The sequence below is a fragment of the Coptis chinensis genome, chromosome 7, assembly GCF_015680905.1.
Source record: "Coptis chinensis isolate HL-2020 chromosome 7, ASM1568090v1, whole genome shotgun sequence".
Classification (NCBI taxonomy): Eukaryota; Viridiplantae; Streptophyta; class Magnoliopsida; order Ranunculales; family Ranunculaceae; genus Coptis; species Coptis chinensis.
Genome location: NC_141462.1, coordinates 73395907 through 73466190, shown reverse-complemented (window position 1 = coordinate 73466190; position 70284 = coordinate 73395907). Strand labels below are relative to the sequence as shown.

Genomic DNA, 70284 nt, shown 5'->3' with positions numbered 1-70284 from the left:
ATACAGAGGAAACTCTGTCGAAATTTCTTTGAATGTGATGTTCAAAGGGTGTTTTATATTTTAGTTCTAGTTGGACTCGTGTGAGTCAAAACCTGCTCACGTCTTGGTTTTTTAGATTGTTGAATATTTGGATCGAGCTCTTTTATCTGAATATTCAATTGTCTGGAAAATCGAGGCGCTACAATATATATATATGGGTAGGTTCCGTTTACAACACTTTTTATACAACATTTTATACAATACCCCCCACTGGACCCTTCAAGATGTTTTAAAGGCTATGTTTTTGTGGGTAAGATGTTCTCACCATGGATATGACCACAAAAAATTGGGCCTTTTGAACATTTCTACGTTTGCCAAAAAATGGTTACAAAATCGGTAGTTTTGGATCGTTGATAAAAACTCATAGGTTGATAATAATTTTTCTCATGGTTAGGAGTTTTCAAATGAGCTGAATTTTTGTGGAGATGATCTCCATGGTGTGAAGATCATATCTACAAGGAATCAAGGCTTAATTCATATTTTCATGGGGTATTGTATAAAACGTTATATAAAAAGTGTTCTAAACAGAATATATATATAATCGGTTAGGCTATAGTGCCACCCTTATCTCACACCCCTCATGGTCCCTTAGATCTCATCTCAAGATCATCAGATCTAATTCATTTAAAAATCCCGAAATTTCAAAATTTTGAACTATTTCAACAACAAAAAAATGAAAAAACGCGAAATTGGGTTCTTCTTCTCCACGCGTCTTTGCCTTCTGCTTCTAAGTTTCGTTGTAAAAGAGGTTACTTTACTATCCTCTCTCCTCAATTTATCTACTGTTATTAATTTCTTGGTGTAATTTTCTTAGATAGGAATGAGTTGACATTTTTTTTGTTCTAATTAGACATTGTATGTATAAAGTGGTCTTTGACTTTGTTACCAAAGTTGGCCAAACTTTATTAGTGCAATTTAAGGGTGGGTTTTTTTTTTGATGATGGTGATTATGGGAGGGCATTTTGGTGTTATATTATCATATTAAACAAAGAAGTCTTTGGTTTGTTTACTGTAAATACAGTAAGTAAAGATATTGATGGAGCAGAGGACTCTGTCCTCTCACGGATGCTTCAAGCTATTGTTGTTCCTTTTCTTGGATATGTATGTCACGTGTTCATACACCATCGAAAATGTGTCCCAAAAATGACATTAATTGGGATTTTTTTCTGTTTAAGTTATTTATATTGTTTATGTACATTGGGATTTTTGTTTGTTTAAGTTATTTATATTTTTAATTTTTTTGATTTATAGAAATGGAGATAGAGACATCAATCAATATCGAAGAAGACATAGTTGGGTCTTTGTCTACTAAATCCCCTGTTCAAGGCACACAAACATTAGATGCTCCTTATATAAGAATGACTTTTACAAGTGTTGACGAAGCAAAGATTTACTACAAAGAGTATGGTCAACAAGAGGGATTTGAGACTCGTGTTCGGATGAAGAATAAGAAACAAAATCATGTGGATTTGGTTAGTGGTTGTTTACTGGTTTGCTCACGTGAAGGGATTTCTAACAAGAGAGATCAAGTCTGATTAAGAAATACATCAACTATCTGATAAGTGCTCAAAAAGTGCAATTTAACCCTCGATTATGCCTCTTGTTTAGCCATCTTAGTAGACTAATATTGTTTGTAAGTTATGTGGAATATTAGAGAAAAAGGGGTAAAACAGAGCAATTTAGAGCATTAAAGATCATATGGGAAGCCCGTGGACAATCATGGAGAAGGCCAAGGAATTGAAGTTATTAAAGATGCGACTTGAACCTATTTTAAAGCCTATTTGGAAGCCCAAGGCCAAAGGATTCATTGCTTGGACCAAAGCCCGCAAAAGAGGATAGAAGGATAGAGCAGATGAGACAAAATAGACTTTCATATATGGGATGCATGGATCGCGCATCCAGACGCATTACTCGCGTCTACAACGCATGGATCACGCATCCAGACGCATTGCTCGCGTTCGAGATGCATGGATCGTGCGTCCAGACGCATGAAACGACACTGTAGCCAATTCCTTCTCAGTTTTGGAGACAAAGTTGGACTCTGAAAGAAGTTTATTTGTATTAGGAAACAAATGACAGTCTGGAATGCTTCTAGAACTCATTTTAAACCCTATAAATAGAGGACCTAAGTGCCTCATGTAATTTGCCAATTCACTTATACTATTGTCTCCAGAACTTGAGGCAGAGAGAGATTAATAATAAAAGATTCGATTTTAACTAGCTGAGTCTTAATAAATTAGTCTTTCTAGTCTTATGTTCTTCAACTCTTCTTCTTCTCGTTCTTCGTGTTCTTCCTTCTTTATGGAAGGCTAATATTCTCCTTCAAGGGAGAAGATGAAGCCGGTGCTTAAGGTTTGATGATTCTTATGGTTCATGGTATTCTTCAAACAGGTTAGTTCTTTATGTTTTTAGTTATTAGTTCCATTGCCCAGACCAGGGGATGGAAGTATAGATTAAGGTTTTTATTTATTGCAATCAAATATCATGCTAGTTTAGGGTTTTATTTATTGCAATTGAATATTTGCTAGATACATGCTTTTATTTATTGCAATTGAATATAATGCTAGAATAGGGTTTTATTTATTGTAATTGAATGTTATAATATTATTCTATACTTTTCTTCTTGTTGTGTAGTGTTTTAGAGTAAGGGAAGTATTCTTTGTGTTTACCTTAGATGGTGATTCATTGAATAGCTGCCCAAGCTCACATAAAAGGAAAGAAGATACTAGTAACATGAACATAGGAACAACCTTAAGTAGAGTTATTTGTTAACGATGTTTTATCCAAGAGGGCATCGGCATTAGGTCGATTGCCTAATTGTAGTCTACTTGTGAGAACAACCATGAAGTAGAAGGTCACAGATCAAAAGTATTGGTGGATTCTAATATCTTGAATTCCCTTTCTTATAAATTCTTAATAGTTTAGTTTAGTTTAGCATTAGAATCTACAATATCTATAATAATAGTTTTTAATCCCTCAAACCCCCTTTCCAGTCCTGTCCTTCACATAACATATACTTAAAAGTGAAACGATACCCTACTCATCCTTTACTTATTGAGGGATAATTAGGTTTTGATACGCTTCTATTTTGTTCAACGACCATCATCCATCTACATCATCTATCTATATCATCGATATACCATCCATCTCACACACAAAAAGAGGCAAGGTCAAATGGCGCCGCTGCCGTTTTAAGTTGTTTATGTTTAACGTTTTTTTTCAAGATTAGAATTATGGATATTGAGGTAAGTTTAGCCACATCATTCATCTTTTTAAGAAAGAAAGAAGCTTGAAGGACATCTCGAAGACAAGATCTACCATCCAGGTTAGTCGAATCTTCATTCTTTTTATTTCATTCTTAATATAGTTGCATCGTAGTTTAGTTTTATTGCTTTATAGTATAATTACATTTAGGACCTTTTCAACAATTGAAGTTGTAAGCCAACACAGTGAAACATAAAACTCTAGTATTTCTTGTCTGAATCTTGACAAATGGACTATCGTCTGTGGGCCGTGGTACTTAAGCAATCCAAGTGATTCACCATAACCCTAGAAGAGACAACTTTAGACAACGGGCGAGATACTAGCTGCAAAGCCCAACCCAGTTGAAGGAAAGTAGTTTTGCATATTAGTTTAATTGCATTCAAGCATAGTAGGATAGTTTTCCATCATCTTCGCATAGCAAGAATACTAGACAAGATTGATTCAATGGCCGCACGCAATGATGGAGCTGTTATGGACACCAATAATCCTGAAGCTATCCCACCCATGCAAGCACAACAGAGGAAGAAGCTGAGCGATTTATATTCGCCAATCATTAGAGACCCACCCTGCAGTATTGTTTTTCTAGAGACAGAAGCTAACTAGTTTGAACTTAGAGCATCAGTCATCTCTATGCTTCCAAAGTTCAATGGTTCAGACAATGTTCAGCCATATGCTCACATGCACAAATTTCTATCAATCCTCAAAACTTTCAAGAACCAGAATTTCAAAGATGAGAGTATCAGGTTGATTCTTTTTCAGCTCTCACTCGAAGGTAAAGCATTCGAATGGTTAACTGCACAGCCGATCAATTTAATCAACAACTGAGAGAAGTTAAGAACGAAGTTTATGAATAAGTTCTACCCACCCCAGAAGACAGATGCCATACAGCAAGCCATCAGCAATTTCAAAGGGAAGGTGACTGAAGAATATCATCAAAGTTGGGAGAAATTTAATAATCTGCTAGTGTCTTATCCACACCATGGATACGACAAGAGCACACTGGCTCATTTTTTCTATCGAGGACTCGATGATGATGAACAGAGATGATAATCTGATCCAATGCACAAAGGCAAGTTTACATCAATGGATGGAGAGGAAGCTTACAACTTTCTTGAGAATTTAGCTGAAGAAACATAACAATGGACTACTAGCAACGAGGATGTCGCTAGAATGGAATGGGAGCCTAAGCAATTTGGTTACCAAGCACATGAGCAATAAGATTAAGAACTAAAGTCTACATTGGCATGCCTGACCACTAGCATTGAAACTCTAAGTAAGAAATTCAACAAGTTCTCCATGAATCCCTCCAAGATCAACAAGTCTCAAGCTAAATCTCTCCCAGTCATGCAAGCTAGCCGATACTGTTAAGTCTGTTCGGACACTTCCCATGCAACTCTAGAATGTCCTGGTTACTATCAACATGCATCAGTTGGAGAGTACAATATAAACTCATTTCAGAGGCCCAACCAAGGTGGTAATAACTTTCAAGGTAATTATTGGAGATAGAATGCTCGACCCCCAGGTCCTCAAGATCAAAGTTATATTCCACAGACAAGTCAAGCTTCATAGTTGGTCCCTTAACAACAATTATACTCTCAGTAGAATTCCAATACAAGTGGAGAGTTAGTGTTTGATCCTAGGAGAAATTATGCCGCACCTGCCAACCTGGAGAATGCAATTACTTTGCTATCATAGAAAAATCAGAAGTTTGAAAGTGTTCTAGAGCTTCTTGCACAGTCTCAACTTAATCTCCAGCAATCTCAGGCAAGTCAATATTCTAGAATGGAGTCTCTAGAGGCTAAGGTCGACCAACTCACCACTGCTTTGTCTGTAAAGACACAAGCCATTCAACCTAGCTTATTGGAACTAATATCGAAGAGTGAAGATGTATGCCACATTGGGACAACTGCTAGTACTGATCACCTCCATGATCATGTCAACTCAGTTACTACTCTCAGATCAGGATTGAAGATAGACAACAAGGTTGACTTACCTTCTCATGATGACATTGCTACAGAGATCGGTCAAGATTTCAAATGAAGATCGAAAGGAAGTGGGAGAAATCCTTTCAACTCCCATTTGTCAAGATAACCAAGACAAGATATGCAAGAATGCCAAAGAGAAAGAGGAGCAGACACATGCTGATGTGTTTGTACCAAAGGCACCTTTTCCTATGTTTTTCGCTCAAAGCAAAAAGGACAAGTAATTTTTAGAGATGAAGGATGCATTTGAGAAAAATAACATCAATGTCCCCTTTCTCAAAGCAATCAAGCAGTTGCCATCATATAGCAAATTCTTGAAGGATGCATGCAACATAAAAAGAAGTACTCATGTTCCAAAGCGAGCGTTTTTAGCTGGACAAACAACATCTATTATCCATCAGCAAGCTCCAGTTAAGCTCAAAGATCTAGGAAGTCCTACAATATCATGCAAGATAGGAGAAAAATTCACAGGTAATGCTCTTTTAGACCTTGGTGCTAGTGTTAATCTCTTGTCATATCATGTGTACCAAGTGTTGGGCCCCGAGAACCTAAAGCCTACACAAGTCAAATTGAAGTTGGCTGACCGTTCTACCAAGATTCCCAGAGGCATAGTTGAGGATGTTCTTGTTCAAGTAGCCAATTTCTACTATCTAGTGGATTTCATTGTCATAGACACCCAGGAGGCCTTTGATAAAATACCAATTATTCTAGGCCGACCTTTCCTCGCTACCGCAAAAGCATTGATAAATTGTCATAACGGTGAAATGAAGATCAACTTTGGTAAAATGTCCATGGACATAAATATCTTTCACCTGTTGCATAAAGATTGTGCTGACGCCGAAGGTGGAGAGGTGTACTTCCTTGATAGCATGATACAAGAATCCTGCCCGTTTGAAGATACAATTGAGAGTGCTCAATCTATAGAAAACTGGGATGAACTTGAGAACCCCACCACAGAGGCGTTGCTAGCCATGTTCTTGGAATCTCTGCAGAAAATTCAGGATTTAAGTGAGCAGAATGGAAAATTAACAGAGAGAGTATCATATCTTGAGAAGATGAACTCTACATTTTAGGATGAACAACAGACTTCTACCCAAAAAAATCAGTTGCTAGAGAATCAGCTTAAAGAAGTTTTGAAAAAACAACAGAATCTAGGAACTGAAATGAGTCTTCTGAAGCAGAAAGTGGACAATATTGATAAGAAGCATTGCACTGTTGAAGCTTCTTCTACACTATCATTGTCTGAATGAGAGAAGTATGTGAACCAGTCTACCGCCCACCTTGAGCGCAGTCAGCCAGATATCTATTATCATTACTGTGGTGGTAAAGGGCACATCAGATACTATTGTCTTGTTAGGAAAAAAGATTTTCGTCAATCTTCTACACAGAGGAACCACAAGGCATATCACACAATCATCATACCTGAAAGAGTTCAAGGTAGAAAAGCAACTTCACCAGCAATCTTTCAAGCATATCAAGGAGTATTTTTGACGACCCACAAGGTGAGACCTCCTCGTCCTCCAAACATTCGTCAAATTTGGGTAAGAAAATCTGATCTCCTCACTCCAAATTGATAATGCATGATATATAGTCTTAGGGATCTGACTTAAAAAGACCTAACGAAAAAAAAAATCTTGGTAAAAGGAAATGTTCTTATTTTTGGAATTAATTTTGATATTCGGCATTAATGGTAACATCTTCCCTTTTTCTCATTCATTTCATTTACTTAATTTCTATACATTGAGGACAATGCATATATTAAGTTGGGGGAGGGTGTACTTGAGAAATGAATTTCGAAAATTAGTTTTCAAAAACAAAAATATTTTTGTTTCTATATCAGTAGCATGAGAAAAATGAATTTTAATGATGAGTCTGGGATATATATTCTATACTGCTTAGTGTTGAGTTTGATAGATAGTTAATATTATTGATTTCATTGCCGCTTAGACTATTTATTATGCTCGGAAATAGTTCTTGTTGATAGAATTCTTTTTAAAAGCACCACCACAGTACTTGGTCAGTTTTGTGTACTTTTGCTAGAAGAGAGATTTAAACCCCTAGTAAACTGGAAGTAGAATTTTTAGACTTAGCCGGTGAGACTTGAGCTTTATACCCATTCTTTGGAGAGTTCTTACGAAAAATCCGAGTCTTAGTGACTCAACATCTTTCAGTTCTTTATGTCGTTGTAATATAGTCTCATTATTCATTGATTTGGTTAATCACGAAGTGACATCAACTGGAGAGATAGCCATTAGGTCTTGTAGTCTATTCGAAATAGAGTATCATACTGATAAGTCAAGTAGTGAACCCATTCAGCCTTTATCCCACCTAGTAGGACCATCTTGTTAAACCATTAGCCATTTTCTTTCATAAAACCCTTTACCCTTTACCCAACTCCAGACAAGGAGTATAGCCAAAATATTTATCAGCCATACCCATATGTTTCTGAGAATACGAGGGGCATAAAGAGGAAGAAATAGCACAAAAGGAAGATTACAAGAAAATACCAGAGAGATACAATGAAGACCATCATTCTGTTCTAAGTGAAAGAAGCTAGTGGAAAACAAGCATATCCAGTACTAATCAAGGATATACCACTGAGCTAAAGAAAAAAAAAAAAAAAAAAAAAAAAAAAAGAAATTGAACATAATGGATGGAAAAGCTAAGACAAAGGAAGAATTTTCTCTGCAATATAGAATTTGAAAAAATCTTCCAAAGAATGAAGTAAAACCCTTAGTGTTTCAGAAACAACCTTTGAATCTTTTTTACCTTTTCTTCATAAACCAATACCCAAGCCAAGTTACAACCCATGACTTATCACTATAGTATGGTACGAAGTTTAGAATAGGTGAGAGGATGCTAAAGTGAAGGACCCGACACTTCAAATGTGATTGACATTCTTTCCTTGAGACTACTTTCATCCAGAAGTCTGTTTTTCAAGGTAGTATGTGGGATGTTTGTATTCATTATTCTTTTCCCTATATACATGAGGTAAAATAGTATACCATCTTCTGAGAGATTCTTTTATGAGAGTATGACCAGTGAGGATTAAAAGTCAAGATTATCTGTCTAAAGGTAAACTAGGGATTCTATTTCTTGGATAGGAGAGTATAGGAGATTGACTAAGTACACACATAAGCCTTGATTGAGAATTTTGTCAATTTTTACTATCTCCCATCATAATCTATGAGTCTTTGCAGCAATATAGTTAGCAATGGAGACCGTCTGTTGGAGTAAGCACTAAGTAGGTAAGGAATTTCTCTCTCTGAAAAATACTATTATTCTTGAACATGCTATTGATTGATTTTGTAGGTATATCACCTGAAAACCCTCACGAGACTATAACTCGTCATTTTTGGGGAACTTAAAGGTTTAAAGTTTTGTTGCATATGGTAAATGCAATCGTGATGCTTGCAAAAGTGAGTTAGGATTTTATTTTTGTTATTAGGATGTGATTTTGATCACTTATCTATTTTTTATCTTATTTGCTAAGAAACTAGCAAAAGGCTAGTTGGGAGTTGTGATAAGTGCTCAAAAAGTGCAATTTAACCCTCGATTATGCCTCTTGTTTAGCCATATTATTGGACTAATAGTGTTTGTAAGTTATGTTTTATGATTCTACAGGTGAAAGAGAGAGTTTTGTGGAATATTAGAGAAAAAGGGGTAAAATGGAGCAATTCAGAGCATTAAGGATCATATGGGAAGCCCATGGACAATCATGGAGAAGGCCAAGGAATTGAAGTTATTAAAGATGCGACTTGGACCTATTTTAAAGCCTATTTGGAAGCCCAAGGCCAAATGATTCGTTGTTTGGACCAAAGCCCGCAAAAGAGGATAGAAGGATAGAGCAGAAGAGACAAAATAGACTTTCGCGTCTAGGACGCATGGATCGCGCGTCCAGATGCATTGCTCGCGTCTGGGACGCATGGATCATGCGTCCAGACGTATTGCTAGTGTCCGAGATGCATGGATTGTGCGTCCAGACGCATGAAATGACACTGTAGCCAATTCCTTCTCAGTTTTGGAGACAAAGTTAGACTATGAAAGAAGTTTATTTGTATTAGAAAACAAATGACGGTTTGGAATGCTTCTAGAACTCATTGTAACCCCTATAAATAGAGGACCTAAGTGCCTCATGTAATTTTCCAATTAACTTATACTTTTGTCTCCAGAACTTGAGGCAGAGAGAGATTAATAATAAAAGATTCGGTTTTAACTAGCTGAGTCTTAATAAATTAGTCTTTCTAGTCTTATGTTCTTCAACTCTTCTTCTTCTCGTTCTTCGTGTTCTTCCTTCTTTATGGAAGACTAATCTTCTCCTTCAAGGGAGAAGATGAAGCCGGTGTTTAAAGTTTAATGATTCTTATGGTTCATGGTATTCTTCAAACAGGTTAGTTCTTTATGTTTTTAGTTATTAGTTCCATTGCCCAGACCAGGGGATGGAAGTATAGATTAAGGTGTTTATTTATTGCAATCGAATATCATGCTAGTTTAGGGTTTTATTTATTGTAATTGAATATTTGCTAGATACATGTTTTTATTTATTGCAATTGAATATAATGCTAGAATAGGGTTTTATTTATTGTAATTGAATATTATACTATTATTCTCTACTTTTCTTCTAGGTGTGTAGTGTTTTAGAGTAAGAGAAGTATTCCTTGTGTTTGCCTTAGATGGTGATTCATTGAATAGCTGCCCAATCTCATATAAAAGGAAAGAAGATACTAGTAACATGAACATATGAACAACCTTAAGTTGAGTTATTTGTTAACGATGTTTTATCCAAGAGGGCATCGGCATTCGCTCGATTGCCTAATTGTAGTCTACTTGTGAGAACAACCATGAAGCAGAAGGTCACAGATCAAAAGTATTGGTGGATTCTAATCTCTTGAATTCCCTTTCTTATAAATTCTTAATAGTTTAGTTTAGTTTAGCATTAGAATCTACAATATCTATAATAATAATTTTTAATCCCTCAAACCCCCTTTCCAGTCCTGTCCTTCATATAACATACACTTAAAAGTGGAACGATACCCTACTCATCCTTTACTTATTGAGGGATAATTAGGTTTTGATACGCTTCTATTTTGATCAACGACCATCATCCATCTACATCATCTATCTATATCATCCATATATTATCCATCTCACACACAAAAAGAGGCAAGGTCACTATCCGGTGTGGTTGCCAAGCTAGAATTCATATTAAGAAAAGAATACATGAAGAGATATACGAGGTCAGCGTTGCTCAGAATGACCATAGTCATAGTTTGGTGACCCCATTGAAGAGAATTTGCATGAAAACTAACAAACATATGCTTGAAGCAGCGAAGTGCTTGACCAAGATATTTAGTGATAACAGTTTACTTGTTGGGAAAGTGGCATCTGTCAGGAAGTTGAGTTTACACAGAAGGATTGTTGGAACCATCATTATGGTTTGACCAGAAAGATGCCTAAAGATGGTGATGCAACTGCTGTGCTGAAATATTTTATGCAGAAAAGTACCGAGGATCCCCAGTTCTCCTACGCTATTGATTTAGATGAAAATGGGACTGCGGTGAACTTTTTCTGGGTTGATGGGAGGTCTCGATGCCAGTATGACTATTTCGGGGATGTTGTGTCTTTTGATACCACATATCGTACCAATGCATATTACATGCCTTTTGCCCCTTTTACTAGAGTCAACCATCATTATCAGTCGATTTAGTTTGGTTGCGCATTGTTGCTTGATGAGACAGAAGATACATTCATATGGCTGTTTAAGGCTTGGCTTGCAGCTATGGGTGGTCGTGCGCCAACTGCAATCATCACTGACCAGGATAGAGTGATGACTGCAGCCATTGCCAAAGTGTTCCCTAATACTCGTTATCGTTACTGTCTTTGGCATATTATGCGGAAATTCCAAGAGAAGATGTCCTTTACCAAATTTGAGATATTGGTAACTGAGTTGAAGAACACTATTTCTTTTTCATATAGGATTGCTGATTTTGAGAGAAGATGGTGTACAATCATTGAGAAGTATGAGTTGTCTAAAAATCCTTCGTTGAGAGAGATATATTCAATGTGGGAGAAATGGGTTCCTTGTTATCTCAGTGACACTTTTTTTGCTGGTATGCACACGACTGGTCGAAGTGAATCGATGAATGCTCATTATGACCAGTTTGTCAATTCAACGACTACGCTTATGCAGTTTGCACATGGTAATGAGAAGTCTTTGGCTTTACTTGCTAGGAAAGTAAGAGATTCTGATTACCACACCGAGCATAGTTCACGGATTGTACCTAACGATGCTTTCCTCCTTATGCATGTCGCGAAGGTCTATACGATCTCAATATTCAATAAATTTAAGGAGCAACTAGGAAAGGCAAAGATGGAGTACAAAATTGATGGGCAATAGATGGACAACAATGGAACCAGAAGCTACATGGTGAAGTTCAAAGACCCACAGAGGAAGTCCATTTGGAAAGTGAATTTCGATAGCAGAACCTTAGAGGCAGACTACGAATGCAAGTATTTTCAGTTTATGGGGATACTTTGTGGTCACATCATGAAGGTTTTTATTCGTTATGATATTGAAGAGATTCCAAGCCATTTTAGATTGACCCGGTGGATGTAAAAGGCTAACACTTATAGAGCGGAGTTTGATACTGGATTTGTGGTCGGGAATGTCTCACATGAACCTTTGAGAGTGGCTCATTGTATCAAGGTTGCTTCTCAAGTGGCTTACGATGCATCACATACTTTTGAGGGTTATTCATATTTTATCGAAAAGATTGGTGAAATGGCTATTGGAATTTCAAAGTTTAATGAAACTTCTTACGAAGGAGACGCAGATGATGAAGAGCCTCCAGTTGCAGAGCCTTCGATACCTTCGGTTAATACATCACAAGTTTTTTTTATTTGAATGTTTAATTTGATATAAATTTAGTGTTTAATTCTGTATTTAATTTGATATAAATATTTATTTTATTTTGCAGACAATGGGTTTAATCTCCCTGGTACTTAAATGGTTCCTGTAAGCGAACAAATGCATAAAACCTCCCTATTATTTAAAACCATAACATCAAAGCCAAAACAGATCAAAATACCCCTATGAAAACCGGGCTAACGTCATCAATCTTTACTTATAATTTCGGCTTAAGGACAAATCGGGCTGACGTCATCCTATGTAAATTTGTATTTACATATGACAATATAAAATTACAGTCTTCTTAATCTATTTAAATTTAAATTTTCATATGAATTTTTTTTTTCGTAGGAAAATTTAAATTTATATTCTGTTTGGTGTCATCGGAAAATTTTCAATCCCAAAAGTTACTATGTAAATTTAAGTTTTCATAGCTCCAATGACTATATAAACATAGTTTTACATATATATGACTATGTAAAAATACATTTACATATATTCTGTCAGGTGTCGGAAAATTTTCAATCCCAAAAGTTACTATGTAAATTTAAGTTTTTATAGCTCCAATGACTATGCAAATATAGTTTTACATATATATATGACTATGTAAAAATACATTTAAATATAGTCGGGAAATTTTCAATCCCAAAAGGGTAAAAAAGGAAATAAGATAAAATGGGAAATAAAAACAGACCAGATTTTATTTCTTTTTTGGAAAACAGGGAGGTTATTTAACGAGACCTAAATAATAGGGAGGTTATGTGATATGGGTCGATAGGAAGGAGTTTATACTCAACCAAGGGGCTGAGCCTCATTTCTTGGTTTATTTTGACTTTCAAATCTTTATTTCAACTATTGATTTTGAATCCCAACATTTCTTAAACAAAAAGGGAGGGGGAAGAAGAAAGCGGATAGATTGAAATCCCCCAGAGAGATAGCCCTAAACAATTCAGGAAGAAAGTGTCACAGATGTGAACATATTGCTAACCATGACTCGAGAAATTGTCCGGAGAAAAATAATATGTAATCTGTGAAATGTAAGTATAGCTTCTTTCCCCCCTGTTCTATACGTAATCTGTTGAACATAACTGATTGAGCTTGTGGACTATTTTCCCCTTATGAGGTATTTGTATTTGACAAGGATATTTATTTCCAATTTGTGTACCACTTGTTTTTTCTCTTTTTAAGTCAGAAAACTATCAGGGTGCTGCTTGCTTTATAATCATATTTTTATAACATGTTCAGTTAGTTTATAGTTCGAAGCTTTTTTGTTGTTCAAAGTTCTAGTTAGGTTGTGATAATTTGTGCCTCTTAGCCTGTAATGGTTATTGAGAGGAATGAAGAACTTGGTGTTACTTTATGTTTATGGATCTTGGTCCAAAATAGTCCCTGAAACTTCTTCTATACACACCCCTGCTTGTTACAATGAACTAAATCTAATACTCTATGTTTGCACTAATTTGTGTATTATGTTTCCAATGAAGTTGAAAGTTGCAACTCTAACAGGGGGTCGGTTTAAGGTGGTGTTTCAAGGGCTAGGTAGGATAGTTTGAACACTTATAGGGGTGGGTGATTTAATGTGTTGTTCAAGAAGATACCAGGTTATAGTTTGGTGCCAGTTGATAACTGTAAATTTCTGTCGTTGACTCCTAGTAGCTTCATTGATTTTGATTTGTCATAGACTCCTATATTCAATTTGTCCAAGTAGCTTCAGTAAGCAGTCACTAATGATCTGTAAAATGGCCCAAGGAAAAAAAATCCCATATTCAATTTGATCTAGTAGCTTCAGTAAGCAATAACTAATCGGCAAAGTAGCAGTTCCAACCAAAGTTTTAGATTGTCTATTTTCACTGATTTTGGTACCCGTAAACATCGTCCAGCATCAACTCATATTGCATTGAGACTGTCATTTGGCGAGCCCTTTTTAAGTCTCTAGGTTTGCTTGAATATTTTTTCTTGCTTTTAGTATATTGCTAATGAGAATTCCGATGCATTTACAGATTTCTCTATTGGAGTGGACAGATGAGTACTTGAACCTTGTATAATGAGTTACATGTGGATAATGTTGAATTTTGTTTTTTTGGAGGTCTTACTTTGATAATGATGTGGGTGGAATTAGGGAGCGAAAACCTCGAACTCCATTTTGAGAAATGAAGCCGGAGAGGATTCTAAGAAGGATGTCTCATTTACAGCTTCTTCTTGATTGATTTTTAGCTTGTAGACCGATGGGTATAGCGAAGAGTTGTCGAATGGTGCTTATTGCATTGTATCCAATTGTTCAAGAAAGTTTTAAGCTGTATGGAGATATATGTGAAGTGTTGTTAGTGTTACTTGATAAAATTTTCGATATGGAGTATGTGGAATGTGTGAAAGTTTTTAAAGCTTATGCTAGTGTTGCTAAACAGATTGATGAGCTTGTTGGGTTTTATAATTGGTGTAAAGATACTAGTGTTGCTAGATCTTTAGAGTATCCTGAAGTGCAGAGGATTACTGATAAGTTGTTGGAAACTCTCGAATGATTACTGATGAGCTTGTTCGGTAAACTCTGTCAGAGTTTTAACTAGCATTTTCGGTGAACTCTGTCAGAGTTTTATTTAATTATGTGGAGTTGTATTTAATTAGTAGACTAATTGTGAATTTGAAGTTGGTTTGAAGTTTTTTTTTGTATGATATATGATAAAACATAAAAAGATAGTTTACCTACGAAATGAACGATAAAACTCAAAACGTAAGTAAACTAACACTTAATACGTGCCTAATTTATCAAAGATTTCTACTCTCAATCCTATGACATATAGTGGAGTAGATGATTCGTTCCACTCCTAGTCCTTCCGCATGGTAATGTTTTCTACGTATAAATAATCTAAACTAAAGTCGAATGAGAGATTTACGAAATGGCAACTAGACTACGATGCAACTACCCACAAGATGCAACTAGTCGACTATTAGAACAACTATGGGAATGCTACGTCGATTCTATGATAAGGAGTTAGAGGGGGATTGATTCCACCTTAACTCGACTTAATCCTACTAATCGATTTAATCGTTAAGTAATCCAAATTGAACTGCTTCGCAGAACAATCGGGTTACTCCTAATCCCTAATTACACATGGCATTTCTACCAATTCATAACTAGCATGTGAACGATTACACCCATTCTCATGGTGAACTAATCATTTCTAGAGTGGAAAGGAAATTACGACGACTCTACGATAATCGGGATCAAGCTTTCATCAAGGCTTCTCAACCCCCTCAAATGGAGGTTTAGCCGAGAATCATCACGCTATCATTCCCAATGGAATTCAAACAAGACATGATATAAAGATTGAAACTTTGCTTGTTTAAACTCAATTCAAAACTACTCATGCAATAATTGAATTTAACTAATAATGACAAACAATTGAATCTAAGAATTGAACTAAATAAGTAAATGGAAAATGAACTAGATTACCAAGAACACTATTTTATTAATCTAATGAATAATAAAACAATTATTCAAATACTAAATTAATAATCTACTTGTTCTAAAGTAATTAAATATGAAACTAGATCTAAAACAAGATATGAAAAACTAATTAATTAACTAATTGAAATTCTAAAACTAATTAATGGAGGCTAACTAATCTAGGTCTAACTATCTACCATTAACAAAGAGTCAAGCTCTTGTTTTTATACTTTCAGATCCAAAAATCGTGCATGGGCTTGGAGCCATGTTTTGGGCCAGAAAATCAGGCCCAAAACCCAATTCTTTCAGCCCAAAAAGGCCTCTTCAGCTGCAGTTAGCTTCAACAGACTTTTTATCCACTTCTGCTCCTCTGATTGGGTCAAGGCTTAGACCATTGGAAAGCTCTTTCCGAGCCGGTCGTTTTGACATAAGGTAGGCCCAATTCCGAGGTCTGAGTCCAAAGATACGGCCTTCGGAAGTTCTGCTGACTTTGTGTGCTGTTTCTGCCCGCGTCGACTTTTCAGTTTTTGACTGGGCTTTAGAAAGGCTTTGTCTTCTTGAATCTTGGCATTTAATCACAAAACTCCTTTGCAACCGACCTTTGCTCCTTTATCTCGCTAAAGTGGCACATTTCTGCACATAATGGACTTTGAAGCCTGAAATGCATAAAAACACGTAATCAGTATTAACTCTTAATTATTACTCACATAATTGGTCTAAAAGTATGACTGTTACAGGGTTAAAAATACAGTTTTGGGCTCTTATCAATATATGTTTGGAAATATAGTTGTGTTTGTTTGGAAACCATGTTTTGCAGCTGGAACTCTGTTTTTGTTTTTACTACTGGCCATTAACATGTATTCTTATTCACTTTTCAAGTTTCAATAGTCACGACCAAAAGAAAATTTAACCAATAACTCTAGGTACAAAGTGCATTTTCTATACAATGTGCACTCTCCTTACATACAAAGTGTGCTCTAAGAAACATGTCATAGACCATCTCTCATAATGAACAACACAAGGCAACATGTCAGAGAGCTCTCACAGTGCACAAAAAAAAAAAACTAACTGTGAGAGTGCTTAGATTAATGAACACCAGGTAACCTGTCAGAGAGATCGAAACAATTGCAAATGCATTCATTTCAACTTGAACAAAATAATATATATATATATATATATATATATATATATATATATATATATATATATATATATATATATATAGAACATTTCATAGACACCAAATTCAACTTTCAAAACATATAACTTGTTCCACAATTACAAAAATATCACCTAAGCAAAATGCATCATATAGTATCATTTTTAACATTACATTTAACAACTAGATAAGAATGAGAATTACTCAAAATATCGTGAACCATAATATAAGATGTGTAAGTCTCACTGACAACACCAAAATAACATACGTAGTAATGGCCTCAACCTAAGCTCCCGACATTTGTCACCACTTCAGTATACTCGACACAAGGAGATACCTTCTATATTCTCACCTTCCACAAAATTATGGTAATCAAGCTACTTTCTCTTATTTCCAAGTACCTTTTTCTTAACCAACAGAGTTCTAACACCAAGTTGCTATACTGCTTGTGCAGCTTCCTCAGAGATGTCGTTATTCTCCAAATAAATACAGTTCCAAAACCCCGAGTCTAATTGATGGTTACCTCCAGAGCAACATCATTCAAAGCAGAAGCTACATCCAAAGCAACTAAAGTCGAGCACTCCTCCACAATTTCTACCAAAAACCCCAACTTAGGATAACTCATCATCGACAATGCCACACGACATAGTGAAAATCTCCTCCCTTTCACACCCAATACACCATAATCATTACATAGTTTCATTCCATCTACCATCAAGTAATAACACATTTGACAACTTCAAATCTAATGTCCAGTCTAAGAGAATAACACCTTAACCAACCACTTGATAATACACAAAACCGCTAAGAGAAGACAGACCAACAACAACTTAAATATTAACATTCCAATTGAGTGAATTTTCGAATAAGTAGTTATCCTCCTTATGCAAATTACTACACCAAAACAGTCTTTTTGTGATGCCAAAATGGCATCACAAATAATTTTAGTGACACCATTTTGGCATCACAAATATAGCGTCACAGTTTGGCATTTTTTTTGTGACGGCATTTTGACGTCACAAATTTGTGACGGCGTTTTGACGTCACAAATATTTATGATGGCAGTTTGGCGTCAGTATTGTTTATGACACCAAAATGGCGTCACAAATTTGTGACGTTGTCTTGGCGTCACAAATATTTGTGACGGCAGTTTGGCGTCAGTATTTTTGTGATACCAAAATGGCGTCACAAATTTGTGACGTGTTTTGGCGTCACTAATCTGTATTAATATTTCAAAAAAAATAAAAAATAAATTGCTGGCTACATATTGAAACAACCTGCTGGTGCTCCAATCACTACTATAATTTTTTTCCATTCACCCACAACGCATTACCATCTCACAAGAGAAAAAAGAATCTTGTATTAAAAATATTTCATACAACATTGTATTATCAATTCTCAACAATTGTATTAACAACGCCTATATTATAGTTCCTACCTACACTTACAAAGAACCAATGAGATTATCGAAAAACCAACAAGGAACCGGTGGACGACGACTTATAAAAAGACAAGAAAGACCTCTCAAAGCCCAGCCACCATGTTTCGTCTTTCTCGTCTTCATAGCCTTCTTACGAACTTCTCTTTTGGTCTTGGTACTTACTTTATCAAACTTTAAAGGGAGTAGTATATTGTTCCTTTATTGGCAAGTGGTCTGTTCTTTATATCCTCTTGTCTTTTGCGGTGTTCCACGTTCAACGAAGCAGCTCAAATGTCAAGTAATAATATCAAAGCACCTAGCAACCTACACCAAATATCCAACCTTGTAAGTTAGAAAACAACACAGAGGGCAATAATGCTAAAACCAATATTGACAAGTTTGTTCGGATAAAAAAATTGCACAAGAATGAAGCTATAATAAGCTAACTGGAGCCATTGTCTTGATCATACAACCTACAATGTGAATAAGATTTCAAATTAAACTTCAATAGCTTATAATTTCCATTGTAACGTTGATAGAAAACTCAAGTACTAATTATCTTCTATACACGAGGGATAACTCAAAGCCCAACTAATTATCTACAATACTTGTGTACGTTGACATATAGATGTATATGGTACCTTTGGTTTCGGATGCCAAGAGTACTACATATAAACAAAGCATCACGTGGGTAAGCCTATTTTGCTATCAGTAATACAGTACAAAGTACAAAAGGTCCAATTTTTAGAAAATCAGCATACTACTCTAACATACTAATGTCAAGAGTACTTGCCTCAAAACACTTCATGATCAAGACAAGCTATAAAGTCTGATTATCAATGAAAGGTTGCTGAAGTTGTTCCTTCTCTACACATTGAAGGTTGCAAAGCTTAAAGGAAAGTAATTATTTCCTATTAAACTTAAACATTTCTACTTGCAACTTTTTACAATTCAATAGACACCCCTAAGCACTAGATCTGAATTTCTAAAGGTGTCAATCCCATGTCACAATATGTAAGAACAAAAACTGATGAAGTCAATGGTAAGACAGTTCTTCAAGTTAGCTTTACTTATCTTGGGATTATAGAGAGTTGAACATTCCAAAAATAGAGAATAACGTAGTCCAGCAACACTTCCCAACAATTAAAATAAACAATTGCTAACTTATGTGTAAGAGACCTAACCAACTGATTTTCAAGTCCTGATTACAATTCTCATATGCCCTCATTCGTTTCCAATCATTAAACCCACCTGCAACAAAATTTCAAACATTCGAAACAAAACCTAACAAACACCATAATTAGCTCTTGTGAGCAAGACAAAACACAACTACTTCAAAGTGGTGATACATAAAAAAGTATTAGCTCTTTATTTTTTTCTCATTGTAATAGAGACATACTGAACAATAACACCCCTATTAACTAGGTAAGTCTTCTTTAATCATATTCAATGGGTAGTTACCTGAGTTGGAAATTAGAATTTATGCAGCAGTAGCAAGCAGCAGGCAGGCAGGCACGCAGCAGCAGCAACAGCACAGCACCACACAACACCACACTCACACACTAGCACCTACACACACACCACACTAGCACCTGCACACACTCACACACTACCACCTACACACACTCTCACATACACCACACTACCACTACTTGCCAGCACACACTCGCACCACGTGCCAACACCACCACCACACTACAAACACACTCACATCCGCCTTGTAGGCCAGATCAATTTTCTTTGCAATCTCATGAAGCACATGGGGTATATGGCTGGAGCAGAATGACGGACACAAAACAAAACTAATGAAATGCAAAACGGGACAATGAAAATAACATACAAAACTGATCAAACTTTTTTTACAATTTTATAAAACTATTAAGAAGTTAATTAAAATAGTGTGTTAAAATAGGACAATGATCAAAAGGCAAGCAGATTAATGTGGTTAACATATATTTGTTAGATAGAATCTCCACAAAAACACGAGGTTCAGATACAGAGGAGATTGTGAAAGGGAAATAAGAAGCTACAAAAACATATCGACTGGATTAGACCGAGAAGAATGGGTCCATCTAGTTATAGAAGATTTACTTTAAACACCAAGCTATACAGGGTCTAATTAAGTGGTGTTTCGATAACAAAACAATAAAAGGGAGAAAAAAGTAAAGGTTCTTATTGCCCAGTTGTGTGTTTTTGAAAGACGTTTAGCTAGAGCATAGATGCAATATGCAACATCGGCTCGAGGTCTTGAAGACAAAATTGCAGAAAAAATAGTTGTCAAAACAAACACGAACTTTTTGACATTAGAACAAGCAAAACTTAGAAGTAAGTAAAAACTTAGAAGTAAATATAACATTAAAAAAAAAGCTTTATCATTATGTATGTTAGAGAGTATGAACTCAGGAAAAAAATTCACTCACTGCTGATATGCTTCTCCTTTGCTATATGTTCAACGTGGTTTGTGGCTTTTCCAATAGCAATATCCAGTTCCTAGAAAAAAGAGTATCAGCTGTGAGGAACTGAAAAAACACATAGCAATTACAAGAGACATAATTAAACGTACCAATTAGATAGTGCAGATATGAAGAGACATAATTAAACATACCAATTAGATAGTGCAGATATGAAATCACCTTGTATTCACTGTTCACTTTTGCCAACCTAACCTTTGTGGAGTCCTTTAAAGCTCCTAGAGCCTTTCTTGGGTTTAACTGAGTACTACCAATCCTCGCCATGACATAGAATTAAGAACACATGTTCTGAAGTTGAAGACAATCAATATGCAAAACCTGAAGAGAAGAGCATCAATTTGTCTGTTTGCTTTTTAAAATAGATTTTATAGTGTTTCTATGTAAAGGACTTTTCAAGAGTCACCGTAACAATTCTAAATTCTAGTATATAAGAAGAGCTGGATGAACTGATCCCTACCTTCTAATAATTGTGAATAGCATTCAAGTATTACCATGCTAAACATATATGTTCTACCTAACTTTTATTTGCAAGCACATATAGCCCAACCAACCAACATTCAACAAACAATATAGAGTATCTATGTTTCCACACAAGTTGTAAAACCAGCTAGCTTCTCCACATGAACTAGGTGCCTAATGGTACATAATCACACTCACATCACCACTTGCACACACTCACACACTAGCTAGCAGTAGTACCCGCATCACCAGTCCACTGCACTACCAGTCACACCACTACACCACCAGTCCACCACCACACACTGCACACCAACAATCCACATACACACTGCACCACCAGTCCACACAATGCAAACCACCACACACTTTACACCATCAGTTCACACACTGCACCACCAGTCCACACAATGCAAACCACGTCACTAGTCCCCTAAACCCATGCCTTCAAAGTTCGAGTGAATAGAGACTCTAAGAACTAACCAACGGACATGAATAAAAGTTATTACCTCAAGCTCGCGAAGCTTTGCTTCAAGTTTCAATTGGTTCTCTAGTTTCTTCTGCCTAATCCGGCCCTCGGCTACCATAAATTGTTGACAAGCTCTGATATGGCCTTGTATTTTGCTCCATGAATGGATATAACTTAGAGCTGTTGATGCTTGTTTTGTAACTGCATAAGCTTCAGTTAGAAACTCGAGAACTCCAAAACTTATTCTGCTACCCATAGAAACAGAGCCGCTCCAAAAAATCCAAAACGAAATCCATCCAGAACTAAACAAACACCACTCAGAATACCCAACCATACAAAAAAGAAACAATTTCTATAAGCAAATAAGAAAAAAATAAATCAACTACAAAACTTGTTCAAACTTTTCCGCACAAAATGAAAAAAATCCTCCATCCAATAACACGAAAGTAAACATAAATTGACCGAATTCAATCAATCACGCATGACAGTAAAGTTACAATTTTTTCACACCAAACATTAATGAATTCAAACTAGATTACACTAGAATAACGAACTAAGTAAATTAGAAATTTCAATACCCTAACTTGATTTCAAATTAATCGCAAACTTTTATGGCGTCAGTACCTTTCTCCATTAAATCAATTGCATCTTCGAGCTCCTTCTTCAGCGTCTTTGCCTTCGGATACTTCAATCGTTTAATGGCTTGACAGTAAAGAAATTTCGAAGCTTTAGATCTAAATACTTCAATCGTTTCATGGTGACCGACCAACCATCATTTCTAGATTTCTGTACCTAGAAGTCAGTTTCTCCATTTGTGATATTCAAACAAAAATTAACCTTGAACAAAATCATCTCAAGGAACAAGAATTATTTTACCTTTACAGAAATCAAATGATTCAAAGCAAGCGGTGACCAAACACATATCAAAATGATGATGTGGCCGCTTTTATTATGAAGTAAAACGAAATTTGATCGACTGATGAATTAAATAGAAGGAGCGAGAGAGTTTTTGGATTGAACAACCATTAAAAGTCCTAGAAGAGAGAGACGGGTAGGGGGAGATAGAGAAGTACAGAGATACAAGTTTACCTGCCTCTGTTTAAGATGTTGGGATAAACAAAACTGCCGCCTTTAATTCACCTTCGTCGAAATTAGGGGATGATGAACGCTAATTGGTACGACCAGCCACTAGCAAAAAATACACGCCAACTGAATTGAATAGATTCAAAATTTTAGCACGATTTCAATTTGATGAAGAGAAGTAATTAAACTAAATTAACAATGCAAAATTGAAACTAAAAATTCGAAACTGACCTTCTTAGATGATTTTCGCTCAGTAATTTCAAGCAAAATTGTTGACACGAGTTGGATAGTGAGAGTGGGGGTTTTCAATTTTTTCTAATTTATGCCCTAGGTATCGCGAGTTTGTTGGACAAGAAGCAGAAGGGTTTCTTTCTTTGTTGTGTTGAACATTCAGAGAGTTGAGCTCGAGAAGAAACCCGTAGTATTTGGGTTTGACGCCTCATCTCATGGCACATGTGAACATGTGCTGCTGGTTTTAATATTTTATTAGCTAAAATATTTATACTTTAACGCCTATATGCCGTCACTATTTTTTCCCGAATTATCTAAAGAAAAATAAAACAATTTTTTGATTTATTGTGACGTTAAAAACCGAATACTGACGCCTAATTACCGTCACAAAATTTCTGACGCCATTTTGGTGTCACAAATCCTCAAAAGCCTCTGTCACAAAAATCCAATTATGGTGTAATAGAAGCTCGGCTCTCAGTTGGGAAAAATGTTGGAGTTAGTATAGAAGAATTTTTATATTTCAATTCATTAGTTATATTCGACGACGACGAGCTTCCATAATTATTTTCTTCATTCGCCCACTTAAAATACCTACATTTCTTATCGTCAGGCAAATGTGCAGATTTTTTTTCGCAAACACAGAAAGGTCATCCAGGATTCCTTTTGGTTCTCGAGACTCTATTAAATACAGAACTTCGACATATAGGGAACCTCATTTATAGATCGAATTTCACTGTATAAGGAAAAAAATTAAAAAATATCAAAATATGCAAATGTAAAATCACCTCAATATGTAATAACTATGGAACCCCTAAAACAATAACATTAAAAAACAAATGAACAAACAAATACCTAAAAACTAAAAGCAAAAGTGAACCGAAACTAAAAGCAAACCGAAACAAATGAACAAACAAACAAATTCTCTGAGCAAACTAAAAACTTTGACAGGCTAAGAACTCTGAGCAAACTAAAAACTTTGACAGACTAAGAACAATAGTAAGGACTAGCTATCAAATTTACTCATCCCCAATCAATATATTCAAAAATACTACAAGATATCCTCACCAAATACACACACATAAATTGAATATCCAAATGTAATGCAATCATCGATTTGAATTATTGTATTTACAATAAACAAACCAAAGACTTCTTTGTTTAATATGATAATATAACACCAAAATGCCCTCCCATAATCACCATCATCAAACCCCACCCTTAAATTGCACTAATAAAGTTTGGTCAATTTGGGCAACAAAGTCAAAGACCACTTTATACATACAATGTCTAATTAGAACAAAAAAAAAAAATGTCAACTCATTCCTATCTAAGAAAATTACACCAAGAAATTAATAACAGTAGATAAATTGAGGAGAGAGCATAGTAAAGTTACCTCTTTTACAACTAAACTTAGAAGCAGAAGGCAAAGATGCGTGGAGAAGAAAAACCAATTTCGCGTGGAGAAGATGAACCAAATTTCGCATTTTTTCATTTTTTTGTTTTTGAAATAGTTCAAAATTTTGAAATTTCGCAATTTTTAAATGAATTAGATCTAATGATCTTGAGATAAGATCTCAGGGACCAGGAGGGGTGTGAGATAAGGGTGGTAGTATAAGGGTGGCACAGTGGCACTATAGCCTTAGGTACTTATTTTAAAGTTAACTTAAGTAGTTACTTTTAAGTTAACTTTAAAATAAGTACCTAAGTAAAACTTTACCTACAAAATGAATTTGGAATAAATACAGAAATATGCAACGTACTTAGGTCCATTTAATACTTGTATCAACATACAATTTTTTTTTAATAAACTTATCAATGTACTATGTATTTTTTAACAAAAATAGCAATCCATTAGGATCCGTTAGTTAAGTGATGATGTGTTCATTTTTTTTTTCAATTTTGTTATTTTGCATTTTTCACTCGGCATACCACCTCAGCAGGACCTGAAACTGACCCATATAACCCGTTTTCATCATCTTTTTCACCCATTTTTTAACCCATTTACATATATATATACCATATCATACTCTAAAACAATCATAATCAAACCAAACAAATCGATACTAACCAAATCAAACTAACATAATTCCCATCTATATTCTAAACCCCATGTCAACAAGATCTGAAATGGGTCAAAACCAACCCGTTTCACCATCTTCTTCACCCAAGAAACTAAAATCCTAGTTGTTTTGTTGGTGGGAACATTATTACTGTTGAGAGAGATGGCTTTCTTTGGGAAGAAGGCCCTAATAGTTTCCAACCTTCTGATCCCATGCTCACCACTGTGGTATAATTATTTAAAAGGAAATGCTATGTCTCATAGTTATAAATTTGAGTAGGCAGTAGTAGGGATATGGTACGAGTCAGGTTCGGGTTGTTTTTTAAAGGACCCTAAAGTTGGTTTTTTTAAAGAGTAGTTGTAGTAGTATAAGTGGTTTCTGTAAGTATTGGAAATATGGGCTTTACTTGTGTATTGGAAAAATATCAGGTTGTTCAACAGTAAACACACACATTGTCTGCTGTCAAATTAGAATACCACTTTTTTTACCTCTTGGGTTTCATACAAGTAATATAAAATAATCAAGTGAGTCATATGTTATTCGAATGGTTTGTTTGGTTGTCATGGCTGACTTAAGGCTCATATGGGACTGCTAATAAGTAGGGGAAGAATAAAATGAATAATTGATGTCTTGAATAATAATAACTAGAAACCATCATTGTTGCAGGTGGACTGTGGTTTGAAGGATAATCTTGTTTTCGGGGATCCTGATGCTCCGCGATTTGTGTTATGGAGTGGAAAATTGAGGCCAGTTCCTTCGAAACCAATTGATCTGCCTTTCTTTGACTTGATGAGCTTTCCCGGAAAGCTTCGAGCTGGTTTTGGTGCTCTTCGCATTCGCCCCCCCTTCACCAGTGAGTCCTCATCTTTTCACCTTAAGCATTATGGAAAAGTGCAATATGAGGTCCAAACCAGTGGGAAATGAGATAACACGTCTAGTTTTATTCAATTCCAACTATCAAAGATAACCAAAGCTTATTTTTGGTTTTATTTCATTTTATTTGTACAAATTTGATTTTGAACTCTAATTTGAGATAAATAGAAGGAAATGGGTTTGAAAATGGGTAAAAGAGATGATGAAAACGGGTTATATGGGTCAGTTTCGGGCCCCGCTGAGGTGGTATGCCGAGTGGAAAATGCAAAAAAATGAAATTGAAAAAAAAATTGACACATCATCACTTAACTGACGGATACTGGTAGATTGCTATTTTTGTAAAATCGGGCATAGTACATTGATACGTTTGTGAAAAAAAAAAATCTATATTGATACAAGTGTTAATAGGACCTAAGTACGTTGCATATTTCTGTATTTAAACCAATAAATTTAAACCTATTTTTTTGTGGATATGATATACTCAATATTAAGATTATCTCTACAAAATTTCAGCTCATTTGGAAATCTCTCATATTGGCAAAAAATAATTACAAAAATTCAACATTTCTAGACCGTTAGATTTCTTTTTAAAGATGACAACAATTTTTATCTATGTTAGAGGTTTTCAAATGAGCTGAAATTTTGGGAAGATAATCATTATGGTGAGTGCTTCATAACCACAAAAAATTAGGTTTGAATTCATTTTGTAGGTGAAGTTTTACGTACTTTCTTATTTTAAGTTAACTTAAGTAGCTACTTTTTAGAGAATTACTATATATATACCATGGTATAAACCATTGTTTTTAGACCTTTGTAAGTGAAGTTGTGGGGGGAGGTATAAACCATGGTATACTGATTACTCCCCATATGTATCCAGACATAGTCAGGTGTTTATCTTGCATTTGCATATGATAGGTACCGTTACATGTTTGGTATAGAAATCAAAGAGAAGAATGTCAGTGGATGAGTTTTTCATCCTTCTGTCGACCTTCCCTTTATGGTGTCCATCGTTGCTTTTTAATCCAACTATATGATTACATGAGCTACATATGGATCCTACATCTTAATATTTCCAAATCCTGTTTTGATGAATCAATCAAGAAATAGATGATGTTGTCCATTTTGGAGGCTGAAATCTAGGATATTGAAAGTTATGCTTATTAGTTGTTATTCATATGAGGCCGGATCTTCTACGCCCGGGTGGAAAAGAGAGCATTTTACACCTTACAAAAATATAGTGACACCTATCCACCAATTCACACCCAAAGCGAAGGGTACTAATGGTGTTAGATAAAATCCAAAAACATAAAATAAATAAATAATAATAATAATGTCGACTACAAATTAGGAAGATTCAGTGCGTGGTTTATCTCCATTCTTCTCTCTCTCTCTCTCTCTCTCCTTTGAACACAGAACAATATTCAAATTCATCTTTCCACCCCAACAAAAACCCAATCTCAAATCTTATTACTCAACTTTTTTAACCAACACCACTTCTTCAATTTCACAAATTTCTCAATTGAGAAAATTTTCATCTTCTAATGAGAAGGGGGAGGAAGCCCAACAATTTAAACACCAAGAAATCGAGGGGCCGACAGTGGAACGAGACGAATTGGCACTTGCAAATGAAATGAGACAAGTTTTGGAAGATTTAATGAAGACTAGTTATGATTTGAGTAAAGTTATTGCAATATTGGGACTTGTACAACTTAGTTGTGGAGCTTGGGTGGCTTATACTACTCAGTGTTCGCCACTTTCGGTTGTTTCGATTCAGAGTTTTGCTGCATTTGCGTTTTCGTTTTCGTTGGCGTTTATGTTGAGAAGAATGTTGAAGCATATTGGGGTTTTTAGGAAAATGGAAGAGATTGGGAGGTTGCAGATATTGACTTTAAGTCTTCAGGTTGTTAAGAGTTTGAATACGTTTTTCATGAGAGTTTGTGGGGTTTCGTATGCTTGTGTTGTTGGTATGTTGGTTGCATTGTTATTTAGTACGTTTTCTAAATGATTGTTTGGCTAATTTGCATGTTATAATGAATAAGTTTTATTTTTTTGAATAAGTTTTAGAGTGAATCACAGGACATTTGGTTTGCACCCAACTCCCCTAGAGTGCACAATAAGGTATTTGAAGTAATTAGCACATTATAGAGTTTACATCATATGAGGGTCTAAGTTTAAAGGAAAATTTTCTCGACTTAGATTTATTGTATACAGAGATAATGCGTGATTAGCAACTAGTAAAAGAGTGTCATTCTCCACTATGAGACAAAATATAGTAAATGATGCAATAGTGTTTCAATTATGTACTTAACAACTATGTGTAATGGATCTTTAGCTTAAATGGAAAAAGCGCTTGAGAATTGGACTATGTCTCCAATGTATCTCAAGAGATGGTGGTTCAAGTTCACCAAGATCCTTCAATGATTTGTAGAAAGATTGTCTAATTAGCCAAGGCGTGGAGCTAGGGATTGTGCTTCTTGATAGCTCGCGTTGAATTGTTAGTGGTTCTGTTTTCTCTTTAATGCATTTCTTTCCTATCACCCTTTATTGAGTCCATGAACCAAACACAGCATACTTTTTGTGTTTTGATATAACAATAGACCTATTTAATTTCCTTGCTTCTTCCAATCTTGTATTACTTTTATGTATCATAGGACTGTCTGAATTTTGCATTGGCTTGATCTAGTATAGATTCTTTGATATTCCAAATCCGAGTTATAAGAAATGGAAGGATTTTACTTTTGCAAAGATTTGTTTATGTTTTGGGTGTAGACTTCCAAAGTGGTAAACATCCCCAATATGGAGGGTCCTTTGTCAGGATTAAGGTCTGTTGGAAGAAACTTTACATGATTGCTATCAAAACACATAATTTTGACAGGCTATATTCATTTATCTGTATGTCTGCTACAAAATTTATTTCTATACTCTATATTCATGCAAGTTATGAGTGCGAACGAGGTGTGTTAGAGTCATTCAGTGTTTGAGCATCACAGCCTTGTTGTTATACCTGTGTAACACTTCATTCATCAACAATATAGTCATATAGGTTCTTCTCTACAATTACTACATGTAATAGTTGGCAACAACAACTAAATTATTACATATGTTCTTTAATCAGTAAATATGGACTCAACATACATACAACCATTCTGTCTCAATCCCATGGACGGGACCTAAAGACTAGTCGACTAGAGTACACTTATTCTGCTAGCTAGCAATCACCATTTGTTATCTAATTTTGATTTGTCAAATCATAATTCATACATAATAGCATGAATTAGGTCATTATCTGCATAAAACGCAATTCATTTTTCCAGACTCCAGAGATCTACAACGATACCATCATGTGAGGTGGGCACACATACATAACCAACATCGTGTTTCATTTTTCTATTTCATTCCTCCCAGACAATGTTGTGTAACAGCTTAAGTGCTAAAAAACACTAATTAGCTAGTAGCATCCCAAGGCAGTATAATAACGTCATCGGCAAGTCATATTTGTCCAAAATACCATCGTTATAATTCAAAAACACAAGAGTTAGAGTGAAAACACTCAATTTACAAGTTCACTGAATTTTAAACAAACACCAAATAAAAACAAAATGTAAGTACGTAAGTTTTCTCATTTAACTACAAATCAAGACTTCCTACATAAATGAAATATAAAGCAAGCACTATTTTTTTTTTCTTTCCAAGAACTAAAACTAATCTAGATAAACATATTGTAGTTTCTGCATATTGGTCGGAACTGATCTAGCCCATTTGTCCAACTTTACTTTTAGAACAATTTCCCACATTGTTGCTTCTGACCATCTAACAGACTGCCAACCTGGCCAAACCGGAGGTAGAGGAGCATTATCCTTTAGCACAATTGGCACAAAATGTGTTCTTTCATTTATGTGGCAAACAACGATTATCCGGAACATTTCTTCTGGACCTGTCTTCAACGTGAAGTACGTAACACATAATTTTGGTGGCGCTATAGTGACAAAAACAACATTAAAAGCACTTGCAACTAAGGAACCCATGTCCGGGAGATCAAGCCATTCTTTCTCATTCATTATAGAAGACTTGGTACACTCTAAGTTTCTTTTGTGGTTTTCAAACCCGTCATTACTGTACAACTCTGTATAGTAATCTGCATACTTCATCAACTCTTCTAGCATAAGACCGCCATGCTAAATCATCTGTATATCCTAGCAGTGTAGCTATGGATCTATAACCACAATGCCCATCCGGGGTTACCTCAGCCAAATCTTTAATCATATCGCATATCAAAGGATTAAAGTCGCGCAAAATATTTTCCCACTTATGCTTGAGGTCTTCATTTTTTAGAATTATCTCCGACCAATATTTTTTTTTTCTATTTCTCTTCAATTTTCTTTCGGCCTCTTCTCTTTTCTTGTCGTCATTATTGCTGACAATTTGAGAGTCTTCCAAATCAAATTTTCCGTCAAGGAGTTCTTGAAAGCTAAATGAGTCAATGTCATCAGGCGATCTACTCAACCCTAATAATACGGATTCATTATTGCTGAAGTCCAACCTTCTACGTGGCGATAATTGATATTCCTTAAATTTGAAAGCATGTATTAGTAAAGAGATTGATATAAGTTACATTGCTACAAAATGAAAATCTAAATATTGGCACGTAAAAGAGGTATCCCAACAACAAATAAAATGATATCGGGATAAGTATTGAGTTCCAATAGTATTATCTTCAGGATGAACACATTCATTTAAATCAGGTAGTCCCGACATGTTGGTTGATTGTGATTGCCCTCCAATTTAGTATAAGCTACATTGCTACAAAACCAAAATATAAGTATTGGCACGTAAAACATTTCAGCAACAATAAATAAAATGATATAAAGATAAATATACTTGACTGTATTGAGTTCCAATAGTATTCTCTTTAGGATGAACACTTTCATTTAAATCAGGTAGTCCTTGAGCAATATTTACATCACCTTGTTCTTAAAAAAAAAAAAAAGATGAGACAAGTTAAAATGTTAGACAAATGTTAGATGAGAAATAAATGAGACAATATATGCGATCACATGGGCAAAATAAAAATGTTCGTGAATTATGATAAACCTTTCTTGTTTCTCTTTATTTTTTTTGAAGGCACTTGTGTTGTGCTCGTCTGCTTCTTTTTCTTTTTAAGTTCCAGTACGCCTTTTGGTCTGGTCCCGTTCATTGGTCTCCCTTTTTCAAATCCGGATGCAACAACCAATACTTCATCATCATTTTCTTCAACATTTGTGGCAACACCAGATCTTTTGGACTTCGAACATTGTCTTGGATATATTTCTTTCGTTGGTACAACCTGCTCAACTTCTTCCAACCCCTTTTGGAGTGTATCTTTAGCTTTTAGATATCTATTTTCATTGACTGCGCCCTTTGTCACAAGCTTCATTGCCAAATGACATAGCTCATTATACCGCAAAGATTGAATTGCATTGCAATTTGACAAATTTGGTTTGCTACCATTGTCTCTTACAACTCCGACTTTCACTGCTTTAGTCCACCTATGTAGTATATATTGATTAGGAATTGTATGTATATTATTATGATAAAATACCTTCAATATGTGACGACAAATAAGGCCAAGGGACTCAAACGTTTTGCAGCTACACTCAGTTTGAAAGTTAGACATGTCAATTGCGACCTTTCTTACAGACCCTTCTCTAGTAACTTCATATGTGTATGTTGCACCATCAACATTGCATTCCTTGATGTTATACATAAGATGTTCCTTATACTCAACTTCAAATATTTCAAAAACAGCATGTGAGTACATATCAGACGCTTGCTTTAGCATGGGTGTAGAGACAAATAACCTTTAGGAAATATGAGATGAATTGAAATCAGCTTCAATTTCTGCCTGTCGTCGAGACTGAAGTAAACACTCAAAACGATGAATGAACTTAGTCAAATTGTACTTTCTCTTCACATAATTTTTCAAGAGACTATTAGTACTTTCCCCACGTTGAGTAGTGGTCATGTCTGGACAAAAAAATGTCTTGCCCATACACCAATGCCCATTTCTTCTTTATTTTGATCAATTCAACCAACCACTTGTTTCCCAAAAGATCATAATCACGCAACATCTTGTCCCATCTTGATAAAAAAATATCCTCTGTTTTACAATTTTATACACACTTATTGAAGTCGTTTAGAAACCCAGGAACTCTGTATACATGGTGGAGGTGTTTTCCGGCATTTAGATATATATGCCACAAACAAAGACGATGCTATGTTTCGAGAAAAACAATTGGGAAAGCCTTCACCATTGCTGGACACTGGTCGATAAGAATAGTCTTTGGTAGTTTTCCTGACATTGCTTTTAAAAAGGTTTCAAACAACCATTTAAAAGACTCGGCACTTTCATCTATCAAAAGCGCACCCCCAAATATAATAAACTGCATATGATGATTGACACCAACAAATGGCGCAAACGGTCGTCCATACTTGTTTTGTTCGTAAGTCATTATAAAAACAACAACATCTCCAAAGTAATTATAATCCATCACTGATGTTGCATCTGCCCAGAACATATTTGATAGTTGATTTTCATCGTCACGCAACTCATTGTAAAAGAAAGATGAATTCTCAGCTTTCTTCTTTTTAAAATATTCTATAATTGCATTCCCATCTCCGTGCTTGCCAAGTTCTTGCTCACGCTTCTTACGGAGATAATTTTTATAATTGATGTATGTAAAACCAACATTTTCTAGTCCTCAAGCTTGATGTGTCATATATTTATAACCATCAATAGGCGCAATTCCTACAACATCTAAACTACTAATTTCTGCTCCTTGTGGCTCTTTAACACGCCTTTGAGACCTCAACAGATACGTCTTGGATGGGGTTGCCAACTTATGGTTATGTTCATGTACCACCTAAATAACAACCCATTCGTTTTTCACAGTAGAAACAGCCATGCGAGCTTTGCAACCAATTCTTGTTTCGTTACGATCATTTTTCACATTTCCATTCAGCTTATCCTTTTTACGCACACCAACATACAAAGAACCGCCTCCTCACTGTTCTATCTGCTCGATAATATATTTTGTCCTTCCTAATACTAAAACCCATTTTACGAGCATAGGAATTATAACTTGCATATGCCTCTTCCTCATATTGAAAAACCAATCCCTCATATAACAAATTTTCCATTGTTAGTTAAAGAGATTTTCTTTTCTTTAGAGTATGAATAAAACCTCTCTTTTTATTTTTTCGGATAGAGAGTTGAAGAAGAGGGCAAGACTGTAGAGATTTTCCTCCCCATTTTGCACGCATCGAATCTTTCCTCACACACAGAATCTTTCCTTTGAAGGAGAGAGAGAGAGAATGTGGAGATAAACCACACACGGAATCTTCCTAATTTGTAGCCATTTTTTTTTATTTTATTTTATCTAACATTGTTAGTTGTGTAAACTTTTGGGGTTAAATGAGTGGACAGGTGTTAATATAATTTTGTAAGGTGTAAAAGGCTCCTTTTTACACCCGGGCAGAGAATATCCGGCCCCTATTCATATATATACAAGCTTTCATATGCCAATTATTATTGCCCTTCTAATTTACATTTAAAAAAAAACCCAAAGATCGGAAAAGAAAAAGAACATCCTAGGATGAACATAACCCCTTGTGAACACATGGATAGAAAAAGGCCATGAAAAATAGAGATATATAAAAGAACATATTTTGCCCTTAAAATGAGAAGAACATACATTTTTAGCAATGGGGGTGTAAAATTACACCGTTGTACTCTTGACATCAACCATGAAATAAATATCCACAGATATCCAAAAAGTAAAAAAATGCTACTACTTCCAAGTGGCGTCCCTCTTTAAATTAAAAAATGAGTTTAAAAATAAAGTTTCAAACGCATACATGTGGCGTCCGAAGATCCGTTATGGAAAAAAACGGACTTTTTATTAACTAATGGCGAGATAACAATTGCTAATACCATTATACTGTGACTCCCATTTAATATTTTTATATTTGAGGTGTAAAATTTCCACTGGATGGTTTTTGGCCTCCCCAAGAAGATGAAAAAGTAACAAAATATTGACATTTAAAAGTCCTTGGATGGTTGCCTTGAAAAAAGTTAAAAATATTGTTTTCAAGATGAAGTTGTTAAGATTGTATTCTATGTACATATAAGATGTCCCATGTTTCGGTGTCCCATGTTTCAAAGAGTTTAGGTAATGCTTTTCACTATTCAGCTTAATTTGGTAGGATGGAATTACATTTCAGTAGTTACTCTCTTTAATGAGCTTTCTCACTCAACTTAATTTTGTTTCTCTCCCTTAGTTAAATAGACTCATGGTCCTTACTGATTATATCATTATCCCAAATCCTTTTAGGAAATGGCCGCCGTTATTGGCGTGGTGTGTTACTTGGGGAAATTAGCTCTGTTGGGTTTAGGTGTTTAGTCTATCAATTAAGGCATTTAGGCACTATCTCATGTGTGGAATTATGTCCTTTGATTTCTTGAGCTAGGTTTTTCCTCTTTTTTTTTTTTTTTTCTGTTTGACCTTATAAGGTGTTACTTTTAATTTTCCGTTTTATGTTGTTCTATTTGACATAGATTCGATTATCGAGTTTTGTCCCTCTGTTTATTCTTTCCTGTTCTAGGTTCTTGATTTCCTTCCTTGTGTATGATAAATTAATCAATTACTTCCCTTATGAAATAGAAACGCCTAAATATATCAATTGATCTTATAGGAATATCACCTCATTAACTTCCATTTTTGAAGAAGCCTTGTTACGTTCATAATTACTGAAATCTCATCCCTAATTGTCACTATGTCATAGATACACTTTTTTTTGCTGTGAAACGCTTATGGACATTTCTTTTGCTGTTATGATGTTGCTTGGGTAGAATGATGTTATACTAAGGAGAAACTGGTATGTAATATACTGCTATGGTATATGACTCATTCAGGAATCACCTAGAATTGTCAGCCAAGTTTGACGTTCTATAACGGGCAGGGGAATGATATAAGTTGATAAATATACTGTATATTGGATCATTTGTTTTGCATCTTCTATGGGTTTTTCCTTTTATGAATAGGATTGATAAATTAGTTTACCTCTGTATTATTTGAGTTGTGATTTAGATATTGTTATGTTCTTACAATGACTAGTTTTAGAGATGCAAGATGCATCACCAAAAGATTTCAAGACATTTAAAAGTATTGCTAATTGGAAATTTCTATTTCCACTGATGGACACATCTGCAGAGTACATTGTAGTAACCAAATGTATGTCATATTGGAGCTGTGTCCTTGCAAAGAACAATTTCTTTGACCTAGTCCAAGTTAATTTCATCATCTATATTCCATAGGAAGTCCTTGAGGCTTCTGCAGTACTAATGAGTTTTGACTGTATCCTCTTATTGTGAGCTTCTCTTTATAAGGTTTGATTGCTGCATTCGTGGTTTCAAAGATTCTAATAATGTAATTTATTTAACCTTGTTATTTGTTTTCCAGACAAGATTACTTGTGCAAGAACTGCAAGCGACCTGGACATTTTGCTCAAGACTGTCCAAATGTCGCTTTTTGCAACAACTGTGGACTTCCTGGGTGAGATAAACTTCCTCTGGCTTTACAAGAATTGACCATAATTATCGAAGTATGAAGTTTTATACAGAATAATGCATTGATATGGTCAATATCGAGTTGTTTTGTTTCGAGGGCCATCTTTTGTTCGACTAGTAGAAAATAAATAACATCTCTTGGGGGTGGTTTTGGGTTATGCGTTATTATTTTCAACCAATTCCAAAATAATTATGTATTATTGGATCTGCGTTTACCATCTTTTGTTCCACTAGTAGAAAATAAATAACGTCTCTTAGGTGTGGTTTTGGGTTATGCAATATTATTTTTGACCAATTCCAAGATATTTATGTATTATTGGATCTGCATTTATAATCTTTTGAGGAATATAACATCTTCTATTGATCCTAATACTTGTAATTTTCCTTACCAGGCACATAGCTGCAGAGTGAAACGCAAAAACTATGTGTTGGAACTGCAAGGAGTCTGGGCATGTTGCAAGCCAATGCAAAAATGAACCTATATGCCATGTGTGCGGCAAGGTAGGGCACTTGGCCCGTGACTGCTCAGGCTCAGGTCTGCCACTCCACGATTCAAGGCTCTGCAACAACTGCTATAAGCCAGGTCACATTGCTATTGACTGCACAAATGAGAAGGTGTGAAACAATTGTAGGATAATTGGCCATCTGACGCGCAAGTGCCCTAATGAACCTGTATGCAATCTGTGCAATGTCGCTGGCCATATGGCACGACAATGCCCGAAGTCTAGCCTTGCATCAGAAATAGTTGGTGGTCCCTTCCGTGATATTCTTTGTTGTAGTTATGGTCATCCAAGGCACATTAGTCGTGATTGTGTGGGCATTGCCATTTGCCACAACTGTGGCAGAAGGGGCCATCAAGCTTATGAGTGTCGCTCAGGGCGGATGTTGGATCGTGGGCTTGGTTTTGACCATGGATTTGGATTTGACTGTAGGTTTGATCGTGGTCTAGAAGATATTAATTGATTATAGTTCGCTTGTAATAAAATGGGAGCAGTATCATTTCTTGGGTAGTGCATTGTCGAAGCTTATAGATTCTTTATGAAAGATATTATCTGCTTTTAGATTGAGACTTGTGTTGGGTACAACGATACCAATCGATCTCCACTATTAAGATAACTTGCACTTGGACCAACTACAATCTCCAGACAAAAATCTAGACTTTTACTACAACCAACCTAGCATGCCCAACTCTCAAAATAATTATCACAAACAAATAATAATAATGCAAAGAAAGTAAAACATACCGCAACACAAAATATAACGTGGTTTGGCCAATGATGCTTACTTCCACAAGAACTAATCCTTTTATAAGTGTGGGAAAGAAGATTACAATCACTCCTCTCTCCTTACAAGCTTTTCTCTTTGCAAGGGTTCTCTCTCAATTTTGATAGCTCTCAAAATTGGGTTTCTATTCAAGACTTAGTTTTCCAAAACCTAACTTCTGTTTTTATACTAATCTAAAATTCCGGCGCGTCTACGAAATTTCGGTTCCAACCGACATGCCAATGTCGAAATGTCATGTCCCGATGTGTGCAGATCGTTAGAAGCCACACTTCCAGACAAATGGGCTCTTAACGATGTCTGCAGACCGCTCGAGCACCATATGAACAACTCCATGAGATTGCTCAAGCTCCTTCTGAACGATGTGAGCAGATTGTTCGAGAAAGCAAATTCCAGACGAATTGGCTTCTAACGACCTGAGCAGATCGCTCAAGCTCCATGTGGCCGATGCCACCATATCGTCCAACCCACCTGTGGACGATGCCACCAGGTCGTACCAACATATATGGTGAGGGACCCAACAACTTGTTGGGTTTGCTGGATGGGAATTTATTTTGTAGCCCCCTAAAATTCTTGTTATGTTGTGCGTTATATGTTTACTACGCTTGGTTGTGAAAGAAAGCTGATTCAAAATCCTGTTTCAGGTTTTATATGTTTAGGCCTATAATTTGTTCATGCATGCGTAAGCATGTGAAAAATGGAATCTAGGAATGGATTACTATTGTACTGATTTGCTGAGTTAGTGCCTATTGTCAGGATATTGATTCGGCTATCTTCTTGTATGAAAACTCATTCATAGGAAGGTTTGATTTGCCATGTAATTTTCGTGTTTGATAAGTAGCCTGGTTGTTGTGTTGGCCTGAAGGCATCTTAGTTTTGTGTGCGGGCTTGACGTTTATTACTTGAGAACAGAAAAAACTGATATTGTTACCTGTATTAGCATTTTGTATGTACGAACTTACTGTGATATACATCTTTTAGTATACATCATCTCATATCTAAACGTCTTTTAGTGCTGCAATAGAAGTACGGTAAGCCAAGAAGTTTTTGAATATGTCCACTTATGCAAATTAAATATTAGTTTGGAATCTCATGTCGGAGAGTACTTAAATAGAGAAGCAGATTTAATGCCCCAAATTATTGTAACAAGGCCTATATAAAATAAGGGTCGCGGTATTGACACCCCATTTTATCGAATTGGCACCCCTTTGACCAATTCAAAGGTACTGGCACCCCTCCATTAATCACATAAAAAACACTCACAGCAAGAAGCTGCTGCGAGATCGCACAATCTACGGCATTAGGTTACCGCGAGATCCCATATCCCACTGAAGGTGGCTGCCGTGGATCTTTTTTTCTTTTAATTTTTTTTTAATAGTCACTGTAAAAAAAAGTTAGTTGCCGTGAGATGGTTGTGTTCACTAAAATGTAGTCTTTTCTTGTGTTAATTATCAAAACTCTTCTTCATTAATTTGATCACAAGTTTTTCTTATAACATATGAAAATATTTGCCGCGAGATAGCAAAATTATGCTTCGATTGTACATTTTTTTTTGTCATGGTTTTGGTGTTGTTCTTGGAGTGTATAAAAAAAGCTTTAAATAAGAAAATAAGGTATCCATATGTCGTGTGTGTTCAATATGCAAAATTTGAAGTGAAAAAAAAAACAAAAAACACAAAAAAAAAAATGTTCCGCAGCAACTGCCTGCCGTGGGATATGGGATCTCGCAGCAACCTGATACTGTGGAACTATTGGGCATGTGGGGTGTAAAAGGACATATAAAAAATAACTATTATTGTTTTACTTTTTGCCAAAGGGTGCCAATCCCATAAAGTGGGGTGCCAATACCGCGCCCCTAAAATAATTGTAAAGGGAAATAGGTGGATGTCTATTTGTTACCAGTTAGCCTCTCATGTTTGACTGGGTTTAGTTTCATAGTTTCATTTTTCATGCCAATGATTCTTAGATGGAGTAATTAGAGTGTATATCTCAAGTGTTGTGGAGCAATGATAAAAAAAGATGAAATAGTATTTGATTCTTAGAACATCTCTAGGTGGTAGTATAACATGTGTTTTTCTTCAAATTTGAAGGAAAAGTTCAAAATTTCTTGGAATTCCATCTCTAGGTGGCCTCAAATTCGGTCGCATCACTTGCTTGTTCGCAAATTTGGCAATTTGGATGCGGATGCGGAGCGACATTGGTAATGTCATGCGCCATTGCAAATGTTCCCCAATTTTTTTTTTTGACTTTGACCAACACCACGCGCCAATGGTACTGTCGCGCGCCACTCCTAATGTCGTGGGGGTTGTTTTGGAATTGTACATGGGCGACACTCCAACTATCGCGCGACAGTAGTAATGTCGCGTGGATTGTTTTTTGCTAATAGAATTTGCGACCACCTAGAGTTGGTTTCAATTTGTGACCAAATTCTTCAAATTTTTTCTTCAAATTTGAAGAGTATACTACCACCACCTTAAGATGCTCTTAGAATGTATATCTCAAGTGTTATGGAGCAATGATAAAAAAGATGAAATAGTATTTGATTCTTAGATGGAGTAATTAGAGTGTATATCTCAAGTGTTGTGGAGCAATGATAAAATAAAGATGAAATAATATTGGTCGGTTTCGCTCTTTTTTTTGTTCATGACTTTTCCCAATCAATCATTATTCATGCAAATTTTTTCGGTTGTCAATTTGTTGTTTTCATACAATGAAAAGATCATTGTGCACTTTCATATATTGGTTAGAAGTATGGAATTAGCTAAGCAGTTTATTCAAATTTTGTGTCTTGTGTTGGTTTTTGATGAATTTTGATAATTTTATGTTTGGTGAGAAGTAAGCTGTGTGTTTTGTTTGAACAATTGGATCTTTTTTTTCGTTCTGTTTTACAGAAATGTTTAAGTATGATGATGTATCATTTTCAACGGGGTTCTAAGTTCTCGTGATTTTAAAAAGGTAATTGTCATCATTGTTGTGTTATTTTTTTCTCTCTTTTAAGAAATGCTATTAGGTGGTAAATTAAAACCACAGACGTCAGATTAATCAGCGTACAAGTGTGTTTTGACTTTTGAATGTGGACGTCATTTGTAATGACGTGCAAGCATGGACGTCAGATTAATCAGCGTACAAGTGTGTTTTGAATGTGAACGTCATTTGTAATGACGTGCAAGCACTACATACACCGCAATGTGGGAAAAGACTTCGGTCCTCAGCGCTTAGGACCGAAGTGCTTCCAAAGCACCTTGAAACCACACAGTTGTTGTCAGGGGCGGAACTAGGATGTAATATTAGGGGGGGCTATTTTGAAGTTCACTTCTATGATGTTTTTTCTTAAGAGAACCAATCAAATCAAACCATTCCATCCACTCCTTGTGTGAGTTGTGTCAAACGAAACTATGCGAATATCTATTTGAGATCATAATTAACTAATATTGTAAACAAAAGAGTCGTCATTTTCATTATAATACTCAAAATGGACAAAATAGTGAGTGTCGTCACTACAAACCTAGACAACTATAACAAAGACATTTAAACAAAGTACAAAGTATCACACTAGCAAAATTTCGCCTTACGTGGCTTCTTAATAAATTCATCTACTATCCCATCCAAATCGACTTCTTCAGCAAACTCTCGTTTAATATAGACAGTCATAAAATCGGCAAGAAACACATCCCCCATCTTGTTACGAAGCTGTGTTTTGACGATTTTCATAGCTGAAAATGTAGTTGCCGTGGAAACAGGAAGTGTCAAGATAAGACGAATCAATCTATCAATAAAAAAATAGTGTTTTGACTTTTTTGCTTCAACTAATCCTTGACATAACTCGGAGATTGTAGACATTTTTTGAAAAATAACATGATTAACCACATCAATCTTGTAATGTTGCAGTTAGTTTCTCAAAATATATATCTCCTGCTTAGTAAAGTCTTCACAATAAAAACAATCGGCGAGCTTGCAAATAGCATCAATATCAAAGGACTTAAAAGCACCACTTGGATCCAAAGCTGAGCTAAGAGAAAGAAGCTCCATTGCTTCATTCGGGAATCTATTCTTTAACTCCAGTAACTGGTAATCTATTACAGCATTAAAAATATTGAAGTGGTAATGATTCTCAACTGTAATGTAATCTCTCTGCTGACAAGAACAACCTGTACCCACCATGTAATGAGCACCCATATCAAGCATAACAATGTCATATCTTTCGCAAAATGAAATCACATCTCTAAGAAAAGTGTCCCAACTTGATTCTCTTAGTTCTTGAAGAAGTGCTTTTGTACTCGAGACTAAACTAATAGAATTTAAGATGTCTTGAGACTTTTCTTGCAAAGCTTGACACAATAAATTAGTGATTCCCATTATCTTGTGCAATAAATGCAAGAGAAAGACAAATTCAAAGTTTCTCATTGCAATTAAATCACCTTTAGCTTGCCCACGCATAGAGTTACTTAACCCATTCTCCATGACACTTTCAAGAACTGTACAAGTTGCACCAAACAACTCTATCAAGCTACTAACCGATTCAAAATGAGAACCCCATCGAGTATCTCCAGCTGGTTGCAAGGTGGACACTTGATTAGCTCCGCTTCCACTAATGATTTCACCACTAGCTACGAACTTATCAATCTCAATTTGTCGAGCCTCCTGTAACTCAGCTTTACGCTTTGGTGAAACATGAAGATTAACTATAGAAGCCAACTTTGAGAAAAATAACCAAACATCCGACACATCTTTAGAAGCCGCAACTAAGGCAAGTTGTAGACGATGTGCAAAACAATGCACATAGTATGCATATGGACACTCCTTAAGAAACAATGCTTGCAATCCATTCCATTGACCACGCATATTACTAGCACCATCATACCCCTGACCTCTCATATTTGTAACAAGCAAATTGTGACGAGCAAGAACATTGGATATAGATTCTTTCAAAGTCAATGCACAAGTGTTTTTCACACCGACAATGCCCAAAAACCGCTCTCTAACAAAACCACCACTATCAACAAATCTTATGACAATCGCCATTTGTTCTTTGTTTGAACTATCTTGTGCTTCATCGACAAGGATACAAAATTTTGCATCACCAACTTTTTCACGAATCCTCTTTCTCACTTTTTCAGCATATATATTCAAAAGTTCCTTTTGAATTTTAGGTGAGGTATATTTGGCATTTCTCCGTGCCCCACCTAATAATTCTGTAACTTTTTCATTCAACATCGCCGCAAACTTCAACACTTCCTTGAAATTCCCACTATTCTTTGATTCTGTTGACTCGTCATGACCTCTAAAAGAAGTCCCTCATAGTGCAAGAAATTGAATACATTGAACAATAGCTTTGACTAGCAAACGATTATTAGCAAGCTCTTCTTGACATTGTGTTTTAAATATATTATCAATGTGTTGAGAAGAATTCATAAAATTCTCACAAGACAAGGTGGCTGACCTATGTGGTGAACATGGACCTCCTTCATGTTGCAAGAAAGCACACTTCTTTCCATCATTAACCTTCTTCTAGTTTGTAAAACCTTCAATAGAAAATTCTAGACATTTCGGCAGATTTGTTTCAAAAATGAAACAAGAAAAACAATAAGCTTTATCCTTCTTTATTGAGTACTCTAACCAAAGAAATTGTGAGAACCAATTATACTTGAACCGACGACCTTGTTTTCCAAACTTAGTGCTTGGATATTATTTTTCCTGTAGACGAGGTTGTGTAGGCCCCTTAGAGAGATAATATATTCTAACCACTTCTTGTTGATCAACTGGGTATTCATAAATTGGAACACGTAAACCTGGATCTTGTTCAAATAAAGAAGTCACATCAACTTCTTGAAGCATAACACTTTGGACTTAAGGGGAATGCTCAACTTCATTGATCACGACCAGTTAGACTTGAAGAGAAGGTTCACTTTCTTCTATCACAACCCTTTGGACTTTGGAAGGACGTTGCTCATTGCCATCAACTCTTGAAGTATCAAGATTAGGCATAAGAGTTTCATCACTTTCCGATGTAGCAGCTTTACGCTTAAAAAACGATAATAGAGTTTTTGTTTTCTTTGGCGCTTGGTGTTGCAACATGGTAACCTAAGATAGTAGATCATTATTAATAAATTGGTTCTATACATGAATACATACACTTCAAAGAAAAGGGATTGACTTACATAAAATCATTTGTTTTTTTCAATTTATTTTTCGAGTTCGATTTCTAATGTAATAAACAAACACGAAATCATACAAGTATAAATAACTAGATGCTTGGTGTAATGGTGTAGACGTGTAGTAGACAGTAGTGTTATGATATTGTAAAGTTATCTATAGCCCCACAAATCAATTTTTTTTCTAATCAACAAAGTCATAAGAATATAAATTTAACCCCTACTAATAATAAAACTCATAATTAAACTAACCTCTAAGCTCTTTCGACAATTCCGCAATTCGACAATCAATGAATCAAGTGATCAATAGTGTGGAGTTGGTGCGCGCAATTCAATAATTCTGCAATTCAACAATCAGAAGGTTGGTGCGCGCGAGGCCGCGAGCTCAATGCCTCAATGCCTCAATGAGAGAGAGGGAAGAAACAAGAAAGGGAGCGACCGAGCGAGGGTTTTGATTTTTGAAGTCCGAAGGCAAAAAGTGAAAAGTCTGCTTTTGTTTCCGACTTTCCGTAAGTCTAGCTTCTTGTTCTTTTTTTTTCTTAACTTTCAATTTTTACTTAATAAGTTAATATACTAGTATATATACTTTTTTTAAGGAAATTTGTGGGGGTGTGCTATTACCCCCATTTTGTTGTCCACGTCAGCAACTTCACATAAAAAGTCTTCAACAAATTAAAAAAAAAAAACAAAAAAAACCAAATGTGTGGTCTCGAGGTGCTTTGGACTCACTTCGGTCCTAAGCACTGAGGACCGAAGTCTTTTCCTTTGGGGTAATTGCTTGATTCGGCCATGATAAATACACATTGTTCTCCAACCGGCCACGCCATTTTATTTTGATCTTTTCAACGGGTTTTTGAGCCCTTCCTTACAACACTTTCTTTCCTCCTGCCATAGTCTCTCTCCTCTACAACACACTCTCTCTCCTTGCGTACTTCTAATGTGACATGCACAGTAATATTTATCCATTAGATTCTCTTAGCAATAAGTACTAGCGATTAATGACCGTTGGATTTCAACCCAACAAAAATGAAAATGGACTTTAGCTATTGTGGGAATTAGGAAGCAGTAACTTATGGATCTACTATCAACAACTTTTTCATTGTTTTTGTAATTCAAAGACGAGACAATATTTACCTCATTTTTTGTGCCAATCTCAAAAAGTTTTTACAAAGCTACGATTTTTTCTCTGGGTTCTTCTTTTTTGTTCCTCTACTTTGGTTTCTCCTTTTCAATTTTTCTAAGGATTTTCATGGATGAAAACAACACAAACCTCGATAATGGTCAGTTTTGATGTTTGTTTTGTTGTCTTTAGTGTTGGTTTGTTTCTACGTAGGTTTATGTTTCGGTTTGCTTCTTTGTGGTTTTACGTAGAAGTGTGAGTCTTTTTCTATGTAGGTTTATAAGGTTTTCATGGTTGTTTACCATTTCCATGTTGATTTTGTTGTCATAGTTATGATATTTATACAATGTCATAAATGTAGAACAATAAATGACAGAACTTTATTATAGTTTCATTAAAAGCGCATACTTTTTACTGTGCTAACTTTGTATTTTTGCAGGTTCATTCGATATGCTTATTCATTATAATAATGAGGTGAAATATGACAAGCATGATGTGATGACGTATCTAGGGGGTGAGGTGAAATTGAGAGTGTTTGATGTGGATACTCCCTTTGAATGATTCATGTGTCTTGTTGAAGCTGTGTCATCGCACATGAGATTGGGTTTTTTCTGTTAGGTATTTGATGAACAAGTCCCCTTGTAGAATCGATGAAGAAATCAACTACTTGAACATGATTAAAAAGCAGAAGAAGACTCCAACGAAAGCAATGAAAGTTTGGGTTATCAATAAAGCAATTGTCATCACACCATGTGGTATGGGAGTAGAACAAGTTAGAAGATCAAGTCCTAGACAACCTAGTGTGAAGAACAAAAAATTTCATACTGAGCTGTTTAAAAAAGATATTGTTACTCCTGGAAAAGGTGGTGGACAACCTAGAGTGCAAAATAAACCAGTTGGTAGTAAGCTATTTAAACAAGAAATGGTTAGAAGTGCAAGTCCTGGATCAAGTTATGGAGTTCCTAGTATGAAGAAGAAACAAGTTTGTAGTGAGCTGTTTAAACCTTTTCTGCCAAAGAGTGCATGTCCTGGATCAAGTAGTGGAGAACATTGTATGAAGAAGAAGCTTAATGAAGAAATTCCAATAACTGATTATCCTAGAAAACAATCTTTTTTGGAAGAAAAAGTGCTAGCTCGATAGAAATATTCTTTCAATCAATTTAAACTTATGGACGAACTAATAGGTAAATGACTAATTTTATTTTAGTTATGTTTAGTTCCAGTACATGGTTTGGTTGCTGACGGTTATAAACATTGTGTTTCCCAAACAGTCTGCTAGAACAACCTTCAATTGGGACTCGTCAATTACAAGATGTGGAAAATGAAAACGTCGTTGAAAAGTTCCCACACAGCTTGGAGACGTTCAAAAAGGTCATGGTAGGTGAGGGATGGCAAACATGTTGTACGTTTGTAAATGTGTTAGTTACTAATATATCCTTGTTAAATTACTGACATTTAGTATCCGTTTTATATTTGTTCTCAAAGGGAAGCTCAAGTGCAGTTGGTAGTTGCGAATCAAAAGACGGAAGGATACCTCTTGCAATTGTCATTGAAGGTGAGTGGTATAAATATTACAAGGGATATTAAAGTTTAAGTAGCTGATAGTCCGGGCACTAATGGTTGAGCTATTGTAGCGGAGTGCAATGTAGAGGATGATTCCACTGGTGTTGAAGATGTTGCTCAGCCCGACTATGAAGAGTTTGATTCGCAAAATCCATATGGAGATACAGTTGACATTCCTGAAGAATACATGATTGCCAATCCTCAAAGTAATGAGGAGGTTGAATTTCAAAATGAAGATGATGATGAAGTTGAAATACTAAATGATTTAGTTTATACAACTGGCCATTCCTCAAGAAAATATAATCGGCAGTTCTTGAAGTAATGAGGAGGTTGAATTTCAAAATGAATATGAAGATGTTGTTGCGGGTGAAGTTGTGGTAGTTTATAATGATGATGATGAAGATGATGATCAAGTTGAAGAATACGATCGTGATGATGGTGATATATGGTCGACTCCGAACCGAAGTCAAGAGTATTTGTGGGGGGATACACCTATGATAGTTGTAAATGATGGCGATGGGGAAAGTGAGATTGATTTTGAATTGGAGGGAATGGTTGATGCTATGGTGTTTGGTGCTAAAGATCTGAATTCCGAAGACCTACGTCAAGGATATGATCATTTGTGTGGTTCTCATAGTCCAAAAACCCCTACGAACCAAAAAAAGGTTGTAAATCCTTGTAATTAGGGGTTAAAGTTTGTACCCCCTAAAGTTGGTCATTACTACGTCACTCGAGATGATCTCGTAAAAGACATGACATCTTATGCAATTGCACACATGTTTGATTTGTGTCGTTACAATACTACCTCCCAAAAGGTGGTAATGAAGTGTAAGACAACTAACTGTCCATTCCATTTGTATGCAAAACCTACAACTGGGTCTGATATGTGAGTGGTTATAACTTTTAGAGATGTACACACTTGTGCACAAGATATGGCTATTTCAAAAAATTCACAAGCAGACACAAAGTGGGTTTCAGAAATTGTTATGTCCAAGCTTAGGGACAATGAAGAATTGACTGCAAAGAACCTGCAGTTGGAGGTGAAACAATCACAACTAACTGATGTGACATATAAAGTTGCATGGAGAGCCAGAGAAATTGCATTAGAAAAGGTCAGAGTACTATTATAACTGTCAGCAACTATGAGGAGAACTAGTATGAATATGTAAGGTCTTAGTACTATTTTTTGTTTAGGGTATACTATGAAGATCATCTATTGTTACACCAAATTATTCTTTAAAGTATACTATGAAGAACATTTATCATCTTTTCAATTAACTTGTAACTGACTTGTATCTGTCATGGCGTTAGGAAAGCTAAATGACTTGTAACTGTCAGTAACTAATTAAGTAACTGCTAAGCATTTTAACCTCAGCTGGTCTATTTTGTTTCGATGTAGATAAGGGGAAGCTTCAGTCAATCATACTAGATGCTGCCAATTTATTTTAAAGAACTAAAGAAAATTCATCCAAATTGCCACACTGATATAATAACAAGTGAGCACAGGTTTGAGCGTTTGTTTGTGAGCTATGACGTTACTGTTTGTGCCTATAGAAGTTGCCTTCGTCCGTTGATTATGATTGATGGAACTTTCATGAAGGGTAGATACAAGTCTGTCATCCTAACCGCTCTTTCTGTTGATGGAGATAGTCATTGCTTTCCAATTGCAGTTTGTGTAGTCCCAAAGGAGAACAATGAACATTGGGATTGGTTTCTTCAAAAACTCAAAGATGTTATAGTTGGTCCTACAGATAATTTTGTTCTATTATCAGATAGGCATGCAAGCATTCTCCAGGTCGTGCCAAAAATCCTTCCAAATGTGTACCATTGCTTTTGTGCACAACATATCTCTAACAATGTCACCAAAGAAGACACCAAAGGGAGAGTGAAGGCCGCAGCAGAAACTTATGACAAAGCTGACTTTGTGAGAATCATGTGTCGCATTTGGTGTAGCGATAGTAAAGGTTAAGGAAAAATAATAAAGATTCCTAAGGAACAGTGATCATTTGCCTATGCTGAAATGAGAAGGTATGGAATTTGTTATACAAATCATATTAAGAGCTTGAATAAGATGATTCTTCTGGAGCGAGCTATGCCAATTACATCTCTGCCAAATGGTATTCGACTGAACACTATCAGGTTATGGCTTCAAAGTTGAAGACAAAGCTGACGAAATCAGTTGAGGATGTAATCATTTCATCTCGTTATGTTAGTCGGTCGTTCACTACAATAAGGGCTAGTGAGTACGTGTGCTCGGTTACTAGCATAGGGCGCATGGATATAGTTGACCTACTAAATAAATGTTGTACATGTGGTTTCTTTCAACAAGTTGGTATTCCTTGCAGCCATGCGATGAAGGCCATTGACGATGGTCGGTTATATGTGTATGACTTTTACCTGCAGTGCTACTCAAAGGAAACGATGATGGATACCTATCAAGAGAACTTGACACCTTTGAAAGGCAAAGAACAGTGGCATTGGGGAAGTTACAACATCATGGTTCGTCCACTCACAGATGAGGTAATGCCTGGCATGTCCCAAAAGAAGAGGAAACGTTCTAAAGGGGAGGGTGTGCCAGTGCAAAGGAGAAGGTGCGGCCGTTGTTGTAACGCCCGTATTTTTAAATACGTATTTTTCTATTTTATTAATTAATTAAATTATTTATTTTCAAAATTCGTCGGATTGGACTCGGGATACGTGGGCCTGGTTTTGGGCCCGAGTCTGTGTTGGGCTTGGGTTTCGGACCCAAGTATATAAACACATTTTTCTAGAAAATAGGGTTCAGAGAATAATAAAATAATTAAAAATGGAGGCAGAGATGAAAGCTGGATTTCTGGAGGGTGGAGCGCGACGGCTCAGACTCGGAGAAATTCATAGGAGCTGTTCATACAGGTGAGTAGCTATTTTGCTATTTCACCGGAATACAGAAACCGTTTTACTGTCCTATGTTTTCACTAGAATTTACTGTTCATTTATTCGGTTATTGTTAATTGTCTAGTAGTTCTGTAGTTGTTAAAATGTGTTTAGACTGTCTTTAGAAAACACTGTTGAACTGTGCCTTAAACTATCGGCTTCGATTTGAGCATCAATGGCGGCGCCCCACATAAATCGTTTGGTATTTGAACTCTCCTGATTTTGGTTTTGAAACCATACTGTGGTGGTGTAGATATTTATGTTTGAATGGTGGGACGGTTCAAAACTGTTGGAGCTTCGTACAGGTCGGTAATGGCGACGCGAGCTCCGAAACCGTTTTTACTTTTGTTGATTGGTTTGGATGTTGGTTGTTGAGGTTTGGGCGGGGTGTTGTTGGGTTGTGTAGTGCGTGATGTTGGGGCTGCCAAAGCTTGGTTGGAGGCGGTAATGGCGGTGGCCGAATCGGTGGTGGGGCTGTTTTTGGTCGATTTTGTTGGTAGTTTGAACTGTGTGGGTTGTGTTTTTGAATGTTGTGTTGGTTGTTGTTTGATTGAGTGTTGTAGAGTGGTGGGGGGCTGTCGATTTGAGCTTGAAAGAAGCCATTAATGGCGGCAGTAAAACGTTTAGATCTAGTTTTGGGTTGACGATTTTAATCGGAGTTTTAGCTTTCATTAAAGATGTGGGGTTTTTCATTTGGAGTAAAACCGCATAGTTTAAATGGGTGGTTGTGTAGAAGGTGTGGTGGCCGGATTTGGTGGTGGTGGAGAACTGCTTGAGGAAGAAGGTGAACTGTTCACCGATTTGGGCTTTGGGCCTTGGGCTTAGCTAGTTTAATTGGTTGGGCGGATTCTATTTTAGAGGGTTGGGCCCGATTATGTTCTAAAGTATTGGGCCAGTTCATTTCTATTTTTGTTTGGGCCCTTTTTCCTATTAGTTGATAACTTGTTATGGGCCAGTTCTAATTTTTGTAATTGTGGGCCGAACCCATTTGTATTTTTGGATCAGTTTAATTAAGTTTTGTTTGGGCCTTCTCCAATTATGTTTTGGGCCAGTTCAGTATAAGTTTTTGGGCCCGTTTCTAATATAGCTTGGGACCAGTCCATTGGACTTAAAATAGATCTATTTGGGTTTTTCCAATGTTTAGACTTTCGGGTTTTAAGGTTTGGGCTTGGCCAGTTGGGTCCGAACCATCACCTATGAGCCCATGAGCCATGCACATTGACCTTAGCCATGAACCATGGCTATGACCATGAACCTGTCGAACATGGAAACGACAGTTTGACTTTGACCATGACATGTTGAGTTTGACCTTGACCATGATGTGTTGACCTTTGACTAGGACACATTGACGGTTGACTTTGACATTGATGGTTGACTTTGACTTTGACTGTTGACTAGGAAACGTTGACTTTTCTAGTTTTTCACACGTTTGTTTATATTTATTATATAATTATGATTTGACGTGAGTAGTGTGTAAAGCATATATATATTGGGCTTTGATTGTGGATTGTGGACTGTTTATTTGTGCTACGTTTTATGTGTATATTATATGGACACATATAGTAATAAAATGCTGTGGAAGCTTGTATAATTTGGTGGTCATTATCTAAGAAAGATTTGACCTTGATGTTGTGTATTTTTGACACGTGACGATATTGAGATATTAGGAGATATTATATTCCTAATAACGTTATAATAAAAAATGTATGTGATACGTTGAAGCATTGTGACATGAGATAATATGCTGGGATATTTATATTAATGCAATATCTTGGAGAAATGTATATACACTCCATTATTTTATATGTGAGATGCTAATATAGTATTGGTGAATATTTGCCCACGGGAGTGTGGTGTAGTGCAATAATATATTGGCACGTGAAAGAATGAAAGTGACTATGAGATATAATTGAGATGTTTCTAGATATTATGGCTTAGTGCAATAAGGTAATTGACCTGCACGTGATATAGTAGAAATGTTTATGAGTCATTAATGTATGACACTTGAATAAATTACGTAACGAAAATCCTAGAACCTGACTACCACAACTCATGTGATTGGCCCTCCTGGCGTTTCAGTTAATCTGAATGGCCTTCGGTGCCCTTACGGGCGTTTCAAGAAATTTGAATGGCCCTCCCCGGCGTAACCCGAATAGTGGCTGGATTATTCCGTTCGCAAAATAGAACGATGATGCGCAATATTTTATGCCGAATAGTGGCAGTACTTACATAATTGCTTCCGTGTGAGGATTTACCTGGTGTGCGGCATCCTGCTCAGGGTAGTTACGCACGGAGTGGTTCATTATGTAAGGGGAGGCATGTGGATGTACATGTTCGGCGTTGGGTAGCGATTGTGGTAGCCAGGGAAACTAGGTAAGACATAGATACGACGTGAATTTTAGGGACACGCAAAGAAAGCCTGAAATAATATAATTATGGTAATAAGATTGGTTGGTTATTGGTTTAGTTCGAACCTAAGGCGCCTCGATGGAGGAACTACATGCCTTATTCATGATGCGTATAATTTGTTATGTGGTTAGTGGGAAGTTAAGGCGCCTCAGTGGAGGAACTACCTGCCTTAATTATTGTACATAAGGATGTTATATTAGTCGTTGAAAGTTAAGGCGTCTCGGTGGATGAACTAACTGCCTTATGGATTGTGTATATATTTGTATAGTTATATGTTGTATTTTAGGGCTACTCACACCAGCATTATTTATAATGCTGACCCGATTTGCATGTTTGCTTATCGGGTGTGTTCATACAATGAACATAGTTGATAAGTTTTGACAGGTTTAGTGTTGAAGAAGAGTGGTTGTTGCTTGTGGTTTGCGTTAGCGTTGCATCTCAGGATTTGTTTTGTTTTCCCTTGAGGTGATATAGATTTTCAGTCTTGACGATGTTTTACGTATTTTCATTTGTAATTTTAATTAAAGAGTTATTGAAAAGAGAGTTGTAACCTAATCTTATTTGTGAATCTTTGTCATGAAGAAGACTTTTGTTTAAGTTAAAAAATTTATTGGTTTTTATTATCCGCATATTTAAACTGTTTATGGGTTTTTGGGAGTTGAGAGTGCGTCACACCTCGGAGATCGAAGAGTCGGGAACAAATAATGTTTTTCCGAATTCTGTCGAAATTCGGGGTGTGACAGTTGTGGTGCCCTTGGACACAACAGAGCAACCTGCCTTACTTCAACAGATGATGCTACTTGGATTGACTTTTCAGCTGGGGTTCTACCAGATTTTACCAACGAAGACTTCAGTTGAGTGAACCATTAGCTACATATATAAGTAATGTCAGCAATTACGCTTGTAAAGTTATTTGGATTTTCATTGTAAAGCAATTACTATATGTAAGTTATTTGGGAATTGATGTAATGGTATTTTGTTGTTCAGAACATTACAGGTGTTTTGTTTATTGAAGTTATCAATATGTAAGGTAGTAAAAAAAATACTATAAAATTAACGCTACAACATACACTTATTCGCTAATAGACAACTTCTTTTAATTTTCGTTGTGACTGGTCCATCAAAAAAGCTAATAAAATCACAAGTAAACCAAAACATTATGTTTATCAAAACGAAGCACTGCAAAATGAGACACGTATGTTCCAAAATAATAACATACATCTTAAATGGCACCATATATCAGCATTTTGATGTCCCCTAGTTCTTGTCTTTAGGTATGTTCTCCTGCTGGTCAGCAGACCCATCTTCACCCTTTTCAGCAGTGTTCCCATCCTTATCTTAGTTGTTTTCTACATCCTTCATTTGTACCTAACTTCTAGCTGCATCATGATGACTCTCTTCATCTTGGTCAATGTGGAGTTGGTTCTTAGTAGCAGCTTCAGCATCCTTGGCCACTTGGTCACTTCCAGCTTCATCTGCTTGACTCTCTTGGTCTTGGTCAATGCCCACTTGGTTCTCAGTAGCAGCTTCAGCATCCTTGGGCTCTTTGTCAATTCCAGTTGTATTTGCTTCACTCTGTAGCTCTTTTCTAATGTCAACTTGCGTTAGTGCCTCTTTCTCAGTAGCAGCTGCATCCTTGGCCAGTGGGTTCTCAGCATCCTTCTCATCTTGCTCACACTGAAGGGTGTCATTGGTCCTCTCTGCTTGCATGCGGACTTGCTTCTGTCAACCTCTATCCGAATTCTTTTATCTTCTTAGCCACTTCATCTGGATTTAATCCACATGTTATAATATCCATTCCAATCTTCAGCCGCATTCTAAATGGTTGCATGCCAATATGGTTTACCCTCTCAAGAACACCTCTAAGAAGACTATCTATAAAGGCAAGACAATACAACCCACAACTGTTGAAATCTGGTTGTTATGTGACACTAACAAATTCACGAGCCCATGATGTGTTCAAATCAAGAGTAGAGCTTGGATCAACACACCTGACCACATAAGGAATCATTCTTTCCAAAGCTAGTTGTTCATCAGAAATTTGGTTTCCACCAAGAGAATCATAGGCGCACACTTTCATCTCTTTAAGGTTAAAGACATCAACAATCCAGTGACTACCATGAACTTGAAAAAGTACAATTACTCCCTTACCCTGTAATAGGTGTGGTTGGTTTCTAATCCTTCCTTCAAAGGGGTCCAAATACTCTTTAACAATTTCATCTGCATGGTACAAACCATTACGCACTCTCTCATCTGGGCTTGCAGCTCGAAAACTTGGGTCTTGTAGCTTTTTCTTGAATATCCCATACTCTCTTATGATGAATTTCTACATCCACAAAGTGATGATGAAGCTTATCAAACTTAAGGAAGAATAGTGAGCAAGCTTCAAAAGAAACTTAGTATTAAAGTACAGAGAACTCACAGCAAAGTAAACATCCTCCACAACAGTATACACTTCTTCTTATGGAATGACATGTTCCTTACAATGCTGCTTATACCACCTGATCAATAGCTTGACATATAAGCTGAGAACCTAGAAAAGAATCATATAGTAATTAGTAACAATTAACTTTCTGTAATAGTATATAGTTTACTTTGCACATTAATACCAAGTTGCTGATAGTTGTAGAGCAAATTACTAAGGGTAGATTCATTATCTCACCATCCACCCACTGTCTTCCATGAATGAATGAAAATTATGCACTCAAATGACTTAATTGTACCTCTCATATCTGGAGAGCTCTGTTGATCCTTCTTCCTACATAACTTTTTCTAGTAATAATTGATAACATTTACCTCACCTGTGGTAGTTGATTTCTTGTAAAAGGTTGATGACAGAGCAACCTTGATCAATGAGTCACATTCCTTTACCATTTTATCTTCCTAGAAACTATTAATTTTTTTCCTAGTTTTTTTCCCTTCTCCTCCTTCTACGACCACTTTCTTCAGTTTTCTTATCCATTACCATCTCCATTTCAGTGTGAATGAGTACCATATCAGGGGCTTCCAAATCAGCAGCATCATGCTGACCCACACTGTTCTGATCATCATCTACAGATGCCACAACATCTTCAGTGCTTGCTCTTTCTGATGGTGATAGGGCTGGAAATTCGGTTGTGTCAAGGAGCTCTACACTTCCAGCCAATAGTGAAGCAAAACTGATTTTTTTTCCATTTCTCTATTAAGGACTGCTTCCCCATCAAGATCACCAGGAGGAAGGACTAAAACATAAGCCAAAGGAGAGTAAAAGGGTACATGGTCAAGCATTGCAGATTCAACATAAGGTACTATAGCAGTTATCGGGTATGTTCATTAAATGAATATAGTTGATAAGTCTTGACAGGTTTAGTGTTGAAGAGGATTGGTTGCTGCTTGTGGTTTGCGTTAGCTTCGCATTTCAAGATAGGCTTTGTTTTCCTTTGAGGTGATATAGATTTTCAGTTGAGATAAGGTTATTCGCATTTTCATTTGTTAATTTTTGTAATGAAGAGGACTTTTGTTAATTTGAAATTTTTATTGGTTTTTAATTATCCGCATATTTAAACTGTTTATGGGTTTTTGGAAGTGGAGAGTGCGTCACACCTCAGAGATCGAAGAGTCGGGAACAAATTATGTTTTTTCGAATTCTGTTGAAATTCGGGGTGTGACAGTAGTCTCTACCCCCACCAGGTCCTCCAGCTCCATAATATGTTCTTGGTCTGTCATCTTTGGTATGTCCTCACTAATCTTTTGCAAAACACTTGCAGCAAATGACTCCGAATCATTTTGCCCTCTTTGTTGTTGTTAAACATCTTCATCTGACTCAACTTGGATCAATTTTCTTCTTTGTTTGGGTGTCTCTACTTCCTTAAGCTTCATCCCGTTCCCTTGTTCTCTCACTAATTTGATGTTTTTTCTTCAAGTTTTGCCTCTTACCAGCCTTTATAGCCTCATCTTTGCTTGCCCTTGATGGCTGAAATTGGGTACCACAACCTTTGACCACTTTCCTTTTCTTTATTTCATACTGAGTAGGTATTGAAGTATCTCCCAAAACTTCAAGGCTTTGATCCTTGTCTAATGCTCTTTTTCTTTGATATGAGGAATTAGGAGAAACCTCAACGGTAACTTTCTTAGAAGCAGATGAACTCCCTTTCTTAGGTTCTGAGTGAACCTTCTCCTAGGAAGACCTTGTTGGTGTTTTCAGTATAGCATCAGCACCTACATTGCTTGCCTTCCTTGGCCTTCTAGTTCTAGCCCCTTTCATAACCTCAACCTCTAAACTTCTACTCCTTGTTCTAGGCCCTTTCACAACCTCAATCTCTAAACTTTCCATACCACCTTTCAACCCACCATGAACAATCTATTGAATTATTTCACTCCTGTCAGTCCTTATTTCACTCTGGAGTATATCCCCAACAACCCTAACCTCCTTAGTATATAACCTGTTTTAGATTAATCAGAGCACATAACAAATAATATAATTAAGATCCCACTTCACTATTTGTAAAGCACAACAGAAAAACCATATATACATTGTTGCTGACATATATTGTTTGACAATATATCAATCATGGTACAGTAACATATTAGTGCTTCATATATAAACAAATGCTGAGACATGCAGTTCAACAACAACACATTATCAGTGCTTCATATAACAACCAATTTCTAACATTTGTAATTCTAATTCAATACTATATAATAGGGTACCCATATCATATTACAACTTCTATAACATTATAAGATTATATGAGTACTTCAAATGTCAAAAACTAGTTACCCATATATTATCAGTACTTCTTATAAGTATTGCTGAGATATTCGGGGATACAACATGCAACATTGTTGAAAACAATAAAGACAACAAGTTACTTACAAGGCCTTTAATTACTTTTGCCTGTCTTTGAAACAGTTCCTCATTATTGTATTTCCCTGAAACTGCTGCACCACTTTGCATGGGCTGTTGCACCAAAGCATCCTTTATCACTTCTTCATTCAGTTCTCCTTCAGACAGATCTAGACTTTCCAACACCACTGCCTTCCCATTAAGAGACTGAATCTTTTTCTTATAAGTATGTAGATGTATGTTTCTTGAAGGCAAGTGTACCCAATCTAGTATTCTTGGGAACCTACCATCAACTTGTCTCCAAGCCCCAAGAGATGGGATGTGAAGATATACCCAAATAACAAAACAAATTAAACAACCATAAACTACGAAAGAATCTTTTACGACACTCACTAGATTAGACGTGTCTTCCAAAGACTCTTCCAACATTTAAAACAGAGGTGTGCCCTAAGGAAAGCTGTCAAATGCATTTAAATTCTCGGCTAGATCAATATATCTCCCATCAACCGTCCTAGTAGATCCTGGAAGCACAACCTGTAACAGTACATACAACCTATTCAGCCTAAACACATCATTCTGACTTTCTTCACCAACACTTGATTTTGCCAAGTTTCTAGCTTCCAATATTTATGTTTCAGAAACAGTGGCTCCTTTAAAAAACCTTGCATGAAATTGGGATGAGATCTTCACGTCTGCCGTGTAGAATGAATTAGAAACCGGCTTCACACTAAGACCTATTATAAGAGCAACATCACTTTTTCTAAACACCAAGTCCTTCTTACCGATTTGGTAGCAAAGTTTACCCACTTGGTGTCCCAATACAGCATACACTAGCACAGTAGTGGTGTGCATTCTCTCGTTAATGCTTAACAACTTCCCGAAGCAAGACTTCTCAAAATCTGCCTTCTTTGCAGTAGTGAATGTCTTGAACAATTTATGCATTTTATCGAGTGACATACGAACAGTCAAATTAAGCTTTCTCATTTTTGAAAGATTGGAAATGGTCGTCAAATTAGAGATTCAAGGTATTCAATTTGGGCGGTTTTGTTTTTGTCCGAAAATGAACACTGAACAGTCGTTATAGCTCACACATATTACTACTGACACGTGCTAATTAAAGGTTAAAAACCCATCATTTCTTCAACTGTTCGGTGAATAATTAATGCTATCATATCGTTCCTAACACGTGGCAAAGATTTTTCCCGCCCAAACTAGATTCTTCATCTAACCAGTTTATCTACGTACAGACATATTCTTAGGTACTAACCATCCGCAACTTCTAATTCTGGTCATTTTATAAAGGGTGGGACTTTGAAACATTTTGGCTATTTGTATCAGAAAACTTTTTAAATATTGAACAATGGACAAGCTTGTAACTGAGTTGGGTGGGAACAATGGTGAAATATGGCACCGAGATGCTAGTTACTACTTCTCAACTTCATTATGTGTTATTAAATGCTACACTTTTGCTTTACTTGATATTGGATAAACTTATCAAAGTTAACTTTTGTTTAACTTGTTATAATACTATTTTGTACATAAGTTATAGGTGTATATTAAAGTCAACCTGATAGTCTTAATTGTGTTCTTGTTTATGGCTTCAGTTGCTGATGTATCATACATAATACGTTGTCGGTTACCTCTGTTTAGAATGGCACATCCAGCCCAATTTTGTGAATGCTAAATACAACTTTTCTTATTGAGTTTCCATACATATTTCTCTCTCATTTATCTCCTTATAAACAACGACACTGATATTAGGGTACCCCTAATATAATCACAAACAAAACATGTGAACATAAACAGTTACTGTGCTGACACTCAAGCACAATGAACCAGCCATTTCACAAACCACAAAATACCATTACATCGATTCATGCCCAAACTTATACAGTGAAACGTACTTCCAAAACTCCATAAGGTGACCTGTGAAGTGGAAGTGGGATTTTCAAAGAAACCCAAGTTGCTGACGGTACATGTGAGTGTAGCTGATGGTGGAATCCACATAGTATTCATTGCTAAAACCTGGCGGAACTGCAGCTGAAAAGACAATCCAAGCTCACCACAATGACTGCACAGTTGTCTTCTTCTGCTTTTGAATCATATTTAAGTAGTCAATTTTTTCATCGATCTAGAAAGGGACTTGTTCATCAAATACATCACACAAAAACTCAATTTCATGCGCTTGGACAAACCTTCCACAAGACACATGAATCCTTCTATGGAAAGGGTTCCTAAGGAAATATACACATCAAACACTCTCAATTTCATCTCACCTGTTACATACTTCTTCACTCCATGCAACAAAAACAAAATCAACATGGAAATAATAAACATAACTATAGAAACCTTAAAAAACTCTATACACTACTACGTAAAAACAAATCCAAGACGACCTAGAAACAAACCAACACTGAAGACAACAAACCAAAGTTCAAAACATATCAATAAACAATGAGAACCTTAGAAGGAGAGGATAATCAAGAAGATGAACCTTAGAAAAATCCATTATCAAGATTTGTGTTCTTGTCCTCCATGAAAAACCTTACCAAAATCATGAAGGAGAAGATAAGCAAGAAGATGAAGTAAAAAAACTGGAAGCTTTGGAGTTTTGTAAAAACTTTTATAGTTTGGCACAAAAATCAAGGTCAACGTTGTTTCATATTTGTACAACAAAAACTACGAAATAGTTGCTGATAGTAGAGCAAGAAATTGCTACTCCCTCATTCCCACAATAGGTAATTCTACTGGTTTTAATGACTACCAGGTTTTCATTTTTGTTGGGTTGAATCTAATAGTCAACAATTGTCAGTACGTATCGCGAAGAGAATCTAACGGGCAACTATCAATGTGCTTGTCAACATCAGAAGTACAAGAGGAAAGAGAGTGTATTGCAGATGAGAGAGATTCTAGCAGGAGAAAAGAGAGTGTTGTAAGGAAGGGCAAAATGGTCAAAAACCCGTTGAATTGGTCAAAATTAAAAGGCGTGGCCGGTTGGAGAACAATGTGTATTTATTATGGCCGAATCAAGCAATTACCCTTCCTACAAGAAAACTATTAAACCCAAAGCTAGTTTCCCAGTCTCGGTTGCACTTATGGGCTTTGGGTTCAATCTTTTAAACGCTTATTTATAGTCTTGATGGGTGTCACATTATTACGTCGCGGAAAATGATTGGTGGTTTGGGGTGAGGTTTGTTATTGGATTGGTTATATTTTTAAGTGGGATGATTGTGAATGTACGGTCGGATTTGATTTTGGTTAAACTGAAAGGTGAAGATGGAGGGTGTAGAGGTTTAGTATTTTGGGTCTACGACTTGAGGTTAGGATTGATAGGAAGTGGCTGCACTCTTTCTTGGGATAAGAATTGCCTATGTATCAAGTTTCTCGGGGTAAACTTGAATCAAGCCTCACGTAGTTCATCTCTATCTATTTATAGATATTTGAGCCGACTTTCCTTATTTGCTCCAGGCTGTTGTTAAGTGTAGATCCATATTTTCTGCTATCTTGATGATTCGACATTACTCCTGATGTTACAAAGTAAATGTCTCCTTGATTGGTGCGTTGACTAAGCTCTAGGATTGCGCTAGATCATTTGCTTCCATATATGGTTGTAACTGGTATTTGGGACGACCTGAGCTGGTGTGTGGATACGTGTGATGTAGTGATATGAAATATAGAACGGATGGTACTTACATAGCCCCCTTTATTTTATTCGTTCTTTGGACAACTGTGGTGTGAAAAGAAATGGTAAAATAAAGCTTTAAAACACGTGTTGTATAGCTAGTTTGTTTGAATGGTTTTAGAAATTGTGCGGGAACTGTTGGACTTGATCCATGGGCCCAAATCATGGCAGTTTGTGGGCGAGTTATGATGACTTTTGTGAGAAGACGAAATGATTTGTTTTTATTCGAGGCTTGTGCAGCTGAGGGGTTTTCGTGTGGGAAAGGCTTCTTATTTTTCATTCCACTAACACAAGTGAAGAAAAAAAAATAGAGAGAAAAGAAAAACCAACCTTTCTTGTCTTTTTGTTTTCACGTGCGTTTCTTTGAATCTAAAAACTTGATATTTTGTTTCTTTTTGCTTTCATAATGTTTATGACTAGTGATAGTTTGAGTGGGGAAGTTGAGTTGGATCATTGGAGAGAGAGAACTGTGAGTGATAAAGATGTTGAAGTTAGGGCTCGTAATGGAGTTAAAGCTTCATCATCTTTTTTATTGGAAACGATGGCTGAGGAGGCGGGGTCTAGGTCGGTAGGTTGTTATGCTACTCTGAGGGAGGAGTTTGGTCCGGTAGAGTCCGACTTGGATGTATACGACCTGGGTGGAGAGAGGAATGTGTTTAACAGTGATTACGTTCCTCGGGATGGGGGTGTTGTGGTTTGTTATGGGCAGTTGAAGGCTAGGATGAGGTTGTGGTTCTCCCGTCCTACTGTGGAGGTTTTGAATTTTTGTGGAAAAGCCCCTTGTCAGTTCATAGGGAATAGTTGGAGGGTTTTCCATGTGTTAGATTTGTTGAATGAGAGGGGTTATAACATCTGCTTATCAGATGTGCTGGAGCATTTCTCTGTGAAGAGGTCGTCTGCAATGAGCTTTAGTTTGCAAGTCATAAAGGGGAAATCTTCTGTGATCGTGGGGGTGAGTAAGAAGGATTGGCGGCGTAGGCCGTTGTTGGTTGTAGGTAATTATAGTCCTCCTGGTTGGGAGTTGGCGAACCAAACTATAAAATGGGATGGTAGGTCATTATTTTATAGGTCGTTCTGTATGTAGCTTGGGTAGTTGATATTTTGAACGTTCTGATCATTTTGTTATGTTTTTGTAGAGGTTGCTATTTGTGGGCATACAAGTACTGACACTATCGAAAAGTTTGCTTGTTTGAGTTGGGAGGGGAAACGAGCTATCTTGGGAGAAGTTGCGCATTATTTCAAGAAGCGTGGAGGAGAGAAGATCAACCAGAAGAAAGTTGAGCAAAATAAGAGGGATCATTGATAACAGTAAAAAATGATAGTTTTACCTACTAATAAGTAATTAAACTCAAATGTAAGTAAAACTAAATGCACTTTACGCTAATGTATCAAAGTTTCTACTCTCGTTATCATTCAATATAATTGGAGTAGAGAATTCGTTCCACTCCTAGCACGTTTAGATGTAAACATTTCATAGTTTATGTATTCTAACAAAATCGTGAGAGTAATGGAATTAAATTTAACTACGATGGTGAATTAATTAATCAAGCTGTTATAAATCAACTACGACAATTCAATACTAAATTGACAATATGAGAAGGAATTAGGGGAATTTAATTCCACCTTGATTCGACTTAATAAACTAACATAGAATTGTTGTAATCCGAATTGAAATGTTTTCACATAACAATTGGGTCTTTCTAATTCCTAATTGTTCATGGTAATCTCTACCAACTAACAATCAGCATGTGAAGCAATCAAACTCATTCTCATGGTGAACTAATTAGTTTTTAGAATGGAATAGATTATTACACCTATTTCTATGTTAATACAATCAAGTTTTCATCAAGGCTTCCTCAAACCCTTCTAATGGAGGTTTTAGCCTTGATACATTAAACTATCATTTCTAGAACAAGAACAATAAGAAGAAGACGTTATTGAATGAATAACAATTACTTTATTAATCTAATGAACAATAGTCTAATGATTCAAAATAAATTAAAAAATTAAAACTAATTTAGAACTTGAGTTTATGACTAACTAATTATGAAATTAAGACAAACTAAAGCTAACCAAGTATTGAATTCTAAAAAACTAAGTTTATCAATTATCTAACTAAGTAACTTAAGAGCTAAGCCTTAGTCCTCTTTATATAGAAGAGGATAGATCCACAATTTCATGCATGGGCTTAGGAGCCATGTTTTGGGCTGGAAAATCGAGCCCAAAACCTCATTACTTCAGTCCACAAAGGGGTTTTCAGCTGGAAAAGACTTTAACAGCCTTTTCATCCACTTTTACTCCTCTGATTGGGTCAAGGCTTGGACCATTAGAAAGCTCATTTCGAAACGGTTGTTTTGACGTATGGTATGTCCAATTTCGAGGTCTAAGTCCAAATATACGGCTTGAGGAAGTTCTGTTGACTTTTGTGCGCTATTTCTGCCCGCGTTAACTTTGACTTTTCAGCTTTGACCAGGCTTTAAAAAGGGTCTTTCTCTTTGAATCTTGGCCTTTAATCATAGAACTTTTTAGGAACCAATTTTTGCTCCTTTATCTCACAAAAGGGACGCATTTCTTCACATATTCGACTCCAATGCCTAAAATACACAAGAACCCGATAACAATACTAACTCTTACTTATTAATCACATAATTGGTCAAAAAGTAATGTTGTTAAAGGGTTAAAACTATAGTTTTGGGCTCTTATCACTCGTAAACTTGTTTTTGACATCTCTGATTCTAGCTCGGACACTAAGATGGAGAGGGAGAGCTAAAGGAGGCAACCTGTTTCTAGAGTGAGAATGGCTGGAAGAGCTGCTGATAGTCGTTTGGCTTCTAGACGATCTAAGAGGGGTGATGGTGACCGAGTTGGTCATGGTGGTAGGAGTGCTGGGGGGAGTGGTGATGCTCATGTTCCCTTCTAGAGGCCTCAGCTGAAGAGGCGCTCTGAGGTGGTTGAGCTTGAAGGGGCGAAGAAGACCCGAACTGAGTCCAAGGAATAACCTGCTATGGGGGAAGGTCGTACTTCATCAGGTCGGGCTCCTCTGAAGAAGATGAATCTGAAGGAGCTTGTTGTGGATGTGGGGGTGGCTGATGCCTATGGTAAGAAGAAGGTTGCTGAGGTTCAGGCAGTAGCCAAAAAGTGTAAGGGGGTCGGGGAGTGCGGCCCCAGGTGACAAGAGTGGTGATTCTTACTTCCTGGATAGGGTGGTCACCTACTACGACCCTTTGAGTGGGTTGACAAAGCTAGTGAAGAACATGGACTGTAGCTTCAAGTATTCACTAGTTGCTGGAGGGCTGCTGGAAAGTATTGCCTTGGATGAGGATAGGCACCAACTGGAGAATGGGAAGGACTTGGGGGTGAACCTGAAAGATATAGGTCGCTCCCTCTGCTTTGTAAGTATCCTTCCGATTTGAGCTTTTACTTTGTGCCTTTGCAAGTATCCTTCTGATCTAGTTTGTGTTTTGTGTTATTCAAGTATCCTTCCGATCTGACTTGTTTTGTTGGTTCGTCAGGTTCTGGCCATGTACAGGAAGCTGAGGGAGATGGCCACTATCTTCGACCTGTACAAGAAAGAGCTGGATGCTGCCAAGGAGGCCTATGACAAGCTACTAGCTGTGCAAGAGGTGGAACGGGTTGAGGTGGTTGGGTTGAGGGCTCAGGTCGGGGAGTTGGCAGTGAAGGTGGCTTTGTTGCAACTATTGATAAGCACCCAAAACTGTAATATTAAACCCCGAGAGACATATCATTTTGATCAATTATGTGTTTAATAATCATGTAATAATTATAATTTCGTACTTTTGCAGGTTTCCGCAGTTAACATGAATATAATGATAAAACATGCATCAAAGTATGGGAATACTGGAATATTTGAAGTTTCCCACTCAACCCTAGTGAAGCCCAACAAAGCCTGACTAGAGCCAAAATTTCCAAAAGAACAAAACCAGTGCAGAACGGGTCCACATATAAAGAAGCAGCAAACTTTCGAAGCTCACATCTGATAAATCTAGATGTCGACGTTGGCTAGTGAACTGCCAGAGTGACCAGGGCAACGAACCCTACGCAAAGACAGAAAATTGTAAAAATGCCAAAATCAACGCCGCCACTAGACACACTAAGTGGACCCACTCGGCGGGCCCAAAAGGCATGACTAGTCAGCATAGGCAGGTGGCAAGAGATGGTCACAAATTTGTGCCACCTTGCAATGTGAGAAGACATGTACCTGTTCAAAGATTGAAATGGAATTAAGCAAAGGGACAAAACAAAACATAAAAAGGATCTAAACATTAAATGAAGTTTTTGTTTCGTAAACAAAACTTTGGATAAAAGGAATTCACATGCAAACAAAACTTTGAATATCAAAGTTTTGAACGTCTCAATTTGAGAAACAGCCAAAACTCAATTAATCCTTCTCCAGCCATCCAGCCTATATATATATATGGGGGGGCCATCTTGACTAGATGTTTCGTTTGGTGTACTCAATCTTGTTTCTATAGAGGGTACGCTATTTTGGTAGCCGGGCCATCTTCTATTTTATGATCTCAAAAGTTCTATGAAGTGTGTGGTTGCAAGCGCCAGAACCTTAGTCCATGAAAACTCTATTTCAGAACTGAGTATAAATGTCTTCTGCAAAACGAGGAAACGTGCCTTCGGTAAACGATGGGTACCTAAAATTTCACTTCCTTCCTTCTCTTCCCTTTTCTACTCTTTGCCTCGCGAATTTCAGCTAATCATTTGGTGTAAGTCTCACTCATCACAAATAGGGAATGGTTGTAGTACTTTTGCTCGTAAACAACGCGCGCGAAGAAAAGGGTGGTGTATGCATTGCCAAACACCCTTCTATCAAGGTCTTGACTTCCTATCCGATATTAGCCAGTTTAAGGTATACTTTTGTCTGACACCAGCTTTGCTGGATAATCTTCGCCGCCGCACCGTTTCTCCCACAGGTTGGGAATCGTCTTCAAAATCTGTCGTTAAAAGACTCACAAACGTCTTGAGAATCTGACAATAAAAAACTCGAATCGTCTTGAGGATCTGACGTTAAAAGACTCACCTTATAGATATGTATATATTGTTGACATATTCCCCGTGCTTTAAGTTGTACACATAGAGTTGTGTTCAACCTCGGATGTTGGATACTTAGAACACAAATGGGTAATAGATTCCACCAGACCAACCCTTAAAATTGGTTACTTTGAGTTCCCTTTGGGGCGGTTTGAGGATAGCCTTATGTAATAAGGGCAATATTATTAGACCGTAGCGCGCACGATCCAGGATGGTACCGTCCTGCCCCTAACCCCATAATACATAAAGGTAAAACCACAGTCTGGCTGGATTGGGTTCACTCCAGAGCCGATATGATAGTTGCCTATGTATTTAGATGTTGACTCTTCTGGACATCCAGTGTGTTTCACGTAATCTCCCTTGTATATAAATAAAACATTTGTTTATAAATAAAACACCCTTCTTTCTTTTCAAAACTCTTGTGACCTTTGAGAATGACTCATATAATTGGATAACATTTTTCGTGCCGATCATTTCGATATCTCGTTCATCCAATTCGGAGTCCAAACGAATCGTGGGTGAACGTTTAGATTTTTTAGGCTTAAATCGGGCTTTAGGCTTGATTTGGGCTTGGGAAATTTTTTTGGCCCAACCAAATCTCGAAATCTCGGGCCATTTAAACCCGACAAACCCGACCACATGCGTCACCATCACTCACTTCGTCTTGAGAGTGATGTGAATGGTGGCGACGTGAAAAGTCAGGGTTTTCCACATCACTTTTTAAACGATGTCCACAAGTGATGTTACTTTACATCACTTTTTAATTGATGTCCATAAGTGATGTTATAACTTTGCATCACTTTTTAATCGATATCCATAAGTGATGTTATAACGTTTAACATCACTTTTTAATTAATGTCCACAAGTGATGTTATAACTTTGCATCACTTTTTAATCGATATCTATAAGTGATGTTATAACGTTTAACATCACTTTTTAAGTGAAATCAATAAGGCCAATTAACATCACTTAGAAAGTGACGTTTCATTCAGATTCCAAATTATTTGTAAAGTGATGTGAAATAATTCTATAAATCACTTTAAAAGTGATGTCCAATTTACCAAAATAATAATAAAATATAATAATAAAAAAACAAATTTGCCAATATCATCCTGATATAATACCATTTTTCTGGTCATTTATCATCAAATAAAAATAAAATGTATCTTAAAATTACATTCATTACACAAATATCATCTCCAATTACAAATATTACACTATATACAAAAAATTGTAATAAGCGTTATATACCAACAAAATCTAATCTGCAGTACCGAAATGAGCCAAAAAGAACCACAATCACCCAACTAAGAACCTATCACAGCCTGACTTGATGCAATCAATTTAATCCAAGAATCTATCACAGCCTAACAAATCACTCTGTTGTTGTTATTTTTTTATTTTTTTTTCTTGCTCCGCAGTATGAAAACATTGTACTAGAAAATCAATGCAAATTTTATAAAAGAAAAATAAACAGACAGAACATATGCATAATATAGTAATTGAATGACAAAGGAAGTTTAACCCCAATTTTCGACACACCACATTCACCAAACAATTATTGCCTACAGTAAGAAGCACCCATCAAGCTATAATAATTACAATATCTGTTATTCTACAAGGAAAAACAAATAATAACAAAATAAGTAAAAATAATGAACCCCATAACAAAGAGGTGCAGAATCTCCCTCTTCGCTTGGTTAGGGTCATGGTGAAGAGTAAAGGTAATTAAACATCCCTAATTTCTACCACTAAATAGTAGAGACAAAAAATAAAATAAATAAACACGCCTTTAAGGAAGTAAAAGAAATCAAACAATGTTTAAGAACTGACTCTAAGATCACCGCACCTTGCTCCTGGTCCTACAGAAACCAAAAATTCGGGTTAACTAGTATTACCCCACTAGATGAGAAATTAGGGTCTCCCCCCTAAATACACACAAAAAAAAAGTCAAAGTGAGTTGACCGAATTTTTTTTGTGTGTATTTAGGGGGGAGACCCATCTAGTGGGGAAATCTTAATTGGCTCATCTAGTGGGGAATACTAGTTTTTTTTTTTTTTTTAAGTAATGAACTTAGAAAACAAACTCAAAATAATCCGGACATTACCGGAAGCAAAAAATGTACTCCGAGAGCTAAAACATAATTCAACATACTTAAGATACATAGATAGAAATGATAAAGTAGGCCTCTCCTACCAAATCTATATTTATCTGAACCAAAAACATTCCATCACAAAGCTAACCCATGTCAACCCAAGCAACATAAAAGAAGTGGAGATGCCTTAATCCCCCTTTCTCCTGAATGAGCATCCCTCAGTAAATCTAGCATGACCACTGTTGGTGACGACACAACACACCGCGGTCCCCATAGACCACAACAGTTTGAGAATGGCTGCAGACAGTAGTTATATTTAAGCAACCCTGGCACTTGACATCCATGAAAAAGGAGTTGGGGGATTGAACAAGACGTTTGAGCTTATGCTTCCTCTTTTCATGCTCAGCTGGTGGGTTAAGAAGATCCACATCATTTTTCAGCACCATCTTGTCTTGAAGAGAGAAGTTTGATAACTTATTAGGTCTTGTTAAATCACACAAGTTTGCAGTAGAGCCGCTGGAAAACAAATGTGAGAGTCAAAAAAAAAAATCCAAACTTTAGTGATGCCCAACATTAAGAAATTCACTGATTAACATATCAAGATCAGATTTTTAAGGAATCAAGCATACATAGACAATCACAAATTTGAGATTGAAAAGAATCCGAGCAAACAATACAAAAGCTACCCAGATTTAAGAAAATAAACTTAACAGTCACAAATATACCTAAATCCACAAAAGGGGAAGAAAACAAAACCCTATAAATCGAGCAGCGACACCGACGAACAGATCCTGAAAACATAGACCGAACGTGAGAAAAAACAAATCGAAGACAAAACCTATAAATAGATGAGAGAGGATGGTCACCATAGTTCGCATGAATGAGGGAGAAATTGGGATAGAGAGTGGCAGTGAGAGAGAAGAGAATAAAACCCGAGAGGGAAAGAGTGGGCAGCAGTAGTGAGAGAGAAAGGAGAAGAGAATGTTGTGTTTTCTATTTCGACGAAATAATACGAGCACGAAATTTCAAGCTCTGTTTTGGTTTTTATGATTTGTAACACTTATCACACAGTTTGGTCTAGTTTGAAAGTGTTAGAAATTAATTCTTGAAATTCATCCGAATTAAAGCAACACTTGACAACATTCCTAACGCTTATATAGCGTAAGCGACTTACCAACGTTAAAAAACTATTACAAAGAAAGAAAAAAAGGTGTGTATTGTAAATATCTTGTTATGGTGTAGTGTTTATGGGTCGGACCTTGCTTATGGGGTTTAAGCCTTTTGGGTATTGGTTGCGGTTTTTTATTTTTTATTTTTCGTTTAAGGGCTGCTAGTCTAGCAAACCAGCGTGCACCCTGTTTCATTTCTATTTAAACTAATTTTTTAGATGGTATTTTTCTAACTAATTAACTTAATTAAGAGGTATATTAATAATAATACTTCTGGAAGTCACATTATAAGTGATTTCGAAAACTTGGCAAATTCACTTTTAAAGTGATGTTGAATATATAGATATTACATCACTTTATAAGTGACACGGTGAGTGACAACACCTTTAAAGTGATGTTGAATACATAGATATTACATCACTTTATAAGTATTCTGATGAGTGACGTAAAAACGTGTTACTACATCACTATCTCGACATCATTAATTAAAATGATGTTGTACAACTCTACTACATCAGCTTCTGAAATAAGTGGTGTTAAAAAAAAATTGTGATAATTATTATATCACATGCTAAGAAAATTGATGTCATAGTTTTCTTATGACATCACTTCGCTGAAAGTGATATAAAATTAGCGATGTCATATGTCATATTTGTTGTAGTGTAAACATGTCTTGGGCAAGTTAAGGACGGATATGACCACTCGCCACGGGGCGCTGACAGACAACATGGGCGAATTTCAGCAGGAAATGTGAGCTTCCATGAATGCATTAAAGGACCAGATGACTACTCGCTAGAACAAGTTCCAACGAATGTTCATGGCAAACCAGCATCAGTTTTAGGCTCAGGTGTTGGATACTCTGGGTGATATCCAGGAGCAGTTAGCCTCCACAGGAGCCCGTCCTGCACAACGTCGCAGGACTCCTGGTTCTTCTTCTGCAGCCCCTGAGGATTCTCCTGCAGCCCCCAAGGATTCTCAGTAGACAGTTTATTTTCACCGTTCTTGTATATTAATTATGTCGGATATTTTATTTACGTGTTTGCATTTTTATTTTCGAACTTAGGATGTCTGTCAATTCCTACATTCTCCAAAATTTCTGCCTTGTTAAATAGTATATTAGTTATCTCCAATATTATATTATATAGGTAGAAACATATATAATAATATTAGTAATAAAAATATATATGGATATATAAAAATATATACATATATTTTTAACGTCACAATTAACGGCAAAATTTTACCGTAAACCAACGTTTTGAAAAACGGTCATGAAATCGCATCCTAAAAATGGTCAGAAAATAGTTATGAAATCGCATCTAAAAACGGTCAGAAAAAGGCTCAATTTTCTTCTATAAATAAGTTCAACACATTCTTCACATTTCACTCCTTTCACTTTCTCCCCTCTCCACTTTTTATTCTAAAAACGATTTTAGATCACTCCAAGTTTCAAGATTCATGGATGCACTAGAAAAGTTTGAGCAGCAGCAGATTGAATATGCTACTCAAGTCTTCATGCTCGGTTGTTTTATTATAGTAATGTTGTTAATGTGGCATATAATTCTATCTAATATTTAGGTTTGTATTTTATTTCACGTATCATTATGATGTATTTCCAATCCTCTGTACGTTCTTACATCTTATTGTAATAATATATTTACATCTTCCTTTGCCTTCTACTTATGCTATTTTTTTTCAAAAAAAAAAAATGGCACTCCTTGTAGTCACATGCCCCATTCTTCTCATCCACACTTTGCGGAGTTTGCGCCATATTTTAGAAAATACACGTGGTCTAACTACTCTGTGACACCTCGATCCGTATTTTCTACATCTTTGGATTGGTGCATATTTATAACAAGGATAGACACCATAAATACCAACTTCCCTTTTTCCACTAAAAATTTTCTTTACCCCTCCATCTTTAATGGCCCTCACTCGAATTTTCGTGCCCTAGCAAAATTTTATGGAAAATTTCCAAAACGGTCTTTTTCATCTATTTTTTTACACAGAAATTTTACGTCGAGGATGGTACCCTCTTTTACATCATAAACATGCATTTTTTTCAGAGAATTGGTCCTGTTGTTCTATAAACATGGTTATTTCCAAAACGGGCAATTCTTTGTCCGTGCAAACGGATGCGAGCATGAATTGACTATGGAAATTATCTCCGAGGTACTTCAAATTCCCATTACAAACCAAGGGATACATCTTCAGGATTCACCATTCGACAATATCAGACATCTGATGTTTGCAACTATCCTTCATGGTGAATACAACCAGAAAAAACCGTGTTGTTTATCAATGATCCTTGCAAAAGAACCAATTATCTGTGATCCAATGGCTGGCTCATAATGTGCTTGGCACGACTAAAACTTCTGAAATAACAAAGCCCCTCCTCCATCTACTATGGGTCTTGCAGACTAACTGCAATGATTTTTGCATTATTAAATTTATCTAGAACACTATCGCACGTGTCAGGAAAAAGGCAGCTCCTTTGCCTACCATTGTGACACTTATCATGATACGTTGGGGTTTTTCTAGTACTTCTCCT

The 70284-nt window shown here is 36.3% G+C and overlaps 3 protein-coding genes, 1 long non-coding RNA gene and 2 pseudogenes across 6 annotated transcripts; 2 read left to right on the top strand and 4 right to left on the bottom strand.

Moving 5' to 3' along the window:
* Positions 1-20608: 20608 nt before the first annotated feature.
* LOC147488781 (uncharacterized) lies at positions 20609-22359 on the bottom strand. The gene is made up of 4 exons (XR_015200851.1): positions 22237-22359; positions 21653-21914; positions 20850-21005; positions 20609-20706 (listed from the first exon to the last, which is right to left on the bottom strand). It is a non-coding gene; the product is annotated as an uncharacterized LOC147488781 (long non-coding RNA).
* Positions 22360-27489: 5130 nt separating this feature from the next.
* Positions 27490-27864, top strand: LOC147488780 (uncharacterized). The gene has a single exon (XM_086574486.1). It carries the CDS (start codon positions 27490-27492, stop codon positions 27862-27864), a length of 375 nt encoding a protein of 124 aa, XP_086430612.1.
* A 3075-nt stretch (positions 27865-30939) lies between these two features.
* LOC147488779 (protein FAR1-RELATED SEQUENCE 9-like) lies at positions 30940-31677 on the bottom strand. The gene has a single exon (XM_086574485.1). The coding sequence runs from the start codon at positions 31675-31677 to the stop codon at positions 30940-30942; it is 738 nt and encodes a 245-aa protein (XP_086430611.1).
* Positions 31678-35019: 3342 nt separating this feature from the next.
* LOC147488778 (uncharacterized) lies at positions 35020-36530 on the top strand (annotated as a pseudogene). Its single transcript, XR_015202839.1, has 4 exons — positions 35020-35118; positions 35270-35283; positions 35357-35449; positions 35856-36530. The product of XR_015202839.1 is annotated as an uncharacterized LOC147488778 (transcript).
* Positions 36531-40632: 4102 nt separating this feature from the next.
* On the bottom strand, positions 40633-42579 carry LOC147488777 (uncharacterized). The gene is made up of 3 exons (XM_086574484.1): positions 42487-42579; positions 42267-42387; positions 40633-42038 (listed from the first exon to the last, which is right to left on the bottom strand). Exons 1-3 carry the CDS (start codon positions 42577-42579, stop codon positions 40633-40635), a joined length of 1620 nt encoding a protein of 539 aa, XP_086430610.1.
* A 24157-nt stretch (positions 42580-66736) lies between these two features.
* On the bottom strand, positions 66737-67569 carry LOC147488776 (small ribosomal subunit protein eS27y pseudogene; annotated as a pseudogene). The gene is made up of 3 exons (XR_015201679.1): positions 67431-67569; positions 67290-67355; positions 66737-67080 (listed from the first exon to the last, which is right to left on the bottom strand). The product of XR_015201679.1 is annotated as a small ribosomal subunit protein eS27y pseudogene (transcript).
* Positions 67570-70284: the final 2715 nt, after the last annotated feature.

Bases quoted from the DNA above. Each gene is read 5' to 3' on its own strand.
- LOC147488777 (XM_086574484.1), bottom strand. From the start codon at position 42,579: ATGCTTCAAGAAGTTGATGTGACTTCTTTATTTGAACAAGATCCAGGT. The intron at 42,388-42,486 runs GTTAGAATATAT...CGTCGGTTCAAG, and splicing joins CAGTTGATCAACAAGAAGTG to TATAATTGGTTCTCACAATT. The intron at 42,039-42,266 runs GTTTTACAAACT...TTGCACTATGAG, and splicing joins TCTAGAATTTTCTATTGAAG to GGACTTCTTTTAGAGGTCAT.
- LOC147488780 (XM_086574486.1), top strand. From the start codon at position 27,490: ATGAGACAAGTTTTGGAAGATTTAATGAAGACTAGTTATGATTTGAGT.
- LOC147488779 (XM_086574485.1), bottom strand. From the start codon at position 31,677: ATGCTAAAGCAAGCGTCTGATATGTACTCACATGCTGTTTTTGAAATA.